This window comes from Amphiprion ocellaris, chromosome 1 (genome assembly GCF_022539595.1).
Source record: "Amphiprion ocellaris isolate individual 3 ecotype Okinawa chromosome 1, ASM2253959v1, whole genome shotgun sequence".
NCBI classification, from domain to species: domain Eukaryota; kingdom Metazoa; phylum Chordata; class Actinopteri; family Pomacentridae; genus Amphiprion; species Amphiprion ocellaris.
Window position 1 is genome coordinate 23,479,840 of NC_072766.1, and position 71,382 is coordinate 23,551,221.

Sequence of the window (71,382 nt, forward strand, 5' to 3'; positions counted from 1 at the left end):
AAAAAATTTCTATATAAGGGTATCTGTTTTTAAACACATTTTTAACATAACATTTTTAGCAATTAGCTGTCTTAGTCTCAATGACTTTTTAATCTTTTCTTATGACATATTTAACCTTTTAACTGTATTCCCATTCATCTCTAAGATAAACATTTTTAACCCTTTACATTAGCTTATATGTAGCACTATTCTATAATGGTAAAAAAAAATAAAAGTGATATTTACCATGGGGGTGAGGAACACACATCCCTCGCTGACACTCGGGCTGTGTTTTTGAGAGCGCGTGGCTTTGCCCTCAGTCAGCTCCATTTAGCTAATGTTTGCTAAACATGAACAGGTGAATCCGATGTAGGACGCTGAAAAAAGCTCTATTTTACTGTATTAACCAAAGTCATGATTCTTTATACTAAAGACGTGCACGAACTTCCTGCAGAATTGCTAAGGCTTAGATTATTGCTCCAAACTCGAAACTCATCTTTTCGTTGGCAGCTACAAACTTCATCGGGGACCAGAAGTGTTGCCATGGCAACGACATCGTTGCTTGGTTACACTCACTTCCCGTGCTACTAAAAAGGCTTCCGGAGGGAAACGAGTACTACAAGTATTTCTTAACGTGAAGTTGGGCTTTGTTTATTTTTATTTATTTCATAGACAAAAACATTGTTGTTTCATGCCCGGATAATTTAGAGATTTTGGAATATTTGCTTCCATCACCCGTCGTCTCTCACACTCATGGAAAAATACATCCAAAATGCACATTGTCAATTGGACATATGTACAAATTAGCACATTTAATAAGATAATGCCTCATTTGCACGTTTCAGTACATTTTTGAAAACTTGAAATACAAAAAGTGATTGCCTAATGTCAGCAATCAACTCAAAGTTTAGTAGTGATGTCTGATAGTTAAAAAAAATCCTTGTAAATAGTGAATTCTAATTTATTTTTATTTTCATTCCCTTTTATTTTTAAAGGATATTATTTTACAATACACACATTTACAGGCATTTCTCCCAAAATGAGTATTTTGTCATACTATGAGCCAGAAATCTTTAACTCTGTAGCACACCCAATTGTCCAATTTTAATCCATCTGAAGGTTTTTAAAGAGGGATTTGTTTGTTAGTATACCCGTCATCTCCTGATTTACCTATCATTTTATTCCCCAAATTGTGCTTTTATATATTTTATGAATCCGCTCTAAAAAGGAAAAAAAACTGCAAAAATTAATAAATAAATAACAACAAACTCCTTTGATTCTAATTAATCAACAAAATTTAACTACAATTTGAAAGTGGCTTAGTCCAATATTTAGATTTCTGTTCTTGCAAATTTGGACATGTTTATCTATATGACACCTCATTTTTGTGTTCAAACATCGAATTTCATGAAACTTATTACGTACACACACACAAAAAAAAATGCTTTATTAAAAGTAATCAACTGGGGAAGTGTCAAGTTGTTATGTAATAGTCAGAATTTTTTCCCTTCTCAAATGTAGTGGCTCCCCTTGATTAGTTATCAGCTCTTAGTAGCTAATATTTTGCCACTGAGTTGTAGATGTAGACTGTGTTTCCATCAAGTTTATCCGCAAATAAACTTGTCTTCAGATACATTACCACTGAATAATTTATACACTCTAGAGATAGTATCTTAGAATAGTTGCACTGGCTCTCTGCCATATTTAGTCTCGCTGTATGGGCTGCACCTGGCAAAGTATCTACATAATGTACAGAGAGTGAGCAGAACTAGGGTGAGTATGGGCCCAGAGGTCACTGTCAGGTTAGGCTGTCCATGTTTACAAAGTGCCAAGTCTAGTTAGCATTTAACATCACAGAAGGTCATTCTCAGATAACTGGGTCGAGGGTAAATTTCAGCCAGTCATTCATGCCCTACAAGAATACACCTACTTCAGAGGAAATCTTACAGAAATAACACTGCTCTGACATATCAGTAGTCTAAATAAGCATAAATGTACATAATGGTCAGCCACATAGACCTTTCAGATGTAGGTACTGTCAATTTTTTTCAGGAAACCAACATTTAAAAGGGAATTGTGTAGGCCTGTAATATAAATGTGATGTTTATGCAACATTAGTCAAATATTTTTCTCACAAAGTCCTTATCCTGGTCTTCATTTTATCAATGCCCTGTGATCAACCAGCAGGTAACAGCACAAACACAGGCAAAACGCTGTATTTGTAGGGATGCAAATTACACGTAATAGTAGAGTATTGTATACATTTTCCCAGTATAACTCTGAACAAGATTAAAGCCAAACACTTCACAACCATTAATTACTAGCACCCGTGAACACTGTGAAAACCTATTTTGAGGCAATCTGGTGGGAAAGCTTTTCTATACTGACCACAAGAACATTGTCATAGTGGAGAATTTGCCATTATAAGAAAAGACAAAGGGACAATAAATAACACAAACTTTTTTGTATTATAAAAATTTTATTTGTGTACATTTTTGAATACTATTGTTTGTATAAGCTTCATGTATGAGCATAGTTGGGTATGAGCTACATATGAATTGTGGTAGTAACAGTGCATTTACTTCTTTGAAGAAGTTGATCTTAAAAATGCAAAATGAACATCAGCTAAGAATAAAGTTGTGTAACACTGATGGCTCTGATCCATTTGTGAGAATGCCACAAAAGTGAGTCATTTGCATTTCTGGAAATATTCAGAATGCTGATTCATTGCTGCTTTTAGCTTTCGGTACCCTGTCTCTGAAAATAAATATGGAGCATCTTGGTTCATGCAAATGTGGGTTAATTCAACCTGTGAATACTCAAAACATATCTATACAGTATTGCAGGTACTACTGCTACTACTACTGCTACTACTGCTACTAATATTTCCACCCATTAGCTTTGTCCTTTTCATCCTGTAAAGGGTTGTGCGGAGCCTATCCCAGCTGCCATTGGGTGACAGGCAGGTCACCAGTCCATCACAGGACAACACTTCCACTACAGTGGTCTGTATCCAGTAAGACCATCATAGTCTGCACACTACTGTTGTGGCTCTACTGCCAACCTTTGGGCCAGAGTTGATCAGGCAGCTTTGTCCAACATGCACTCAAAAATCAATTTTGAATCAACTATTGATGTCTTCACAAAAACAAAAGATTTCACACAGCGTTCAAAGTTTGATGTGAATAATGTTTATTCAGTGCAGAATCTGTAAGAGCAAACATAAGTAAAGTCTCGAGATTTTGACAGACTAAACAACTCCTTACAGCTTCTTATATACTTTGCAAAACTCCTCCTTGAATCTCCTCCTTCTCCTGGGAAGCCACAACCTATTCTCTCTAAAACAAACAAACAAACAAAATAAATAAATCAAAAATCTGATCATGGCTTCTACCATTGTGTTTTTTTTTTATGTCTGGGGGTGTCTGATCTAATTGTGGCAAGTTTTCAGTTACCTAATTTTAAAAGAAAGAAAGAAATAGCATTAACAGTGTAACTCATTGTGCACCTGGCTTTCCAGCCTGAGCATGACTTTCCAACCAAAACCTGTAGCCCAGACTAGCAAGGCCTTGAACTTCACACAAACTCACATGCACATGTCTTTCTGCCTCAGACAAGCAGAGTTGTTCAATTTTTACATGAATCTAATTTAAACATAATATTTTCCAGTTTTGTCATTTGCTCAGTTTTAAAATCCCACAACAATACACATATGTGTGCAATAACTGTATGTTTGTAAAGTCAAAATGCCTGTTGAGAGAAAGCATTATTGCAGCATGACAGGGATGTTTATATAGTGCTTGTTATGCAGCTGTTAATTCTTTCTTCATGTCATAAATAGATAGATTTCTGACACAGATTTAATGCTCTCTCTTTGCTCTCAGGACAGTGTAACCCAGGTAACAGTTAGTAGAAAGGCAGAACACTAAATGTGATCAAACGGTTCCTGTGGCATATTTTCAGCCTTTTTACTCTGGCACTAATAAGCAGTTGCTGAGAGAAGACAAGTCCAGATTCAGCGAAGGGACATCCCACACACTGCCTGTCATAGTCTATTCATGAAGCACAGGCTGACACATATGATGGGAAGTGGTCATCAACAGTTTGAGTGACAGCCCATATTGACAAAGTACAATCTAAATTTCAGCTGTATAGACAGATCGTTGTGGCTCTGCTTCATATAGTTCAGATGGTTCTCAGAAGGAACGCAGACAGAGTCAGTGTTTTATTTAATTCACATGGTATTTCTGAATTTACCGTTTTAATTTTTTCATTAGTTCATCTATTATGATGTTGTCAGTCTCTGTCTTATCAATCATTGTAAGTTTGTCACTTCAGTATAGAGTTTGAATTACATTGAACACATTTAGACCATGCAGCATCAAGGATCTCGAGATCAGAGAGATGGATACGTCCCTGAGCTGAAATGAGATGAATATCATTTTTAGAAACTGGAAATGTGAACCAGAAAAAATCCCATCAAGTCTGAATCTGATATAAAGTACAACAATTGTGATATATTGTGATATATATATATATATATATATATATATATATATATATATATATATATGGTTGTTGGAAAAATATGCTCCCTGGTTTTTTTCACTATAAAAAGGTACATATGATTATTCTAACAGCAGTGCTGATTTGTTGGCAGCAGCACAGCATGGTCCCTGACTTGAGTGACAGATAAAATGTAAATGTAGAAACAGGGACATTATTTGTAAACACATTCATAAGTTAAAATAGGAAGAAGCAAAGTAACTGGAACATAATTCTGCTGCTGTTTGCTGGCAGCGTGTGTGCTTGTATTACTCATGCTGTAGGAACATAAATCTGTTCATACAGCTGCATTGTGGGGATCTGTGTCCTTTGTGGAGACAAAACGCAAGTCCTCATAAGTGAAATGGGAAATAGGAAATGTTAGGGTGAGGGCTTCATGGTTCATGTTAATTTGAGTCTCCAACAAATGGATGCAAGTGAATATAATGTGCTCTGAAGTGATGAAAACACAGAGAGAAAGAGAGTGCATTTTCCTGTCAGTGACTCCATTTTTTTTTTTTTTTTTTTTTTTTTTACTCATCGGAGTTGAACAGATTTATGTCAGAGCCAAAGTAAATTACTCACCCTCTTGGGGTTAATGAGTTCAAGCTTTAATTATTTATGTAAGACCTTGTGGACAAGTAAGAGAAATCTGGATGGTTGCAACGCTTGCTTCCATTATTTTTTAAAATATAAACTAACTGTATGGTTCACAGTAACGTCCATCCATCCATTATCTACACATCGCTTAATCCTCATTAGGGTGGTATGGAGTCTATCCCAGGTTATTTAGGGTGAAGGCAGGGGACAACCTGGACAGGTCACCAACTATCACAGGGCTACATATAGAGACCAACAATCACACTCATATTTACACCTATGAGAAAACCCACAAATGCACAGAGAGGACATGCAAATTCTGTGCAGAAAGATCCCAGGCCTTGGCCAGGAGATGCTGGGCTGCAAGGCAACAGTGCAAACCACAGAGCAACTGTGCAGCCTGTTCACAGTAACATGAATTATTTAATAACAAGGTCAATGTCTAAAAGATTATGACAACATTTTGCAAAGAAGATACAATCAGCAGCAGAAAATAAAATATAGTCTACTACCTAATATGTCCCTTTATTTGAAATGTGTGCTAATTACAAAATCCACACACTTATACAACACTGTTTGCTGTGCTGACTGCAAGCAAATAATTTCTCACAAGGTTACAACCATCCCCCACCTTTGCAGTGGAATGCAACAGCTCAGTTGTCCAAGCCCCTTCCATCTGACATGCCCCACTGTATTAACAGCATCAGACTTTGAAAAGCTGCAATTTATTGTTTTCAGGAACTGACAGAATGCAATGTTTTAAAAAAAATATACACTACTGTTCAAAAGTTTGGGATCATTTAGAAATGTCCATATTTTTGACAGAAAAGCTTTTTTTTTTTACAATAAAGATAACATTAAATTAATCAGAAATACAAACTAAACATTTTTAATGTGGTAAAAGGCTATTCTAGCTGGAAATGGTTGATTTTTTTTAATGGAATATCTACATAGGGGTACAGAGGCCCATTTCCAGCAACCATCACTCCTGTGTTCTAATGCTACATTGTGTTAGTTAATCGTGTTGAAAGGCTAATTGATGATTAGAAAACCCTTGTGCAATTATGTTAGCACATGAATAAAAGTGTGAGTTTTCATGGAAAACATGAAATTGTCTGGGTGACCCCAAACTTTTGGTAGTGTATATTTTTAAATTGTTGTAGAAATTTCATTCACTGGGCCTCATGTCACTTTCCCCTTTGTCAGCCCGCCATTAGTATCCATCCAGCCTGTAACAACAATCATGGCAACAATGCAAGTGGTGAAGCAGGTTTTGATAGTGGAACTCTTTCTATTGTAAATTCCGAATAAGTATGTCAGACTGAGCTGGATGAAGGCGTCACTGCTTCTACTGAGTCATCGTAGGTGGGTCCCTTTCATTACAACCTCTGCTAGCAGCGGTGACACTGTACTTAGACACTGACGTGATCTGAAGAAAACACGAACATCAACATGGTAGCATACTCGCAATGACAATAACAACATGCTCATGTTTTGCATCTCGATTTAGCATACTGTCACCTAAAACAAAGAACAGCTGAGATAGAGATGTCGACTAGTTGTCTTCTGCAAATAAATTCTGGATGTCTACTGCACAGTTACACGTTATCGGAGTTAATGTCAGATACAAGTCATACGAGGATCTTTAGACCTCAAAATCATAGGACAGGTTCAGCAAAAGCCTCAGTCACAAAGGCTCAAAAACTGAGAGGTTTCAGACCCAGTGACTAATTGTGAGGGGTATATATTATTTTTATATAAATCAATATTTCCTACCATGTCTGAATGGGATTTAAATGCCTGAATGAAAAATAAATCTGAGAAGCTCATAAAGTACAGAGGAAAATGAAAAAGGAAAATGAAAAAAACAAAACAAAACAAAGGAGTACTCTTAAGAGAGCCGATTCAAAGAGACATTTTCCTTGGATGGTTGGTGTAATACGTGGGAAAACAGTAATTAAAGAAAATGAACAAGCTGTGTTAAGGTGTGAATTTGAAAATACCTGGAAAAAGAATTCAAGAATGGAGCTGTATAAGATCACAGACACCTAGTTCCCAGCCTATTATAGATCAATGAAAAGCAATCCAACAGCCTTGAAATACATTGTGCCTCAATGAAAATCTCTTGGGTTTACTTTGATGTGTTGCAGTTCAACGGTTAAGTTTCTGGACTACTGATCAGAAGGTCAGAGGTTCAAGCCCCAATGTGGCCACTGTTGGGCCCTTGAGCAAGGCCCTTATGTTGTGCCCTCTGCTCCACGAGTTTGGGAGAGGTTTGTGGAACTTTTATGATAAAAACCCGGAGAGAGACGAGACACACGTCTTTCCTCCATTTGGCTTTATTCAAAAGAACACGGAGCTCGACAGTGCAAGCGGGAACACAGTGCCAGACAAAAGCAATCGATCATGCATCATCAAACTCGCAATAATCTGTAAATATTGTAAGCTTTGTAAACTCTTAATATTTTTAATGTAACAATCATGTCCACAAGTTAATTATGAATTACAAATCCCTTTTAACTCGTTTTTAAACTACTCATGAATTCTTCTATCAGCTTTTAAACCTTTGTATAGTTCTGCTTTTTAACCTGTGTGTAATACACTTTTGATTATTTATTTATTTTAAATCGATTTTTTTAACCTGTCACATACTCCCCCTCAAAATAGATGTTGTCCCCAACATCAGGACACATGAAATATTGGGTAATACCACTATCATAGTGCAAATTTCAAGTTAAGCGCATATTCAAACCTCAACTCATTCACCAAAGTTTACAGACTGGAACTCTTTTCATACATTCTGTTTCTTTGAGGAAAACTCATTCACAGTCTCAAATGTTGATTTCAACACTAAATGCAGCATGTGTATACTGGTAGAAACCAAAACAGTCTATTTTCTCTTTTAAGTCACCGTAGTCTCATTGTAAACACAATTTTAATGACCTATGACCTCTAATATAATCTTTCAGCATGAGCCTAATGAAAACACATTTACTCAACTTCAGCTAAATATGATTACCCATTTCAACATTGTGCATAGAACTCTTGGAAATAATAAGGGTGAACACTGTAGACCCATGGCATAGTATGTTCTGGATAACATGGAAACGCTTGAATGTTGTAACAAGCAGGTGTACCCAGTTTGTCATAAGTGAAAACTTTTGGTTTTCTGGATTCACGTCTCGGTCTCAAAGTCACTTCTTCATTCTGATCACTGTGGGTAGGAGAAGCAGGTGGGCGAGGAGAAGGAAGGCTTACCTCCACTGGTTGGTCTTCTACCTGATCAATGTTATCCTCTGGGGGTTCATTAACTTCTGCATCTTCAGGCTCGGACTCTTGCAGCACCTCTTCAGGTTGGTTGTCCTCCTGGTGAGTCGACTGTGTGGTCCCCTCAGGCTGCGGTGAGTCGGGGCGAGTGTTATGGAGGCGTGGCACTGGATAATACTCATCGTCGTCATCCTCTTCTGAGTGGATTTCTGGTATCTCAGCTGATCTCGGAGAAGTCCTTCTCTTTAGTCGGGGCTGCAAAGAAGTCTCTAAGGGCAAATGGTCACATGGCAGAAGAAGATTGCGATGTAAAGTTCTGGATCTGCCCTTGCCCCTCTCAGGTTTCAGTTCATAGACAGGAATGTCTTTGCTAACTTGACGAACCACTGTATGCACAACATCTTCCCAGTGGCTTCTCAGTTTGCCTGGACCCCCACGTGGAGTCAAATTCCTCACTAAAACACGATCTCCGGGTAACAGGGTAGAATACCTTAGCTTACTGTCATAAAGTCTCTTACTCCGAGCACCGGCTTTGTTTGCATTCTCTCGGGTGATCTCATAAGCGTCTTTCATACCCTCTTTCCACTTTCGCACGTAGTTCTGATGGTTACCATCACACTGATCATCGTTTGGTGATAAAGAGAACAACATGTCCACTGGTAACCGGGGTGACCGTCCATAAAGTAAGTAAAAAGGTGAAAATCCTGTCACTTCACTTTTAGTAGCATTGTAAGCATAGACCAGTTTGTTTAAAGAATCTTTCCAGTTACTCTTTTGTTTCTCAGTGAGTGTTTTCAACATCTGAATCAAAGTCCGGTTAAAGCGCTCAACTTGCCCATTTCCCATTGGGTGATATGGCGTTGTTCTTGAGCCTGAAACTCCACAATACTCCTTCAGCTGGGCAAAAAGCTGGTTCTCGAATTCACCACCTTGATCATGGTGAAGCCTCTGGGGAAATCCAAATTTTAAAGCATAGTCATTAAAGATCTTGTCTGCCGCTGTCTTACCAGACTTGTTTGTGGTGGCGTAAGCCTGGGCAAAACGTGTAAAATGATCAACAAGAACAAGTACATACTCATAGCCACCATTACATTTGTCTAAATGTAAAAAATCAACAGAAACAAGTTCAAAAGGCTGAGTAGTAACTATGTTTGTGAGTGGTGCTCTCGTCTCACGGATTGGTCTCTTGTTCTTAAGGCACACACACTTTCTCAGTACATAGTCCTCGATTTCTTTTTGCATGAAGGGCCAGTAAAAACGGTCCCGTACCAAAGAAGTAGTTCTCTCTACGCCATGGTGACCCATTTCATCATGGAGTTCTTGTAACACTGTCGACCTATGTATTTCAGGTAGCACAAGTTGTTTTCTGTTTGTTGTTTGTCTGTATAAAACACCTCTGTCATTAAACTGTAACTTGTCCCACTCTCTTAAAAGACACACAACCTGTGGACTAAGCTGTTTGAGTTCTGAACCTGAGGGTTTTGTCTCTGTCAGTTTATATTTCACAATCTGTCCAACCATAGGATCGGTTTCTTGGTCTCGTTTGATCTGTCCTACAGTAAGTGGAGCTATGGGCATGCTCACTGACACTGTGGCACTCTTAGCTGAAATACCCATAGACCATGCTGCACTAGATCCATTCTGATGGTCAACTGCTTGTATAGCTGCACTCACCACATCATATGACATTTCTTTTGAACATTTCTCCATATAAGTCTCCATGTCTAAAGGCATTCTAGACAGACTGTCTGCATCTATGTTCTCTTTTCCAGGGCGATACTTCACTGTAAAACGGAAATCGGCAAGTTCCGCAACCCATCTACACCCTGTAGCATTCAACTTAGCTGTCGACAAAACATAAGTAAGCGGATTATTGTCGCTAAACACAGTGAAGAACGGTGCATAGTACAAGTAATCACGAAACTTATCCGTAATAGCCCATTTAAGAGCTAGGAATTCTAACTTGCCTGAGTGTAAGTTGTAATTTTTCTCAGCTGCAGTTAGAGTCCTAGACCCATATGCTATAACACGGAGTTTGCCACTTTGCCTTTGATACAATACAGCTCCTAAACCTTGGTTAGAGGCATCTGTATGTAAAATAAAGGGTTGCGTAAAGTCTGGAAAACCTAAAACAGGAGGCTGAACTAAACAGTCTATCAACTGCTCTAAGACTGACTGGTGTGTATCACCCCATTGAATAGGCGTACTTGAGGGCACATTGTTGTTTTGTTTCATTGTCTTTCTCCTTATGTTTAACTGAGTCTTTGCTTTCAAAGGAGCTTTGAGTAAGTCATACAAGGGACTAGCAATACGAGAGAAATCTTTGATGTACTGCCTGTAGTAGCTTAACAGTCCAAGTATTGCTCTGAGCTCACCAACAGTACCTGGTTGCTTGTCTTTCAGGGCTCTTACTGCAGCGGTGTCTGCCGGGTCCATTTTGCTTCCCTCGGCAGATACAATCCTGCCTAGATACCTTACTTCTGGTTTGAACAGGTCACATTTTCGGGGTTTTAGTTTTATCCCATTGTCTCTGAGACGTCGTAAAACTCTCCTGACGTCCTCGACGTGGTCCTCAAAAGTTCTGCTAAACACGAGAACGTCATCAAGATAAGGAACACATATCTCGTCCCGCAGTCCTTCTAAGCATTGTTCCATACACCGCTGGAACGCAGCTGGCGCGTTCATGAGGCCGAAAGGAATCCTTATCCATTCGTAAAGGCCCCAGGGGGTCACAAAGGCGGTTAGATGTCTGCTCTCCTTGGACATAAACCCCTGGTGATACGCCTTTCCCTGGTCCAGTAGTGAAAAGATGGTGTTTCCCCCCAGGCTGTCCATCACGTCCTGTACCCGGGGTATGGGGTGTCGATCCGGGTGTGTTTTACGATTCAGCTCCCTGTAATCAATACATAAGCGCAGCGAACCGTCTTTTTTTCTTACACATACAACAGGAGACGAATAAGAGGAAGTAGACTTTTCTACCCATCCCTGTGCTATTAAGTCTTGTAAGTAGTCCTTCATCTCTCTGTACAGTGGCTTTGGTACAGAAAGATATGTTTTCGAAACTGGCTCAGTGTCCTTTAACAAAATGTCCATCTGTAGATCCTTCACACACCCAATGTCATCGTCAGTTTTTGAAAATGATGCTGATTCCTGTCTTAGCATCTGCTGAACTGTCTCTCTTTTGCTTTCACCCAGATGGGACAAGTCGACAGGAGGGTCCCATTGCTCACTGGTGGGAGTGCATCCTGAGACGTCCTGGACATTAATCTTGCTGATGGCCACAGGCGGGAGATCTTTATTGAAGATGTTGGCAGAATAAACAGACCTCACTGACTGCACAGTACCAATAGTTGTTCTCCCTGATAGTGTAATGTCATGGTTTGTAGGGTTCTGCACACTTACAGTTATCTTTGGTGTGGACCCTGCTTTCACCGAAACTAGCGTGTCGCAGAATTCTAAACCATCTGACCATTGCGGGTTTTCAAAGGGTTCAAAAATCAGTGTAATGTCCTCTTTAAATGGCTTAACCTGCACCCTACATTCAATAAACACTGAACTCTGGCTGGGTACAGTCACTCTCTCGTTTGTTGTTTTCACATTGTACTCATGTGCTTGTCCCACACTAACTGCTTTTATGAACGTTCTTGCTTTGCTTCTCTTGAGATGTGGGAAAGCTAGTTCCACTGCTCTCAGAAATCTCTCTTTTTCACCTGAGTCTGTATCATCTCTCATATTTTCAGAAACCAAGTACTCGATAACGTTAAATCCAATAATTGGACACTGTTGTTGGTTACCTTTAAGTACTAGAACCGGTATGAGTAACTCAGGGTCACTGGCGGTCAGTTTAAATGGCATTTCAACCCATCCCACAAATGGCATATCTGTACCATTAGCTGCTTCGAGTTGGAGGGGTTCGTTTGGGTCAATAATCTCACTCACATTTTTCAGGGGTACTTCAGGTAAGTTAGCGTCTTTCCATGACTCATCAATAGCACAAACCTGTGAACCAGAGTCCCAAAGTGCTGCAACCTGTTTGTTGTTCAAAAAGCATCTGATTTGACATTTACTCCCCACTAACTGTCTGACTGAGGGTATTTTGTCTTTTTCACACATCTTATTTTTGACTCGTTTTTCAGAAAACCTCCTACCTCCCTCATGAAGAGCACCACAAGCGTAGGGTTTACATTTGGTTTTGTGTACCGGCCAATGCTCCCCTTGGCACTTTTTGGAGCAGTAAAGGGCACCTTTACACACAGAACAACATTTTAAATTCTGACTTTCACCTTGTGTAGTACAACCATAACAACACTGGGACCTTTTAATGTCACTGGTCACACCATGTCCCGCTGGGGTGACCTCTCCTAGTTTAAAGTGTTACCCTTGGCTGGTTTCACTGGCCTCGGTGCTTTACATCCAGCACGAAAGTGCTCACTGCTCCCACACCGAAAACAGTGCTGACAAAACTCTTCACCTGCTTGAATACAAAAATAACACCTTTGCTGTGGGCGGGGCATGTAGTACCGCTGCGGAGCGAAGCGCTGCTGGAACTGTGAAGTGCCTCTCATCGGTGCCAGGCCTGGTCCTGGGTGGTACGGCTGAAGAGCTGATCGGGAGTGCTGCTGAAAGGCTGCAGGGACCCGCTGTGGGTAGTAGTGCTGAGCAGTTGGATCCAGTTGGTATGGTGTATAAGGTGTGAAGCTCTGCGCTGGGTAGTGGTCCTCAGGTCCTTCACTGGTCGGTTGTGCTGGAGCTGTAGACTTTTGCATGGTCTCTCTGATTTGGGACACCTCAGCTCGCAGGTCCTCTAACAGCACCATCCCTGACCGCATCTCTTTAATTTCTGACAGCAGATCGGATGTCGGGATGGCTGGGCTTTGTTTTTGGACAGTCTTTTTCTCAACAGGTGCTGGGGTGTCACTGGGCTGAACAGCATGCACAGTGGTCGCTCGCTGGGGGACAACATGTTTCTTCTTGTCTTGTCGTTCTTTTTCATTTGCACAGGCGACACTTACTTTCTCCAGCAAAACTTCATCTGATGTGGTGGGCTGTAGAAGGTAGGGCTGCATGTCACTCTTTACATTGTCACTCTGCAATCCTGTTAGGATGGTGTGCATGAATAAACTTTGAACGAGGGCAGGGTCATATTTTAGACCTGACTCAGCCTCCTGGGACGCAAAGAGAATCTTCTGGCGAAGGTCCATGGTTCTCAGGAGGAAGTTTTGTGGCGTCTCCTTACTAGTCTGTACCTCAGATGAAAGCTGCTTATACAGTTCAGTGGCCCCTCTCTCCTGATAGTGAGACCTTAGGATCCTCCGTAGGGCGGGAAGAGTCAGATCACTTCTACCTTCCAGGTAACTTCTAAGCTGCAGACCTGGCGTGACGGCACGAATTACTGCATCAATTATTTCATCCTCTTGGTAGCCTTTACTGTGCCCACTTTCAATTTGCCTGGCCAAACTTGAAAATGTGAGCTTGTCTTTTTGTCCTGGCTCACCTATTTGGCCTGAAATCTTAAAGTCTTTGCGCCACATGTAGTTATCTTGGGACACTGGCACTCTTCTCTTTATTGGTGAATTCTGCAGGCTCATTTTCTTACCCATTAGCTGACTCATGGCTTCCTCTTTAGCTTGAAGTGTCGTCCGTAGGGCGTTTACCTCTTTCTGCAGGTCTTCTCTCTCTTTATCCTCATCTACTAACTCCAACTCAGGCATTTTTATACTTTCAATCAAGTCTTTGATACTGAGCAAATGAGACATTCTCTCGTCCTCAAGCTCAGCTCTCTCAACATAGCTTGTGATAATTGTTATTAGCTGGCCTCGAGTTTTGTCTGCAATCCTCTCTTTTTCCAGTCCAGGAATTTCTAGCTCATTACATATTTTTAGCAGTTGTTCAATATTTAGTCCATATAAAGCACCTGTGACTTCTAGCTGCACTTTTTCCAGCTCCGACTCCATTTTCATCTGAGATTCGGGCATAAAGCAGTTCAACTGGGCTTCTGTTAGCTTTGTGATACAGTAGTGTCCTCTAGTGGTGGCTGTGCGCACCAGATACAACCTGCTGCACTCGCTGACAGAGCTGCGGTGAATGCCTTCGGTGCCTCGCGTCTCCGATGCTAGCTTAGCAAGCTAGGGTTCGATGAGGGATATTTAGCTTGAGCTCCCACTTACTTCTGGCGGATTTTTCTCTCACTAAACATCCCAGCGGTGCCTCCAAATGTTGTGCCCTCTGCTCCACGAGTTTGGGAGAGGTTTGTGGAACTTTTATGATAAAAACCCGGAGAGAGACGAGACACACGTCTTTCCTCCATTTGGCTTTATTCAAAAGAACACGGAGCTCGACAGTGCAAGCGGGAACACAGTGCCAGACAAAAGCAATCGATCATGCATCATCAAACTCGCAATAATCTGTAAATATTGTAAGCTTTGTAAACTCTTAATATTTTTAATGTAACAATCATGTCCACAAGTTAATTATGAATTACAAATCCCTTTTAACTCGTTTTTAAACTACTCATGAATTCTTCTATCAGCTTTTAAACCTTTGTATAGTTCTGCTTTTTAACCTGTGTGTAATACACTTTTGATTATTTATTTATTTTAAATCGATTTTTTTAACCTGTCACACTTAACCCTTCCTGCTCCAGCGGCGCTGTACCGTGGCTGACCTGCTGCTCTGACTCCCTCCAGTTGGGAGATATGCGAAAATCAGAATTTCCCCTTGTGGGATAAATAAGGGATAATAAAATAAAAAATAAATAAATATATTATACCATATTAATACTCTGTTTTGTGTGAACTACCAGTCGCAGAAATAAGCGTAGGCGAAACAAAGACACACCTTTCGATATACATTTTTTTTGTTGACGCTGTGGAGAAATATCGAAGAGGTTGAAAGAGAACTGAAAGAGGCCATCGACCACAAACTAGGACACAGTCACTGATAAGAGGAAGTGGCCTGTAGTATCATTTACAGGCTTTTACCGTGCTACAGTGACAGTGCTGTCTTTCAGTCTTTCAGAGTTTCACAACAATCTCTCCTCTGATTTTGTTGGTTTGTATAAATTGGTGGTAATTTAACTGAACAAGGCAGAACAAGGCATGAGATGTGATGTTGGAAAATGCTTCCTAGTGCCCCCAGCATCATTCTGGACCCCTGATCACCCATCTCTACTCACTGCATCAGTCATTTCAATCAGACATGTTATCAGGGAGAGATTGGCTGTTTCTAAATGGACATCTGAATGGACATCTGTGGGAGAATTCGGTAAGGCCAAAGTTGATGGTTGTTTGACACGCCATCCTCCCCTCAATACGGCAATGGTCTGTTGCTGCTTTGTAACAGCCGAACCAGGAAGCATCCAACCATCCATCTCAAGCGTGGTGTCGAGAAACAGTTTCCATTTGTAGTAGAAGTATGACCTGCAGGAAAAACAGTTTTAAAATCTTATTTTAGGACAAAATCACCAGACTTTTCAAGCAGTTCTTCAAATATCAGATTTAACAGGTGCTTTTATACATGCAATTCTCATGTCCTGGTGACCACTGAAATTGTAGTTATAGCTCTCTTCCCATTCATTTAGTGGCAACCTGGTCTCGTCAGCCTGAAATAAATAACTGCCCAGGTGCATTACAAAGATGGATGGCAAGAAGTAAGACTTACCTACATGGCCTGTCCAAAAGAAAAGAAGTCACCACCTGGATTTAACTAAACAAATAGGTAAGAGCCTTCCATTGGATAATCACTGCAGTAATGAATATGTTTCAGCTGCAACAACTTATTTAACCCTAGCTGATGCAGCAAGGAGCTTCTCATTTCTTAAACAACCATGTTGGAAGACATATCCTGCAGTCATGAAAAGGATGTTAATCTGTCTCAGAAGGGTCAAATTATTGGTCTGCATCTAGCAAAGAAAACAGCAAAGGAGATTTCTGAAACTACTAAAATCAAGTCAAGAACCGTCCAATGCATTATTAAAACCTGGAAGGATAGTGGTGAAGCATCATCTTCCAGGACCAAATATGGTCAGAACAAGCTCTTGGATGATCGTGATTGGAGATCACTTAAATGTTTGTTGAAATCATAAGAAATCAACAGTACAGCTCACGGCTATGTTTAATAGTGAAAGTAAGAGCATTTTAACACACACAATGTGAAGGCAGTGGTTCAGGGAGCATGAGACATCATTTTCACATATGGATTGGCCACTACAGAGTCCAAACCTCAGCCCCATTGAGAATCTTCGGGATGTGCTGAAGAAGATTTTGCACAGCGGTCCGACTCTCCCATCATCAATGCAAGATCTTGGCAGAAAATGAATCCAAGTCTGAACAGAAATAAATGCTGTGACATTGCAGAAGCTTATCGAAATGATGTCATAGTGAATGAGTGTCATACTCATTGTTAGCATGTGCAACTTTTTTTGTGTGTAGTGCAGTGTATTATGACTTTGCTTTTATCAAGAAGTGTATTTGTTTTTACACTGCTCTTAGCACTTTGTACAGACAAAAGGACAATATTGTAAATGACAGGACATGCTACTATTCCCTTCCAAATATACTATTAATACACTCTGTAATAAGGCTATTCTACTCCAATGGCCACTAAGAAAAATTTACAGTACATCATAAGTATAAGTGTGTATGTGGATACTGTTGAGAGATAGATATTATTTTTGAATTCCCTTTTAGTATATGTGAATTTGTTTACGTATGCTGTTAGGAGGAACAATGTGTCATTCTTAAATGCATGACAAAATGATAACAAAGGAATCTTAAATCTTGGTTGTTTGTCATTTGATCTTAGAAGATAAGCATACAATAACAAATTAAATACCTTCTGATTATTTGCTGGCAATCTATTCCTTACTCAGTTTTCACTCATCCATTGTCTCTCTCTCTCACTCTCTCCCCATGTTGCATTGTACACAAACTGGAGCACTGTATGGCATGTGGTGCAGAGAATGAGTCAGCCTGCCCACCAGCTGTGAGCCTGGCTTGCCAGTGGGGAGGAGTAAAGATATTTCATGCAGGGCTGGCAACAGCCAACAACATCGGTGTTGGTGATTTACAGGGTTATTAGGATAGAAGCCAAAGACAAGCTGCAAAAATGGACTTGAGGTACAGCCTACAGGGAAGTATTTGAATGACTGTAATTATAATGACCAAGCTAAACACCTTCATACATTTGTGCAACAAATAAACGTGAATGAAACCAGTGATTTTGGATATATAAGCCATACATCCGAGACAAAAAACATGCGGGAACACCATGGTCCTATGGTCCGCCAAAACATGGGTTATAGCCAACACAGAGCAAATTTTAGAGTTTTACTGACTTGATGTTGAGTTTACATATCTAGATTACACACAAATTACATTCGGCGACTTTTAAATGGATAATTTAATTTAGGTTTTTTCTAAATTCTTCAGATTAGCTGCTTTGATGTAAAATCAATGCAAAAAAAATCCTGGAGATGGCTTTTAAACAGCATTTAAACCACCCTGTAAGGAAATTAACTTGACAGAAAATACAAAAGAGCAGTCTAATCAAGGTATAAAATTCAAGTTAATAAAAATCTTTTATGTCCCAATTACTCTCTAAAAGCCTCCATTGATCCAATATGCTGCAGTGAGAGTGCTGACAGGAGCCAGCGAGAGAAATCCTAATTCTCTCGTATCAACTTCTCATTTCAATGGCAAGAATAGAATCTAAAATGCTTCTCCAAACATACAAAACCCCTAATGACCATCCTCCATCATATCTGAAAAGACCTCACAGTAAAATATTATCTCAATAGAACACTTTGCTCTCAAGAGTGCAGGTTCATTTGTGGTTCCTATGGGAGGCTAAACCTTCAGCTACCAGTCTCCTTTGTGCTGTGGAACCAGTTTGGGTTGAGGTGGATAGATTTTAGGTTTGAAACTTTCCTTTAGGATAAAGCTTGAATTGTAGTTAGTTCTGATTCAGGTGAACACCCCTTGGTTGTACTGCATTACTGTAGGCCCAGGCTGAGCTCCACTCTCTCCACTCTGTCACTCTCTATGCACTTGTATTCCACTATTGCATGTTGCTAACTTTGTGCCTTCTCTCCCGTAGTTGACATGTTGTGCTCTCTGCAGGTATCTCGGCATGTGACTGACCTCATCAACCTGCCCAGTGTTAACTGTTTGTCATTTCTCTGTGCTCATCCTGTCTCTCTCTGCTTTCCCTTCCCTTCAACTGCTTGAGGCAAATGACCTCATCCTTAACCTGGTTCTGAGGTTTCTTCCAGTTAAAAGCGATGTTTTTCGATCACATTGCGCACCAGGTGTTCATCCAATGAGAAATTGCTGGACTTCTCTGTAGATTTCTTCAAGGTCTTGCCCTTACTGTGTAAAGTGCCCTGAGATGACTTATGTTGTCATTTGGTTGCATAAGATGAACTGAAACGAACTTTTTAGACAGTTTCTGGTGGTGGAGTGAGGGGGTTCACTGAGCCTAGGTATTGTTGTAATCCAGGCTATGGCCCTGGTCACGGGTTTTGTATCAAGAAACCAAACTGAACATTGAATGTGCAAAACGCAGACATAACCTCTGTCTAATCTGAGGTTTGAAGGTGAACAAAAGGTCAGCAATCTCTCACTTGACCTCCATGAATGTATATTAACTCATGTTTCATCTTGCTTCAGACATATGCACCACTTGCCACTTGCGTGCAGCCAGGCGCTGAAAGCCTATTATCCAATTAGCGGCGTTAGTGGAGGGGTCGTCCTTGGCACGTTAATTTCCCAATTAGACAGGAACACGTGAATTTGCTCCCCTACTTAGCGGCTTGTGAACGGGCCGGTCGTGTCTTCACAGAAAAAGTCAACACTGTGTGTAAAAATCTGTGTGTGACGAATGAAAAAACTGAAATATGCACGCTCTGGTGAACGCCTTCATGCGCTGCCTCTCCTTTCTCCTGCCTCCTTCTTGGCTTTGTGTCAGCTTCTGCTTGTGGGTTGGGAATGACTGCGAAGAGACACTGCCGCGGCCCAATCCCAGAGCTCGTTTCAAAAGCAGAAAGCCTCTTACATATGAGGAAGTAGCAGCAGTAGCAGCAGCAGTAGAAGCACACGGAGGCTCCAGCCCGTCCGTCTCACCCCGTCCAGGCTGCGTCTCGCTGGCTGCCTCAAGCCCCGCTGCTCCTCAGGGCCCTCCACCGGGTCGGATCTGGATCGGGGGTCTCTGGCGAGCCGTGGAGCGCGTCTTCGGAGCCCCCTGGGTCCTTCTCCGCCATCGCTGGTGCCCGAAGAAGCGTCGAGCAGCTTTGCGCACCCCGTATCCTGTCTGTGCCTTCGAGTCTAGCACGATTAGAAGCTTCCAGGGAGGCGCTGCTGCTGCTGCTGCTATAACCGAGGACGGCAGAGGACCGGGCGGAACCACCTTGTCTAATTCGAGGAACATGAGCGGGTCCGTGGGGATCCCCGATCTGAACCCGGCGGAGTGCGCCTCAGATGCGTCAGCGGAGCACGGCATCGATGAGGTAATTACCGTGGATCAGCACTCCCAGGAGATGGGGACGGTGACGATCACAGTGGCCATTCAGGCTGCGGAGGACGAGGAACCCGAGGAGGTGTCGTCTAATAATATTGACTTCCTCGGAGGCAGCTGTAGTGAGGACGAAATCGGAAGACACGACAAGTCAAGGTTTGTAGTCTCCAACCTTGAAGCAACTGCCTCATTGGGTAGCTATGTGGTAAATTCATGTAAGTTATGTCATCGTGAGGAAAGCAAAAACTTTTTTCCTGACATGGAAAGAGTCATGATCGTGTCAGGTTAGTTTGTGTAGTGAAGTAAGACTCTGATTGTTGTCACTGGAACCAAACTAGTCTCTTTCTGCGTATAGGTTTGGCGCTTAACTTCAGCTCAGCTTTGGCACATTTCCTTGGTTTTGTTTTAGTTAAAGAATGCTGAACGACACCGTACAGAAATCCCGACAGGTGCACAACAGTAGCAACAAAAGACCGCAAACAACATCACAATGTGCGAGGATGACAACAAAGATGCTCTCAGCTGGCAGCGTAAATCCTCACAGACGTACTGGAAGATATATTATTATCTTTTTGGGTGGGAAGTGTTTAACCACCTGTAGGCAGCATCAGAGCTGTAAAACCAGACACCTGAGACGGGAGATAAAAGATGGCACCTTCACTTTAATCTAATTCCCCTGCGTCATGGCATCCTATTTTTATCCTCTGGCCTATAAGGTCCCTACTCGGACTACGTGCGCAAAGAGTGAGTCAGTGATAGAAAGGCCAAAGGGGAAAATAGATCACTCTCTCCATTCCAGGCGTTTGTTTAGTTGTAGGTCACACCTTATTGGATGTGTGACATAAAGAGCTTCTGTCACACCTGTGCATGCTGCTGCTTCCAAGCACGTTTCTCTCTCTCTCTCTCTCTCTCTCTCTCTCTCTCTCTCTCTCTCTCTCTCTCTCTCTCTCTCTCTCTCTCTCTCTCTCTCTCTCTCTCTCTCTCTCTCTCTCTCTCTCTCTCTCTCTCACACTCACACTCACACACACACACACACACACACACACACACACAGTGTATTTCAAGATCACTAGAAAGCATTAACGGAGATGCCAGCATGTGTGGGTCGTTCACTTAATATTCCTGCAGCCTGCATTCAGAGACTGAGAGCACACTACTTAACTTGAACACCCCCCCCCCCCCCCACACACACACACACACACACACACACACACACACACACACACACGTCTATTTTTTTTTATATCCAATATGTCTGATAATCCTCTTTTCTTTGATTCACATTTTTCAACGTTTCTGGAGCAGCGTGACAGCATTCTCTGCTAAATGCTCCTTGTTGTCTCAAGCTGACGTCCTGGGGAAGATGTGAGCTTGTGCCAGCTGTGCGGTCAGCCAGCTGGAAAGCTGTTGACTGAGGGAGTATGAGGGAGGAGGCTGGAGGAGGTGATGAGTCATCCACAAAATTTCATTCAGAACCTCAAGGAATCTGCAAAGCTACCTGACTGTTTGCCGCTTCACAGCTTCAGCCAGGTGCCCAACAAATTGTGCCCCAAATCCTCGGCTTTGCAGTGTTGACACCAGGTTTTGTCAGTCATGTGAAGTTGGTGGGGTGAGGCACCATATTCTGTGTGGGAAGGAGAGCCTGTGACTCGGTGCCCTTCAGATGGAGAGGTCTTGGCAGCTTCAGGACTGATGGGACACTGTGGTGTCGAGGTCTGGCGCTGTGGCATGGTGACGGTGGCTGGAGACGCAGCTTGTCAACGGCTGAAAGGAGAAAAGCAACCGGTCAATCTCTTTTTCACTCCAGCATGTCGCATAGGGAAATGGCAGGATGAGGCTGTATTCCTGCCAACAACTTGTAAGCCTCTGGCTTATTGTATTAATGGAACAAAAATGTGTAACTAAAATGTGTAACAGTTGTAATGTTGGCGGTCTAGGATATGAAACATTCTGCTGTTTCAGTAATACACCAGAGAAATGTCTCTGCTGACCGTGATGCATGCTGTCTTCCCACACAGTGGAGCCGGCACCAGTGGAGGGGAGCTGGAGGAGGAGAGCTGGCAGCCCCCAGATCCAGAGCTCATCCAGAAGTTGGTCGTTCAGATTGAGTACTACCTGTCGGATGAGAACCTGGAACACGATGCATTCCTGCTTAAACATGTCAGACGCAACAAGCTCGGGTTTGTCAGCGTCAAGCTGCTCACCTCATTCAAAAAGGTAACCGTGGCTGAAGAACATTTAGCTATTGTCTGGAAACCCAGCAAGAAATCATTTGAATATCTGTGCTGCCAAGACTGGACAATGTACGCAAAGGTTTTGGTCTTATGGTCTAAAATATCATGTGTAGGTCACATGCTAACTTCTCCACTAGTGGCTCTTTGTGTTTTTAATGTTACATATTGACCTTCATAAGCTGACCGTCAGCTGTCCAGCACGAATATGCGTGTATGACATTTAAACACTGACCAATATGTCCAAAGAATTTAAAGCAATGCTGAGGAAAAAGCAGTTTTAAAATGCGAACCTTGATGAAGCTTTTAACCATTTTTGCCATTTTAATCCCCATGACACAGAGGCTCATGAGACTTGAATAGCAATGACTGGCAGTTTCTAGTGTCAGCATGACTAGCTGTTGCTGTTTAATGATATTCTCACATCCATTCACAACAGCTGGTGCTGCTTTGGGATCCTGCATGCACATTTGTTGGCTTGCGATTTTCTTTCTTTTAAAAATCTGTTTACACTACAAGTCATCTAAACCCCTCCACACGCGCTGATTCTTAATATAAACATGACTTCAAATGTGAGCTCAACAACACTGAGGTGACGCTGTATAAACATGAGGAGATTATACAGTGATGAAGCCGAAGTGTTTGGCACTATTGAATCTGATATGACTTCAGAGATGAATCATGAAGTCTGGCTAAAATGAAAGCATTTCGCTCTTAATTGATCCTGCTGACAGACTTCAGTCAATGTGTTAATGTTTAACTTGGGCTTAATAACTCAGAAACCCAAGATATCAAATTTGTAACCTACTGATTATGTGATGGCCCTCTTAAGCCACTTGATTTATCACCCTTGTAACACAAGCCTTGTTTCTTTGCAGGTGAAACACTTGACTCGTGACTGGAGAACAACAGCTTATGCTCTGAGACACTCAAAGATACTTGAGCTGAATGATGAGGGCCGTAAGGTGCGGCGTAAATCCACAGTGCCAGTCTTTGCCAGCGAGTCTTTGCCTAGCCGCATGCTGCTGTTAAGCGATTTGCAGAGGTGGCCAGAGCTGGCTGCTCTCACCAAGGAGAATGGAAGTGGTGAGGGAGGAGCCACTCAGCAGGAGCAGCTGATGAAGCTGTTGCTGAAAGCGTTTGGAACATATGGCGCTATTGCCTCTGTCAGAGTCCTGAAGATGGGGAAGGACCTGCCGGCAGACCTGAAGAGGCTGAGTGGTCGCTACTCACAGCTCGGCTCTGAGGAGTGTGCCATTGTGGAGTTCGAGGAGGTGGAGGCTGCTGTTAAAGCCAACGAAGCTGTGGGGGGCGAGGACGGAGGGGCCAGTTCACTGGGGCTGAGAGTGGTCCTCATTGGCACCAAGCCGCCTAAAAAGAAGGTCCCAAAAGAACGACCCCGCGAGGAGGGAGGGATGCGCAAAAGCCGCTCCCTCAACAGCAGAGTACGAGAGCTTCAATACCACGGGGACGACTCGGCCTGCAGCTCCTCAGAGACTGAAAGCACCCCCACGTCACCCAGGCTGGCCAGGAAGTCCCAATCATGCAACAAGCTCAGCCCCACCACTGCAGGCATCGCCTTCCAGAACAATCACCTGAGTCCTGGTATGTCCCCACGTAACAGCCCCTGGTCAAGCCCCCGCGCCAGCCCCTGTCCTCAGCGCAAATCCCCCCATTCCCACAAGTCTCCTTTAGCCAGCGAGGGCAGGCTGAGCCCTGAGCCTGGGCGCCGGTGGGCAGACTACTCCTCAGACAGCAGCCTCACCCCCTCAGGGAGCCCATGGGTTCAGCGGCGTAAGCAGGTGGCGTCTCAGGAGAGCAGTCCAGTCGGCAGCCCGATGCTGGGTAGAAAGATCCAGAATGCAGACGGCCTGCCGCCAGGAGTAATGAGGCTGCCAAGGGGTCCTGATGGAACTCGGGGCTTTCACTGTGTCGTCGTTGGTGAGAGAGGAAAGACTGCAGCCACTCAGACTTGATATGTGGAGCATCTTTATGCATCCCCTGTCCCGCAGAAATAAAGTGATGTATTGGAAATATGAGCTGTTGTTGGCCGTGTTGCTCAGCCCCCCGCCCCACATTTGAGACTGTGTAGATATATTTTTGTTGAGTGCATCAGTTTTCAGTCTTTGTTATATTTTTATACGGCATTTTGAGTTACCATGGTAACATTAGTGATTTACTAATGGAAATTTGAGTGAATGTAAGTTGATATTGCTTTGAGAGGGAACTTTACACCTGCCACTGAAATGGACCATGTCACCTCCATTGCATTTAAACTTGTATTTGGGGCGAGCAGGAAAAAGGAATTCCACATTTTTTTTATTTTTTCTTTCCCTTTTTTTAACAAAAAAATCAGTGTCCTCTGTCTTGTATGTAAAAGCTCGCAACATTATCTGTGGATGGTGTTTAAGTGTGTAAGTGGTGTAAGTGGTGTAAGTGGCATAGGCACAGGGACTTGATAGAGATATCACCATATGCCTTTTATGTATTTGTCTACCGTGAGTTCCATTTTTACATACGATTTAAACTGAGGCCATATTTGCTCCACTGCCATGAGGGTTGGACAGCTCATCTTGGACATTACATTTTTGTTTTAGTTTTTATTTTGCCTTTTTTAATTTCAGGATTTTCAGTGCGCTGTGGCATTTAGTTGTAACGGGTCTCCTGTAGCCCTGTAAATGTTCAGCAGGTAGCTGCTTTATTTATTTTTTAGCTTTTTATTTCTTCTTGGTTTCCATCAGTCTAAGCTCACAATGAGGTTTGAGGGATGTTCAGGTCAGGCAGAACAGATGCTCTTAAGTTCTTGCCTTCACGTCTGAGCTGGGGTATTTGTACACTGCAATTCCTATTGTACAAATAAATCACTAAAATTGCAATTGACCTGACTTCTTCTCTTTGTTTGTGACACATTCTGAATTGGTCATAATGTTCTGAAACAACCATGATCCAGTCTTCTTTTTAATTTCAATATGTAGCAGGATTAAGTGAGATGTTACTGTGCCAAGAGTGTAAAAGCAATCTCCGACTTGGAAAGCAGAGTTGGCACACTGGTGTGCTTTAAATTGAATTGCACAGATGGGAGGATGATAACAGTATTGATGCACTACAAGTAATATCATCTCTATTTGAAATTCAGAAATTTGACAAATATGGAGTAGTTATTGCATAAGCAGCTAATAAACTGTTATTGTTGAATGAACAGTGTCAATGTGTACATGGTGCAGGTTGGATTCACATGTATTTAACACATAACTGGTTGCATAAGTGTCCACCTATTCAATATGTAGCAGAGGCACATCTCAAATGGCAATTAAAGCTCTGAGTCTATATTTGTGAAGTGGTCTGTCAGGTTTGCACATCCCAATTTATCCGTGGGCCAAGTTATTTCAGGTTGCATGGTGACTGAGTGGAGGACAATTTAAGTCTTTCCACAGTCTCTCGATTGGATTGAGGTTTGGATTCTGAATTGACTATTGGGCAGTGTTATTGTGGTTTTGAGGCCATTCTTGTCTGAATGTGGCTTTGTGATTGGGGTTGCTGAAAAATAAATCATCTCGCACAGTTCTCTTGCAGACTGCAGCAGGTTTTTCTCCAGGATTTGTCCGTATTTTGCTGCAAATATGAAAGCCTCTCCTTTCACAAACCTTCCAGGCTCTGCTGCAGAGAAACATGCCCACAGTATAAACCGTCTAAGCTTCAGGAAGGTTCCTCCTATTAGAAAGGATGTTATCCACTGAATGTGCCCTTTTCTGTGAAAATGACTAACAAGCAGTACATTTCACATACAGGTGCATGTAAATAAAAATCATTCGTCATGATTACAATAACCGTTAAAGGGGTTCATTCTTATGCAATCAGTTATTTTGTGTTTTATATTTGTCCGTATAATAATATTTCAATGCTTTGTTTTTGCTTTGACACTGAATGGCTCTCTAACAATCAATGAAAAAAATCATTACTCCTTTTTTTTTCGTTGTTGCCTTACAAAATGAAAAAGCACAAGGGTGGTGAACGCTTTATATAGGCAAATGTATTTTGTGCCATGTCCTCCAGTGGTATAAAATGTGAGAGAAGAGAACATACAGTTGGATGCTCATTGAGCCATTGGACTTCTAAAATCATGTTATTGCAGCATTCTGTTTATCCACTTTTTGTTAGATATGTTATCTCCCGTAGGAGGGATTTTAATAGGAGAACACAATCTGTTAGGCTGTGTTAGACACAGAGGGTCAGCGATGTAAAGAGACTAAGTGGAATTGCGTAAGAGGGAAATGAATAAACTTTTGTTCTCCTCTTTGCATGATTAGCAACTCAAAATCAGGAAGTCGTGATGCCTTCTGTTTTTGACCACAGTGTTATGGCTCAACTCCCTTTGACTGCTCACTCCAACAGTGCCAAAAATGACTGTTTGGGAAAAGTGCCACTGAATTAAGCTATTACTCTCAAAATATGAAGTTCTTTATAATTACAGTTAGAGACAGTTCCATACTCACTGCAAATGGGAATATCATAATGAGAGATAATAGCAAAAACCAAATAGCATTCTGGCTATTATTTGTAATTGGGCAGCAGGCATTGATCTACGAATACAAAGTTATTAAGTATAGTAATTTAGTTATTTATTCCAGACTGGATTTTTCAGAGATAATTAGTAATACGAGGTGATCTGTTGAAGAATAAGACTTCACAGGTTCACAGTATTGTAGAAGTTACTTTGTGTCATGTCATTGTGAATTAAGCAGTGCTCTACTAATTTATGTGTTACACATGGCTTTAAAAATCATGAACCATATAATCAAGTATCCATATTCACATGCATTTAGGCAATTGACTGTGCTTTAAATGCTCTACCTACTGACTGATAACAAACCCATTTACATCTGCACATGAACAACACAGTATGAACCAAACTGAGGTCATGCTGGAGTCTCTTGTGGATGCAGGATTACAAAGCGGTTAAAAAAAAAAAGAATGAAGAAGAAGTCTCCTCAGCTCAGAGAGCATGACAAACACTTGCATCAGTCTGTGGGAGGGAGCTGGAGTGACTGTGAGGGGGTGGAGTCAGATTTGAGGAACAAGAATTAGGGTGGAGTAAATGTACAACTGTCTCAGCAAGGCAGCCAATTGGAGAAGTCGGCACAAAGACCAACAACTTACTGGAAAGGAAATGATTTTTTCCTTCTGATATTTATCTTTTAACCCTGTTATGGAACATCAGTACATATCTATGTAAATTGTGGAATAGTGCTTATGTAAAAACTTGGCAGAGTTGACTTACTGATGTAAGCGTCACAACTTGATAAATATGCTGACTGCTGTCTTATGCAAATCAGTGCCTTGCTCATGGGCCCTCGAGTGCTGCTCGGCTACGATGTTACCCTCCTGACCTCCTCCTTCTGTCACACGTCTGTGGGTAACATCAGCATCTGGCACCACTCGCTGTGTTTAATGTGAGAAAAACTACAGACATCTGTGAAGATGACCTCAGCTAATAATAGAGCTCTGAATTCCAATCACAGACTGCAGGGAGAATGGCATTTGAGTAGAAAGCCCATCTCATTTCCTTTTGAAATTAAGTATCTGTTCTGCTCAAGTCCTGGATACAGACATGCAGAGGAAGAAGAACACTGTCTCTATAAGGAGTCAATGGAGCAGCTAAAAGAAATAACAAATATATCTGGTCCAGAATGAGTGTTAAACATAAGAAAGCCACATTGGTCATTTCATTTCTGCCGACATGGATTTTAGAAAATTTTATGTCTCAGCTGTATTAGTGTTAGATTATTTGTCTTTTGTTTTTCTTTTAAAAAATCACTGCAGTTACTGTAAAACCCGACCATATTATGTATTAGGTCAGTGTGCCTGCATTAAATGCTGCAAATAAAAACATTAAGACATGATTTTGTGTATTCACTGACAATTTATTAGCAGTGTTGAGTACAAGTCAATAAACACATATATTTCACTATTTTAAAAAATCATTTACAGTGTCCCAACTGAAAAAAACAGGAAACATATTTACAGAAATTGTGCTGTCTCAAGCATCAAACATCTTACAGTGTTAGTACAGAGTTTTCTTTTCTTTACAATGTGAAGAGTGATACTGAGGAAAATTACCAGCTGAATGGAGAGGATATCTCCAGCATCGCCAGCAAGGGAAACCACAGGTAGCTGCAGTTTTCTAGTGCAACACGTCTGAAGAGTTTCAATATTTATCATGAACAAACATACACTGTTAGAGATTGTTATCTGCACATTTCCCAAAAATTAGACAGCATGCTGCAGTAAGCGATGACAATTATACCAGCTGCTGTTTGAGACTACAGTAATTCTTATTTATTTATGCAACATATGAACTTTAAAAATGAACTTTCACTTTCCAACATTTGATATGCGCTTCAAAAGGCCATGGTATCATTTATCTTGCCCAGAGGGCAATGTTTTTACAGTTGTGGGCTGCACTTCTGACTCAATGTAGGAAAAATAAAGTACATGCAAAATAACCGTTGGAATTATCCACATAAACAACAATCTGTTGGAAATAAAAATAGCTCAACAAATTCCATTCTGCATATTCATGCTTTCAGGACATAAATGTTACCTTTCAATTTGCCTTTTGCATATGGTGGCACTATAAAAAGCTCTGTAGCCATGGTTACTATTTGACCCTCATTGATGCAGTTACCTTGTAATAAGGGAGGAGCAATATGCAGCTCCAAGGTGACATGATGTTTGTGAAAGCACTGCTTCACAGGAAACCAAAGGTATCTATCAGCACAACAGAGTCTAACCACCAGTTTAGTCAAACCAACTAGACAGACATAATTATTGGCTCCTCATCCACCTGCACAGATCCATCTGCAGAATCTCAGCAGGAGACAGACGCACAATGATTAGGATTGATCTGATGGTTGTGTGGGTAGAGTCATCGCTGGTGTGATGAGGAAAACACTTCCTGCCTGTTAGCAGATGGGATGCAGACGTGTTGCACAGCGAGTTTGGGCAGGCAAACGTGCTAAAAACACAGTATCTCAGATCTTCAATCTGAGTGAAGTGGTGTGAAGCAGAAGAGGGCACAAACCAGCCATGTCTCCAGAGCTTTGCGTCAGATGTAGAGAGAACCATCAGCAGGTCCCACATAACCAATCCCTATCAGAAGAACATCTATTAAAGTCCAAATGCCTAGGCCTCCAAAGCTGAAGAGTTTGCCTAGGCCCTCTCTCCACTGGCCCAGATAAAATCGATCTGCTCCGAAACCTCCAAGTGTAATGCTACCACAAGAAAGAGTAGAAAGAGTAAGACGTTATATTAGAGCACACATCCCGATTAACAAAGAGTTCTTTACAGCGTTTCCATCATCTACTCCTTTCATAACAGTACAATTAGCAAGTTTACCTGAGGGCTAATGCTGTTGACCATTTGTATCCACCAGTCCAGTTACAGAATAAACGTTTCTGAAAACGTCTTTTACCTACAAGAGAAAAAGACACAGTGTACAGTGACCCTGATGATTAAAGTGTTTCCTAAACAAATTAATAAAATAAAACATTTTAACTAAGTAGCTCGACTGAAAAAGCATTTCCATTGACAAATTTACAATGTATGAAGAAGTTAAAAAGAAAAAAATAATTCATTAAATTTTTTGTGAAATATCACGGTTTTCATTTGAGCTTCCACAGTCTGTAATAACGTCCCTGAAGTAATCAGGGCGCACATAAATCCTTTTTATCTAAATCCTGCTAACTAAAAGTTTCCTTTGACACTATTTGGCTGCTAAGATAAATATGATATGGCTGAATAGATTAAATATAATTATTGATTTTACTGGTCTTAATCACCCTTTACACTAAGAGTGAGGTATTATAGTGCTTGTAGGAGAGAAAGGTAAACATACTCTGACTACTGAAAATGGTACAAGCTGCAATCACTCTACACTGTGGTATTACTGGTTCAGCATACATTTTGTTTGCATTTAGATGTGTATCAGCACAAAAAAATGCTGTTGTGCTATAATGCTTCCCACACATGTTTACATGCATTGGAGACTAACTGGGAAGTTTTTTTTCCCAACCTTATTCCTTATGCAGTTGGCTAAAAGGCATTCTCGGTCACTTAATTTCTGTGTTTACTTTCAGTGTGACTCAAACAAACATGCAATATGATTCATGTAAGAACTTAACACTACGAGGAGCTTTTTTTCTCAGTGAAAAGTTAGCATGACCCACAGAACCATAACAGTCACATTAATCGGAAATACGCCAAGAATACACTGGAGTAGGCTATCAGATCACATTAGTACCCAAGGCAGAACAGCTTCTAAATTCAGAGTTTCATTCTTTTTCCCTTTTCGTGTCTTTGGCCAAGACATAATTACTCCACATAAGTTTAGATATCAAACAGACTTTAGAGCAGAGCCTTTATCATACCTAAACAATGTACATGGTCTAACACGTCACAGGTGGCGTTGTAGCGCTTGCGTGGGCAGGAGACTGTCATACAGTTGGTAGAGTTTGAACAGCGGTACTGGGACGGATCCAGCTGCCAGCAGAACTGACAGGTGATGGAAAGGGAGAAGTTGGTTTGCTGTTGTCCCGACTCTCCCTGCAATTACAGAACAATAAATAAATCACTACACAGCAATTCCGAAATCAAAACTCTAATCGTCCTTTTAACAACTGATTAAACAAGGTACAAACTTTTTATAACTCAAAGCACAAATCTTACTCCACCTTTATGCAACACAGATCTATCACAAGAAGAAATGCTACTGACTATGCAGTGAACTCCATTTTTGGGTTTACAGTAGAAGGAAGCTGGTTTGCCGTAGGTGCAGTTGTGCTGATAATTGCATTGAATGCAATCAGCTGGCAGGCGACTGCACAGACCTCCACTGGGACACTTGGAAGTGTAGCTCTCTTCATCTGCAGGAGACACTGCAAAACATCCAACAGAGTTACAGAGTTCATGTAGCATAGCAAAACTTTGACGTAAGTTAATTTTACACCTTTATATCTGGGGTCATTATTGGGTGTGCCAACAGGCTTATGATTGCATCCCTTTGAATCTTGTGTCAAACTGGGACAACACAACTGTGGGAGGTAAATTACTAACAGTCTGTCCTCAAAGAAGGCAGACCAACCAAGAGTCATTGGGCCAAGCCACTACTTCCTGATTGCTCCATTATGTGTGCCCACTGGACAGCAAAAGCAAACTGTTGCTGCTCTGTTGAAAAGTAATTAACTCTACAAAGTCTGGACAACACTAGAGCAAGATTTTCTTTTATGTGATACACATTAAAATAAAAAATAGTTTTTGAAATACACACAGAAGATGTAGTTGAACATTCATCAGTCCACTATGAAACAGATATTATTTCTCTGATCCTGCTGGTGGGATATAATATAGACAAATAAAGTTTAAGCTTTCCCTGCATTTTTTACAGTTATTGGATAGCAAAAGCTGTATTATATGATTTTCACATTTAGATATACAAATTTGCAGAAAATATCTGTGGCTGTATATAAGAAAACTATTTCCAAAGCACATGCTTGTGTAGGAAAATGCTCTGAAGGTCATAAAATCATATGAACAATTTAGAAGAATTCAATCTGTTGAATGTCACAAGCCAACATGTTGTTAAACAGAAACTTCGGTCACCCACTACTTTCAACATTGTCTTGGTAGAAAATCTGAAGTATGTCTCTTTGACATATGCTAGCTGTGTCCTAACATTTATTGGTCACCTAATTCTGTTACTGATTATTTTAAGTTCAAACATCTGAGAATTTTAGCTTCTCGAGAGTGAAGAATTGCTGCTTTTGTTCTGTTCCCCGATTTGTCGTTATTGCAAGTTGAATGCTTTTTAATGGATGCAACATGGGTGGAAGCCCGTCTAAATTTCCTACAACGTGGGACAATAAAGTGAATCTTAAATCTGTGGCTTGAAACTTTTTTTTTGGACTGCTGGTCCATGTCATTCAAGTACGTAACTCTGGATTTAGGGCACTCTAATTCCAAACAATTATGTCTTTTTCAATTTTGTTCCAAACAACTAACTGAATTATGATACTCAGGTTTCCTGATGATGAAAATAATCAATAATAACATGTTATCTTTGTGAAACACAGTATGATCAGTGCTGACTTTACCTGAGGCAGCAGCAGGGACCACCGGGCTGGTGATCACAGGACCATGCTGGGCATCTCTGGTGTATGGAGGGTCCTGGTTAACATGAGGCGAACTCAGGTACCCTGAGAAGCAAAAAGACAACCAAAATAATTCACAACCTCAGTCCGACTCAGTCTTCTGTCGTACATTACATATTGTGCTGTGTGGAAATAGGTTTTGACCAAAAATACCTACATTTACTCAATTCACGTGTTACGAGAAAGTCTATATTTAACGACTGGATATAAATTAGAAGTTTAGTACATGAGTCAATAATTAAAAATCAAACATCAGATCTAAGGTACTGCTTTACAATAACTTTAGCGAGCTGCTCCACTGAGGCATCAGCTAGCTGATGACACTTCTTCCAGATTAGCACCAACACTTAGCCGTTAGTTGTCGTTGACTGTAAATGACTTACCTTAATATACGTAATTAACGGAAGATGTTTGGTGTATTTTATAAGCAATTGTTCAATCAGCACTCCTAACTGCATGTCATGTTGTTATTGCTAACTAGCTATGTCAATAGGTCGACCAGCGTTAAGTTAGCTTGCTAGCTAACCATTTAATGCTAACTCAGTAGGAGGAAGCTAACGTTAGCCGACAACGACAAATAACCCCAGTGTAAGTTAACCGACACACAGGCTAAACTATAACTCTCCCCCTACACGTACCATTAACACACTGCAACACCAGGTCCATGAACAATACAGTAATAATCCCGTAGCTTTTAAAGCAGCGTCCTCGGTCCGGTCTCCACATCTGACAGTTAGTAGCCATTGTTGCTGCAAAACGAAGCTGCATTCATGGCATGTGGGAAAACCCAGTGTTACGTGGAAGTGAAGCGGCCGTGACAACACATCTCCCAAAAGCTTTTTATAAGCTAATGTGACGTTTATTTGTTTTAATATAAGGTTATTAGTTGCCAATTCTCCTTCAAATACAGTAAAAAAGGCAACAGAACTATGTGGCTTGCCATAACTTACCATAACCAATAACCATAACCATAATTTGCCATACCAACCATATATTATGCTCACAAAACATACTATTGTATAAATATGATTTAACATACATATCTATGCTGTCTTATGTCAACACAGTATTTTTTTCTTTTTGCACATATCATCTACACCAACCTTTTGCAAGCACCAGAGAACTCATGTGGAGAACGGAACCACGAGTGGAATAAATTTCACCACCTGACACTATGGTATGTTCCTGATTTGATCTGTTGTTACACGTTTAGTGAGTCTGTGCTGTATATTGCCCAACAGTTATAAAAATACAGCTCAACAAATTGAGTTATCAACTTCTAACCTTGACACGTCAACATCATGTCATTGCTTCGAAATGAATAAACTGATCAGGCAGGAAAACTCCTGGAATGCTGCACGTCACTACTACAGTTTATCATGACGTCTACTAGTTGTTAAAAATTCAAGCTCCTCTGTTGCGAAAGTAGTGAAAAAAAACATGCACACTTACATTTGGCAAATGTTTTTTATTTCTGAGATTTCCCATGGTGGCAAACCTTTGTCTGTGCCACATTTACATTCAGATTTCATTATGACAATGATCCCTTTTTTCCTTTAATCATCAAGCCACTTTCCTTCAGATAGATCACCTTGACAGACTAACCATTTGACCCATACCACGTACAAAATCTTTTCCACCCTTCACGATGATCACTTGGGCATTTCCCAATTCTTTGCTAGCTTCATTCATGACATTTACTTACACAACATCAGTTCTTCTACTCTGGTCAGCCCAGTTACTCTTATTGATTTCTATGTAGTGCACTTTCTCATTACTATCATTATATGTGCCGCCATTTGTCCCTTTACTGCTCATCTGACTGTACTCCTAAGACTGAGGTATTGAAATGCAAGACTCTGCTTGGTTCTTTGTGTTGCTCAGAACTCCTCCTCTGCACTTCGACAGCGTGACTGTTTGAGCAGGGTCAGGCGTGCCATCACCTCGGACACAGACAGTTCTCCATGGATTTTGTTGTCCCTCGTGCGCACATTGACGCTGTTAGTCATCTTCTCCTTCTCTCCGACCACTGCCAGGACACAAGAAGACAACAGCTCGAAATGGGCCAAGTAACACCACACACAAACACACACAGCTACCCTAACACAGTCTCTGCTCTGTGCCTCTGAATTCAACAATAGTGGCCAGTGAGCCAGCTTGAAGGTCCATTTCTCTTACAATAAACAGTTTCGGTTTATTTTGACTCACTAACATTCTCATGGTGAGTCTGCTGACAGCAGTGCAGTGAAATAGACCAAAGCAGTTCATGTTTTAGCCTGTTTACTACAAGTCTTTTACACTTTACCTTCCTTGTGATCCTTTTGAAACCACAACTGCAAATCTGCAAGGCTTCCATGTCAATCGCTAGAGATCATTTATATTGTATTTGATGACCTGATGGCAACTGTATCAAACTTGCTTTAGTTCATGTGCCTCACTGATACCATTTTACTAAACCTTAAGTCATAGTTTGGTGTGTTCCTTCAAATTTAAATCCACTAAAACCAGTGCCTACTTTCTTGGTTTACATTGTAGTGACAAAAAAAGATAGACCACTTAAATTTGGTGGATTATCCAATCATCAGCAAGGGAGGAATCATTTTAACAATCACAAAAACAAAATAAAGCTGTCTTTTAAAAGGTCTAAATATTGTGGGACTAACCGATTAGATATACAGCAGTGTACAAAACTTTCGGGCACATTTGATATTTAGATTCTAATCCAATATGCAAATTGTCCAAATTTGTGCCTCAGCATGACAAAACCCCCAAACAAACAGTGAGACTTACAAAGACCTATCTTCCCTGACAAGCAGAACAAGAAGTCCTGCAGCAGATGGTGTTGCCTCCACAGAGCCCTGATTGCAACGTCATGGAGTCAGTTGAAGATTACATGAAGAGACAGAAGCTACTGAGGCTGCCTAAATCCAGAGAAGAGCTGTGGCAAGTTCCCCAAGATGCTTGGAACAAACTTTCTGCCAAACAGCTTGAAAAACTGTAAGTGTAGCAAGGAGAACTGATATTGTGCTAAATATAATTAATTATACAATACAATTAATTATAAAATATAATTAAAATTTTGTTTCTGTTGACTGCAATTTGTAAAAAAAAAAAAATTATTTCTAGATTAAAAAGTAAAACATGGCATAATTTTTGAAACTTGTCACGTTAATTTCTAAAACTCTGGCACGTCAATTTGATTTTGCATGGGGAAGTACATTTTCTCACCAAGAATGAAGTTATATTGGGCCAGCTGAGCGTTTCGGATTTTCTTGTTCAGAAGACAGCTGGAGTCCATGTCAGCTTCTGCCATGAAACCAGCTTCTGTAAACTGCTTGCACACCTGAAAGAGAAATACAGTTCACTAAAATATAGTATGTTTCACAAGCATTCTACACTTGGAAAAGTTCCATGTGATTGTATTAAAATGTAGTCAAGACGTGGAAGATATACCTTCTTGGCGTAATCCTCACAGGAGGGGTTGACAGGCACTAACATCACCTGACGTGGTGAGAGCCACAGAGGCCTGGTGGAGAGCCAGACAGCCTACTATAATCTCTATGCACTTGTGCAAAGATTACAACATTATTGTCTATTTTCCCCACCCAAAAAACTGACTTTCTGTGTGACCTCTTTATGATGAGGGGAAGTTAAAATTATTAGAGATGTTACTACAGCGGATTGTGGCATTGAAAGAAAATGGCATGTCATTCACAACCATCCTAAAACCGAATATTATCACAAAAACAACTAGAATAATGACAAAGACCACCTGATTTATCACACAAAAGACAGGTCAAAACAGCAGGTCATATGCAGCATCAGACACCATGAGTAATGTGTAATTTTGAACTGAAGCAACCAAATGACAGAGCAGCCAGAAAGCATCTCACCATTTCCCTGCATAGTTCTCTGTGAGAATGGCAATCATCCTTTCCACTGAGCCCAAGATGGCACGATGGATGATGACTGGTCGGGCTTTGTCATCTCCATCCTTTCTGTCATCACAGCGGAAAAAAAGAAAAAGAAAATGACACCTCTCTGCTATTTGTATAGCGCAGTTTCATACGAAAGCAAAGTGCTTTAATTAATTACACAACAACAAAAATGTTTTGTTATTGACACTTCACTCACTCACATCTGTATCTACCTAGTGGCTCAAAATATATTTGTCACTTAATCACTGTCTACTTTTATCAATCTTCCCTTTTCTACAGGCAACATGGGGTCAATTGAACTAATGCACAATCAGTAAATACAATTACTCATGTATCGTCTGCTGTCTGTTGGCTTATAGATGACTTTCCCATGCTGTGTTTATTAAGTGAAATTTCTGATGAGACAATAACCACCACCTGCTCACTGAGTTCATATTTGCATACAACTCTTCACCACTTAAACAATACGACTCCATAGAACACAGTGTGCAAGCTGAGACATCTTATCCAGAGGGGGCTTAACATATAATCCTTGGTGCAGTAAAGTGTACAGACTCAGCAGTGTGTCAATGTTTTGATTAGGTGACTCACCCCACAAAGGTCAGGTTGAAGCGAATAGGCAACTGGAAGTCCAGCTGAATGGTTGCACACTGGTGGTAGCGTCCAATAGCATCTTTGATCTTAATGTCAATCTGCAATGGCCGACAAATAATTATAGTCATTTTCCAGACCTCAAGGAATCAAATTGATTATACGTTTGTTAGAAGAGAGAGAAAAAAAAAAGAAAAATTCTAACCTTGGGGCCATAAAAAGCACCGTCTCCAGGGTTGAGTTTCCATGGTTCCCCGAACTCATTCAGGCTGTTTTCCAGTTGCTGTCAAACATGAGGCACAGGTTAACATGTAATTTAAATCTAAAATATGAAAGGCTATTACTGTGACGCAGACCAAGTCCTAGTGAAGTGCACAATCAAGTTTAGAAAACGTCTTTCCAGCTGCACTCTGCACTGCCTAATGCGCTTTTATATTTGCATTTCAAGTGGTGCCCTTACGCAACTTACAAGTGGACAAAAGTAACAGAAAAATCAAGTCAGACAAATGAGTTGTTTGTTTTATTGACCACACACCACCCACATAAATTCAAAGGACTTCACAATGACTCACAGATCTGATACTACAGTGTGATCACATGTCAGGGAACCAGTTCTTTCATTCACATCCATCAGTGTCAACATGGGCATTTATCTGCTGAAATCTAAGGTGTGCCAAAGTCCCTGCAGCTTCTTGAACAAAATCAGATCTTAGCTGAATATGCAGAGAGTAGCTAGAGTTGATTTTCACATCTTAAACTGTAACTGTGACAAAGTTCACCTTCTCAGCCTGGTTCCACACAGCAATATCCCCCAGATACTTGTCCGGACGAGTGGAGAGGTGAAGTTGGAAGGAGAATCCAAACACATCGTAAACACAGCGGAGGAAGTCCAGACAACCTTTCATCTCCGATTCGATCTGCAAAGGAAAACAAATGACTCACAATTTAGGAAATGACATAATAAGCAGGTAATTGTTTTTACAGAAATATTTTTCACATGAAAAGATCTGACGGCAAAAGTCATCATCCCACAAAAATGTTAGAAACCACTGATGTTTTTCACCTGATCCATCGTGCAGAAAATGTGAGCGTCATCCTGCTGGAAGCGCCGCACTCTGGTCAGCCCAGTTAGTGTTCCTGACAGCTCATTTCTGTGGAGGACCCCGAAATCTGCCAGCCTCAGGGGAAGCTCTCGCCATGAACGAGGCCTGTGGCCGAACATCAGACTACAGCACACACAGGGAGTAGAAAATCAAATGACTGACATGCATAAAAAAACTCTGTGTGCAGTTTGACATACAACCACTGGGATACACAATATTTTCTATCCGAGAGCTCTAAATTTACCAGTGCCCGGGGCAGTTCATTGGCTTCAGAGCAAAGATGTCATCTTCAACAGGGAAGGAGAACATGTTTTCACTGTAGTGCTGCCAGTGGCCAGATGTCTCCCACAGTTTGCTGTTGTAGATGTTGGGGGAGGCTACTTCCTGAAAGCCTCTTCTCCAGTACTCATCCTACAAAAACAACCAAACCACATAAGCCACAACAGTTGGACTGCACAGGTACCTCACTGAGCTGAACTCAATCATGACTTCTGGCATGAAACTTCAAGCTACTGCAATGAAAATCATATCTTTTGGGTTTTATTTATCCATTTGTTGCCATTCAACAACATGTTTAGCAGCCAGCAGGAGAAGACTGGTGTAACTGGAAGGATGTCTGTGAAACTGAATATCAAACAAGACGGTGGTAAAAAACGATAATGCATGCTCAGTGAGGTTTTACTAAATGATTATTATTATTTAGCTAAATGACAAATGCAAGTATTGACTGCAAAAACCATGTCTCTTCAGTCACTATTCACCAGTTATAAATATGAGCATGGTTCTTTGCACAGCAAGTTCTCAGTCTTGAATGTTCCTGCAATATGTTGTAGTATGTTAATCTATTTTTTTTTCCTTTCACAGTAATAACAGACTTAAGTGATGTGATAATGATCTTGCACTCTTTCTGTGCAATGTGGTCTTTTTGGCTTGGTCTGGTTTGTGGGTGAGTGCCGTGAAAATCTTCAAGATGTCATCATGTATTTTCAAAAGCACCATAGAGACAAGTTTCTGTAGAGTCACTGGACTTGGCTAAGGAGTTATACTTACTCTGAAATCAAAAGTTTGAACTGCTAGAACAACCAGATGATTTCATTTTAAGTGAAATCATCTGGTTGTTCTAGCAGTCAACCTAATTGCTAAATGTTAAATGAAAATTTGAGTTAATTTTATGACTTGAAGGGGATGCATACTTATTTAATCCTTGATTCTACATTTTCTATTTTTAATGAACTGACATTACGTCATATAAATCTTTTTTTGTAATTTGACGATGATTCAAGGTCTCAGTCAGCCTTGCATATATGGACAATGCAATTCTACCCCATTCTTCTTTGGAAAGCTGCTCAAGCTTTATCAAATTACACGCTGATCATGAGTAAACAGCCCTTTTCAAGTCCAGCAGCAAATTCTCTTTTGGATGGAGATCTGAGTTCTGACCCGACCACTCTAGCACATTCACCTTGTTGTTTTCAAACCATTTCTGTGTAACTTTGGCTGTATGCTTCAGATCATGGTCTTGCTAGAAAAGAAACCTTCTCCCAAATCACAGTTCTCTTGTGGACTGTATCAGGCCATCCTCCAGGATTTTACTATATTTTGCTGCATTCATTTTACGGTCTACCTTTACAAGCCTTCCAGGGCCTGCTGCCAAAAAGCATCCTGTCATCATGATGCTGCCACCACCATGCTTCACGGGGGAGAGGGTGTGTTTGTGATGATGTGCAGTGTTTAGTGTCCGCCAAACATAGTGTGTAGTCTGATGGCGAAAAAGCTCAATTTTGGTTTTATCAGACCAAAGACCCTTCTTCCAGTTGACTTCAGAGTGTTTCACATGCCCTCTGGGGAACTCTAATCGAGATTTTTTCAACAATGGCTCTCTCTTTGGCACTCTCCAATAAAGCTTTAACTGATGAAGAATCCTGGTAACAGATGTTATATGCACAGTCCCTCCCATTGCAACCACTGAAGCTTGTAACTCTTTCAGAGGATTCATGTGTGTCTTGGTGGCCTAGTTACAGCCAGGACTATCGATCAACCAGTGACTGGACTTTCCAGAAGCAGGTGTCCTTATACTACAATCACTTGAGACACATTCATTGCACTAAGATGGCCATATTTTCACTAATTGTGGTCCTTGTGCACCAGATGGTTGCAGCTGTGTTGGATTTGGTGAATCACTTCAAAAGGAGTGAATACCTGCAATCATTTATTTAACATTTTTAAATTAATCAGCATTACTAAGTAGAGATCTGTTTTCACTGTTGAAATGAAAGAGTCTTCTTTTGTGAGTTCTTGTCCAAAAAAAAAAAAAGCCAGATTTCAGGACTGAATCAAGCTTTTCCTGGATCTCTGGAGAGTATTTAAACTGATGGAGCTGAACAAAACTATTCAGTTCACTGTTCACTCAGCTTATCTTTGAGCTTCTTGGTGATTGCAAAAGTCAGTGGTTAGTGATCTGCATATCAATGAGCTGGCAATCACTGCCAATATACTAGAAATGTTAAGCACAGACTGAAAATGATTATAAGCGTTCTTGTGTTGGAAAATCCCTGGAGTGTCTCTTTTTCAAAACTACAAATGTTACACAGATGCTGGTGAAATGCTTTATGGATTTTGTTCTAAAATAAAGTGCAGCTGACACTGACAAAGCTTAATGGAGATCCCAAAATAATTATTTGGAAATGGTAGCAAAACAGTCAATATAATTGGTATTATAACAAATAATTTCATAATTACCAACCAAAGCTTATTAAGTTCTGAAAAATTTTGAAAAACGTGGTTATAATATAATGAACAAATGGGATATAATTAAGCAGAGGAGGCATTTAATTAAACACAATAGCCAAAAATACGCAATCATGATTCGAGTATTGACCTTAAAACCCATTCTTCACATCCCTGGAGCTGTATTATTAGCTACTGTAATGATATGATGTAGATGTAACATTAATAGTACCGTACTTTGATTTGCAGTTAGGATAAATGTAAAGACATAATTTTAAGAAAAAAAACACGAGGATCATTATCTGAAGGCCTCTGTAGCTCAAGACACACTAGACACACTTTATTTTCCATCTTAAAGGGACTGAAAATTCATCACTCCTACCCTGATGAACTCTGTGAGGGTGTTGTAGATGTAGGCTCCACGTGGCATAAAGAAACAACTGCCTGGACTGAGATCATGGAAGAAGAACAGCTCCTGATCCTGTGAAGCACACAAATACCACTTTTTAATGACTTCACATATCCTTGTTATCTGCAGGTACAGCCAAGAAGAAACTTCTTCACACACAACAGGAGTCATCTATCAGTGACTGACTACATGAAAAAAAAAAAAAGGTGTGATGACTGACGGGACTGAAAGAGACAGATAGGTCTGGTGTATCCTCACAGCTGGAGAGGAGAACTAACTTTCCTTAAAAGACTGAGGACGGATCTTATTCATTAAGGTAACCAGTATTAAATCCAGCAGAATTATTATTCTAACAAAGCCTTCAGGTTTGCAATGTGAAATGCAATTTACCATCTCAGAAACATTTTTTCAGTCTTTTGTATGTGTAGCTTTTATTTTATGTAGTTTCATAGAATTGACTGGTAATAGACCTTATTATTCCGTTAGTGGATTTTTTGTAATTAATTTTTTTGTCTTACATTTTATCACTTACTTTTGTATTCCAAGTTTTTTTCTCTTACTTTTATGATATAAAGCACTTTGAATTGCACTTGGTGTATGAACTGTGCTACACACAAAGTTATTGTTATGATTAGAAATCGAGAAAATTCAAGTTAAATGAAGTGGTGGATTAGAGGTTTGACACATGCAGTTCTTTCTTCTACACACATATTTTACCATTTCACTTCAGTGCTGCCAAGTTTCAAAAGCCGGTGGGCAACAAGTGGTTTTCAAATTGCAGTGGTTCCATTAATGAAAAAGGTCGTCTTGGTAAAATGCCACAGAGCACCATCTTTAACACAACATGCCACTGATGTCACCTCACTTTGACAACACTATCTTGACTGTCAAGTTTAATATGGAACGGTGTTGTAATGAGTGCTGCCGTCTGTGTCTCCCAGCCTGGGAAACCAGCTGGGGTGCTCAGATGACTCAGATGTCCTGAATGTGCTTGTAAGAAGAAACACAGCGCCCTCAGCTTCTAGATAGTGGCAACAGGCGATTTGGTGCCAAACAGCAATGGCTAGAATGTCAAAAGCCACAATGTAAATACTGGGTGCTGTTGTAAAATGATCAGAAAACGTCACATTTGTTTAGTAATTAAGTTCTGCTTACTGGATTACATTACTAAACATCTCCTACTCAGCTGGTGGAATAAAAAGTATTTTGTTTCTATGGCGTTGTCTGTTTTATCTATCTTTACAGCTAATGCTCGCCTAAAGACTGTGGTCTTCGTCCATGCTCATTTCAACCACATCTATAAAACCGCTGACAGACTCAAGAGCAAAAGCTTCTACAAAACCTCAAAGGAGATGTGTCAACCATCACATTATCCAATTTCAAAATTAACTTGTCTTTGAACTGGGTTTCAGTCTCCAGTTTTAGGCCTAAACCAGCTGAAACATGATTGCCGACAGTGACTCACTTTGCCAATCTTGCGATGGTCTCTGCTCTTGGCCTCTTCCTGAAAACGTTCCCACTCCTTCAGCATCTTTGAGTCTGGGAACGAAATCCCATAGATCCTTTGTAGAGTCTCCATGTCGGAGCGGCCCTCCCAGTAAGTAGAGGAGTTCTGTTGACAGAGCAGAAAATAACACTCACACAAGCTGGCACAAGATTCCCTTTATAGAATATATTAGTATTATGAGAGCTTGTGGATTGGGGCAGTGACAATAATAAAAATAAATAAATCATATTGGACAGTGTGTATTTTCGGTATACCTTGTAAATCTTCATGGCTTTGATCTTGCCTGTGTGTCTGACATGAGGACCTCTGCACAAGTCAATCAAAGGACCACATCTATCAAAGAGTCATGAGTTACAACAGTTAGCAAGACAAAGTCAAAGATGACATAAAGGAGCAAGCAAATTTGCAAAATTAATTAATGTAGTGAATGTTTCTTTTCCATAAGTACAGCAATAACATAATTACATAACTATAAACAACTTACCTGTAGACTGTAGTTGTGGGGGTGGTGACTTTCTCATTCAGAATGCGGCATTTGAATTTGTTGTACTGGAAGGTACAGACACCTTAGGTTAGTGGTTTTCTCCTTGCTTGCACAGGAAACAGTGCAAACAAGACTAGACCAGTTTAAATATACTAGCCAGTATCAGTTGGTTGGAGAATATTTTTTCTCATCACCAAAAAAGTTCCAGAAACTGTAGCAGGATTATAGGACATAGTTCATGCTAGAATCTAAAAAAAAAAAATTTTAAAAATGGGCAGCTCCAACGCCAAAGACTGTTCATTATTTGCACAAAGGTTCCAAGGCAGGGAATGAATATCTGTTGTAGTCTTTATCTCACCTTGAACATCTTCAGCAGTGTCTCCTTGCTGATCTCAAGCCTCTCAAAGGGCTGTTTTTCCTTCACCACAGTCTTACACAAAGCCTCTAGATCCCCAAACTCAGTGCTGGATACTCCCCTGGAAAGAATACACATGTTCAGATCACTACAGTGACCCAAGGCCAGTGCTGTCATGACATTTGCAGCCAAATCATTGTTAAAATGATAGTCCTGTGGTTTCAAAAAGTCTGCTTTTCAGTATTCAGTCGACCAAAGCAGAACTAGCAATATCAAATTCAAAAAGAAGTGGAATACATGCCAAAGATTCAAATGTATAAACTGCTATTAAATCTGCAGATTTCTTGGAGAAGATATGTAAACATTATAAAGTCTTCTAAAAAAAGTAACACAGACATGAAAATCTGAGATGGTAGTGAAAATCACTTCTCACTTCTGTCCATCCAGGAACATGTCATAGTAGAAGCCATTCTCTATTGGGGGTCCATAACACAAGCAACCTCCATAAAAGCGCTCCATTGCTTCCCCCAGGATGTGAGCACTGGAGTGCCAATAGACCTAGTAACAAGAAGAACATGTGTCTAATTATTTCTTTATAAAAAGTAGTCCAGTCTAGGTGAAGGTAGTACATTTTTTGAATGCTGTGGCTAAGAACAACTTTACACCTATGGCCGGACTGTACCACACTGAAGAAATCAGAAAATGCAATTTAGATGATTGCAATCTCTGCACAGTTTAAAGAGCAATGTTTGAAAATGTTAATAACAGAAGTTCTATGTACTCACAGCCTGAGCATCCTCATTATCAAAACGTAAGATCTCAAGAGAGCAGTCCTTCTCCAGAGGTCTGTCCAGGTCCCAAAGCTCCCCGTTCACACGAGAAATCACAGCATTGTCGGCCAGACCCTGGCTGAAGGAACAAGCACAGCACAGAAAGCTCAAAAATGCCGTATCCAACTATGCGTGAGCGATTGCTAAAATTTATGTAAAAACAGGATTAAGAACAGTATTGAAGAAAGTCACAAAGAAACAGACAATTTGGTGCTTAAAAAGAAAATAATTAATTATACTGGTCAGATGGGCTGACATTAAGTGACAGTGCAGTTACAGACTGACCATATGTATGTATCAAATCAGCTGTGTAAGTATTGACCTGATATCACAAGCCAGCTGATACGGTGTGGTGACCCAAGCTTTGCCCGCCACCTTCTGCCCATCTGGCAGCTCCACAGTAATTGGTTTGCTGTCTGCAGCTTTCTTTGCCAGCAGGGCATCACTCTCTCTCTTTAGCTGCTCATAAAGGCTGAGGCGGTCTGCAACGTATCCAGGCCAGGGATTCAGCTACAGAAAGAAAAAAAAACATCATAATCAATGTCAGGGATTTAAACACCAATAACATTCCGCTTTCTTGTGAAAGGAATTGGGTCATTCTATAGAAAATCAACCAAATCTGCGAAAAATTCCAATCTGATGCCCCCTTAGAACCAAGTGTTTTTTTCAAACAATTGTTTTTAGTATAATTAATGAAACCAAGCAGCATTTCACTTTCAAACTATCAACATTTTTAGTCAGAGATCTTCAAAGTACATAGGGGTAAGTCAAAATTCTGCATTCTTTGATTTACTTTTATAGAAGACAGCCACATAAAATTTTCACAGATAGAACAGTACATTTGAAAACTGCTACCAAATCAATTTGACATCCACTCCAGGTGTCAAGATCTAAAGACAAAATCTTGTTTTCGTTCGGCACCATTTTTTCCCCAGTAACTAACATTTAACATCATAAGATATATCATGATTTCATGAGCAAAATTGCTCCAGCGTAACGTTTATGACAAAATATAGAAATAAGCTTTGTATCCTGGATGTTTTCTTACAATTCGCTGAAGAAAGCCTTAAAAAAATTCCCTTTTATGTAAACTTTCAAAGCTCATATCACGATGTGGGAAACATGGTTTGTCAAAATGACCAAATGAAAGGTCTCACTTGTTCCTGTATTTTAAAACCGTGCTCATCTTCTAGACAGATTTCTTCTGTGTCAAAATAGTTGATAAAGTAACATGAATTTAAAAAGGACAATATTTCTACCCACTCCCATGTAATTAGATGCATTAACTCAGAAAATGTCTATAGTATGAAGGGAACATTTTGCATGGTTTCCTAAAAATAATCACAAGTTATTGAACAAACAAATCAGCTAATTTTGAGGGGTCAGGCCAGAGGCATAGATTGATTTTTTTTTTCCTATGGAATGAGCCAACCTAAATGTGACATCTTTATCCCTGTTGGTACAGAGGGTGAACAGGACAGCCTTAAGGTCCTCTATAAATCACCTCTTTCACTCCTGCAGCTGCTTGTCCTTTGTCCTGCTTCTTCTCCTTCTTGTTCTTATCAGCTGCTTTTGTACCGGGGGTTTCCACCTGTTAAACAGACAGCAGTGTTTGTTTAGACTTGCAATGGGCTCTTATCACATTACTAACGTGGCCAGTGTCCTGACCGCTGACATAGTGACACTGAGTGAAGCAGCTATTTCTGGAGATGGGCTGCTGTAGCTGCTCATGTAGCTCCACTGGACAGAGGCCCGCTGCTCACAATACTGAATCTCTACTGCTACTCATATTACAAAGAAAAATCATTTAAACTGGGTAAATTCACTGGTCCAGTCTTTATGTTTACCCTGTTATCATTTCCGTTGTGTATCTGCTGCGGTTTGCTGTTGTTTCTTTCCGGAGCTTTGCCACACTTTGCCCGCTGCTGCCTCCCACCCTGCGCCTCCTCCAGCTGCAGCTCCGCCTGCAGACCCCGCCGGAGGTGCAGCAGTCGGTACCGGAGCTTTTCATTCTCCGTCCGAAGGGTCTCCAGCTCCGGGGACACGACCGTAACATCGGCAGCGTTCAGACCTCGGCTTAGCCCATCCCGCAAGCTGGATATTTCCCTGGTAAGGAGTCGAATTTGCTCCTCCTGAGCGGCCAAACGTGTAGCCAAGCACTCCGCCATCTTTAAAGAGCAGCTGACCAATGACAGCGACCCTCTGCTGGCTCTACAAAATAAAAGCCTCGGCACCAAATTAAACAGATGCAAGCTAATAGAAATTTTTGTATTATATGTAACGCATGTCCATAAATCCTTGTAGCTTGTTTTGCTCTAAGTTCATGTTGTTTATACTCTCATTTATCCCGATCACTCGATATGTATATATAGCGTGTTCATACCACTCTGTTCATGTTGTCCATTCTGTTAATACTGTAAAAGTAAGATTGAATAAAACTATTAATCCCAAAGGAAATCCTTGTGCCAGATACTGCAGAGAAAAAAACTAAAAGACATAACATATAAAATGCAGTGCCTGGTAAAACAAACAAACAAACAAACAATACAAAACAAAAAACATTAAGATGTAAGTAGGATACATTACTGAAATAAAGTAACTCGGCAAAAGTAACACGGGTAATGATACTGAGATAATATCACGTGAAAAATTTCTGATGGGACTGAACTATTGCACCTGAAACATTAAATATTGCACATTACATTAACGTTGTACATGACCGTGAAATATTGCACATGTATATGAAAAGTTACACGATACTGAAATACTGTAGACATCCCTTATTAACTTGGATATTCACTTACTTTGCATGATTATATGCACTGTCTATAGTGTCAATACTGCTATTACTGTATATATTTTAAAACATTTATCTTACACTTAAAGTTATTCCACTTAGACATTTTACTCCCTAATGCACTTCAGTTTAGATGCTAAACTACGTTTCGTTGACTTAGTACTTGTACTCCATGCAATGACAATAAAGTTAAATTCAATCTACTATATCTTACACCATGATATTCTAAATTAGAGCAAAATAAATGGTTGATCACATCTCTCTGGGAAAGTGAAGAAATGACCCATATTTGACAAAAAAAAATATTGCTGAAGAATGACTCTAAATGTCATATGGCTAACTATGCGGTAATAACATTTGAGATCCACATTAGGGGTCTTTCCGGATAATACAGAAGCCACACATTCAAAAATTTTAAATATGAAAGCTGACAAAATACAAAAACAAAGTAAGTACTGATTCAGAACAGCAAAGATGCCCATGCAAGTGAATAAAAGATCAGAAAATTGCAGCAACTTTTCCCTACACAGAATACTTAAAGGGATATGCACTGGATCTTGGGAGGTCATGTTGTTTTCAGGAATTCTGGTGTTCATTAATTGAGCATGTGAGCCATGTACAGCACTTTTGTTTAATTTTATTTCATATCTTTGCACATTTAGTCTTCATCTTGCTGCGACTATACAATTTCACCTTGTATTCTAGTCACTCCTCTGTCCAAACTGAAGCCATGGCGCCCTCATCTGGTGTGAGCAGCAAGGTACAGCGTGTACCTGCATAAAAGCAGTTACCAGAATAGCACTATTTCTTTTGGCAAAGATAATCTGGCATCAAGAACTCCACCACTGAGAATCATTTATGAGTTTAATGAATATGAGGTTCAACGAGACACCAAAGACAAAGATGTCTTCGTGTTTTAAATATTTTTTGACTAAACTGTTGTCTGATTATATGTACTGTGGTGAAATGAAGTTGGGGGCTACACTATAGACTATTTATTTTTTAATTAATGGTACAAATGGCAGCATATTGGAATTTGTATTATGCTACAATAGAGTTTGATGCAGCAAACTCAAGCAACCCCACTACTATCCACATGCAAGACAGAGGTCACAATCACCGTCAGTTTGTCAGAGACAAACTGACTCATATTTATGGGCAAAATGTAACAAATTTTTCTGCAAAATACAGTAAAATACTGGCGACTGCAGTTAAAAATATCTCAATATATTTTCGCAGTGTTACAATTGCAGCATTTTTAATAGTTAATTACTGTGAAAATAGTTACATCACTCTATAGTAGATTATGAGGTTTATTGTTTAATACTATAACCAGACTTTCCTTTATAATACTGTTTATACAGTGTTGCTGCTGTAATCAGCATTAACCTTAGCTGCCTGTAAATTACATTTTCTTTTTTTAAAAAGCATAAACTAAACTGAATAACAATGTGTCCGTAATCTTTATGATCCAGAAATGAGATCTACCAACTGTGTTTAACATCTTAAAAAGCATATACCACTGACACCTAAAACAATAAAGGATAAACAGTGAAACAAGCTACATGTTTATGGACTGGGAACATTTATTCAATAGTTAATTTGGAGAACAGTCTTTGACCAGACTTTGGGCTGGTCTTCAAAACTTTTCAGCATGTGGTCCTTCTGGAAGTTGGAGGAGGCCAGTCAAAGGATGAAGAAGAAATATGCAGAACTGGCTGAGGAGTGATATATGTGTATATATATATATATATATATATATATATATATATATATATATATATATATATATATATATATATATATATATATATATATATATATATATATATATATATATATATATATATATATATATATATATGTGTGTGTGTGTGTGTGTGTGTGTGTGTGTGTGTGTGTGTGTGTGTGTGTGTGTGTGTGTGTGTGTGTGTGTGTGTGTGTGTGTGTGTGAATGTATATAATTTAAAATAATAAAAACATAAAAATAATGTATATTTGCAACAGGGTGAAAGATTAAATATTGTTGTTTGGTATAGAATAAATAACCAGAACTGTATATGATGTAGATAATTAAATATTGTTATTTGGTATAGAATAAATAACCAGAACTGTATATGATGTAGATAATTAAATATTGTCTTTTTTTTTTGGATAAAAGGCCCAAACTTTGCAGGTCCGAGCAACACCAATGTGAACATGAAAAAAATCTTAGTTTTTCTCAGTCACTTTGGTCCATTTCTCGAATCATCCTTGACATTTGCAAAACAGTAAGTGAATTTCTCAAAACAATTAATACAAATAGCAAAACACCATGGATTACCTGCAAAATCCAGTCTCTTGCTCAAAATCCTTAGTTCATCTCTCAAAAGTAAATATTTGTGTCAATGAACATGTCAGTGGCATCAGAATGACAAGTCCTGGTGTCATTGTGTGGATCAGACAGTCAGATTGCTTAGTCATGTTGTCATTATAACTGTGTACTCTGGAGGGATGTTCTGATGGAAACTATGGATAAAGTTTTGATGACAGTTATTATAAATTGTAAGTCACACCTTAGTGTATGTGGGGGATTGATTGCAAGAGACTGGACAAGATTCACATTTACGCTTTTACTGTTTGTGTTGTAATTTGTTGACGGACCACGTCATAGCGCTGCATAGCACAAAGAAAAAAAAACAAAAGTAGAAATGTGAACATAGAACAATCTCCTAAGGGAAAACTGTACATGCAGTGCTGTAGGAACTACAGTGCAGTCTTCCTACACCTCCTGACGTTCCTGTCTGTTGGGCCACAGGTTCTCATCCACATCACAAACATCTTCTCTTGAGTCTTTGAGTGATTTCAGAAAACTCTAACCCTTCACACATTTTCCTTTGTTAGAGAAAAATCGAGATTCACTTGGGAACAATTGACCAATTCAGGACAGATTTAGAAAAAAAGTAATGGAAATGTATAGAAACATCCTTGACATGTTATGACAACTTGTTCAACCATTTTGCATGGAAAGACTTATGCGATGAACTAATGCCTGAATGTTGTGGGGGGTGACACTATTAAACAGAGACCCATTATAATACATTGATTAACATGACATAAGCAATTGATAAAGTAGGAAACAGCAGAGAATTGTACAGAATCATTTGCAACTTGTTCAAAAAAATGAGAAACTGCTTTTTTGATGTGCACAAGTGACACATAGATGTGAGGTTTGAGGTTTTGAGAATTTCAATTCTGATCTGAGAAACGTACAAAAACGACTGAGAAAAACTGTAATAAAAGGATGCTTCCAGCTTGCTTCGTTTCTCCATTAATTAATATAACTATTTAGTTTTTGTGGTACAACTTGTCCAACCTGCTTCATCAGTTACGAAAGTCAGTAAACATAAATAAATTATAAAATCTCTTTTGTGTTCAGTTATTTTGTGTTAAAACATATTCTGTTTTCTTTTGCTTATTGTGCCATGCAGCTACATATGGTTCACAAAATCAATCAGCATTTCTTCAATATTACAGATTCTGAATCAATGACATCATGATGAGCAATAACTGAAAATTTCAGGTTTTTATTTGCTCCTGAGATGCTGTCGTCCAACTGCAGCCACAAAACTGATCAGAATGAAACCATGATGCCAAAAATAAAACAACATTATTGCTCTACTTCTGTCTACTGTTCCTCCATAGAGAAATATTCCTACATTCAGTGGAGGCTCTTTTGAGCATGGAGTGGAGGGAAATACTATTTTTGCACTTTCTGGAACAACACACAAGGGGGCAGCCAAGAGACAGTTATCAGCACATAAAGCAAGAACATCACAGAGCCAAAGCTGCTCTAGTAGAGCATTTTGGAAATGAAAACTGCTTCTGCATATTGGGAAAGAATTATTGCTTGGAAACCTGTTAAAACAGAAGATGTTAAACCACGACAGATGTTCTCTGTTTTTCTTTGAAGATGTTTAGATTGTGTACTTGGAGGAACCTGGAGTTACCATCCAACGTAAGGTGCACTGTTTGACAACTTCTTTCCAAACTAAAGGGAAAAGAATGGAGAAGTTAACTGTCAAGTTAATAGAAGACTGTGCAGACATCCGCTTTTCCTGGAAGTGCAGGCGTATTTTCATACAAAAACTCTGGCAAAAACATTAAAAATGAATCTGAGGGATGAAAGGAGAAGTGTTCTGCTAAAAACAGTGGGTCAAAGAAAGGTTGTAAATGCTCAAATCCTATCTCGTAAGAGAGACTGTCCCGCTGCAACAACCAACCCAAGTATCCTGCAAACTAGGAAACACGCATCAGTGGCTCTTTGATTAAAGTGAGTTTAGTTTGGACAAACAGTCACCACATTTTTACTACTTACATTTCTCATTTATTTACATGTTTGTTGCCTCTGTTCTTTGGATTGAAAAACTCTTTCAAACTGAATTTTTGTCACTTGACAGTAGAATAGAATAGTATAGAATAGAATAGAATAGAATAGAATAGAATAGAATAGAATAGAATAGAATAGAATAGAATAGAATAGAACAGAATAGAATAGAATAGAATAGAATAGAACAAAATGTGAGTAAACTGTATTTTAAGTTGAATTTATTAATTTATTGAAATTGTTTTTTTGGTTTTAAAATTATTTTTAAAAATGTAAATTAAAAAAATTATTTAAGTACACGTTTTCAGTTTACTTGAATTAACTTTCAAATGAGCAGTGATTTTCCTAAATATTAACTAAATGAACCCACCCTGTGATGAACTCTAGAATACTATTTTAAAGTCTGTTTTCAGTCATCATCAGCTCCTCGACAGCAAGCGAAGACCTTTCGAATCATTCTTGAGCAGAATTTTCGAATCCTTCTGAAGTGTTTCTTTTTTGTTTTTACTTCCATGATATCTGAGGGGTCTTCTTGCGTGATTTCATTTGTTTCATCCGTGATATTTTTTGCAGGTTCTATATTTGTGACAGCCACTTCTTGAGGTGGTCTGTCTTTACGGATGTTAAGGCTTGCTGCTGTAATTCGTTTGTCCTTGGTGACCCCATCAGATACAGATGGGTTCTCCAAAGGAGCCGTAAATTTGGTTATTTTTTCTTCTTCTTGATGAGTGACAGCAGTAATTTGATCTTTTGTTCCACCTTTGCTTTTTGAGATGGATTTTCTATTGTTTCCTACAACTTCAACCAATGGAGCAGTCATGTGATCACCAGTTCCAGCTATGCTTTTCATGGTGGATGTTCTATTTGTCCCTGAAACTTGGTCCAGAGATGCCGTCAACTCGGTTATTTTTTCTTGTTTTTGAGTGACAGCAGTAATTTGATCTTTTGTTCCACCTTTGCTTTTCGAGATGGATTTTCTGTTGTTCGCTACATCTTCAACCAATGGAGCAGTAATTTCATCATCAGTTCCACCACTGTTTTCCAAGATGCAAGTTTTTCTCCTACTTACAGCTTGATCCACTGAAGCTTTTGTCGAGCCTTCAGTGTCATTCTCTGAGCTGGATGCTGTGTTCGAACTTAGATCACCTGAATCAGCTTTGTCGTCCATTACTGACAGATATCTCATCCAGTCAGAGTCTGATGATCTTGGCAGATATTTTCTCAGATTTACGTTCACCATCCGCCAACGTGACTGCGCCTTGTAACCTAAGTTAAATTTTTGACTGAACTTCAGGTGCTTCATTGTAATGAAGTCGTGGCCAAGAGCTTCCCTGGGGGTGATCCTTATTTTTGGATCCATATGCAGCATTCGCTTGAGGAGACTTATGAAGACCTTGGTGTCTTTTTTTTCTGCCTTGCAAGAGTATTTTTTCTTCAGCAGGTCCCTGAAGCTGTTGAAAGCCTCATAAACGACAGAACACCGGGTGACTGCCTCCCCTGTTTCCTGTTCATATTCATCACATGTTTTCATCCTCCATGCCTGACCAGAGGAGTCATGGGACTCTGTGAAATACCGTCTCGCTTTTCGTCCAGCCTTCAAGAGATGGTCTCTGGGCAGCCCCTGCATACGAACAATTATCCTTAATTGCTCATATTCAGACACAGTTGGATAGAAGTGTCTACCAACAAACAATGTTCCCAGGACTGCGCCGAGAGACCACATGTCTACAGCTTCAGTCATAGGGAGGCCCAGGATGACTTCAGGAGCCCTGTAACCAACGACCTGAATCTTGTCCTTGTCCACCATATCAGACACTTTGGCAGCACAGCCAAAATCAGTTAATTTGACTTCTAAGGTACTGTGCATATTACAAAAATCAAACATTATGTTGTCTAGCTTGATGTCAGTATGAACCATTTCAATTCTTTTTAGCGCTTCAAGAGCGATCAACATCTGAGCAGCGATTGGTCTGATTTTCATCACATGTAGTGGCTTCAAATCCCTCTCATTTAGAAAGTCCAAGAGGGTTTTATTAAGCAATTCTAAAACCAGATAATAGTGACCTTTGCACACGAAATAGTCCAAAAACTTAATCAAATAGCGGTGATTGGTAAGATGTTTTTGAAGTTGATACATGTTATAAACCTCCAAGTTGCCGGATATGTCTGACTCTTTAACCATTTTTAGAGCAACTTCTTCTTCGGTTTCGACCTTTATACACCTAGCCACTACCCCATAGCCTCCCTCTCCCAAGAGCTCTGCAACATAATATGAGCAGGACCTCGTAACAACGAGAGTGTCTGGTTTCAACAAAGATTCCTCGCTGGATGATTCCTCAGAGTCCTCACTGAATGATGATTCCTCAGAGTCCTCACTGAATGTTTCCCATTCCTCAGAGTCCTCACTGAATGTTTCCCATTCCTCAGAGTCCTCACTGAATGATTCCTCAGAGTCCTCATTCAATGATTTGTCATATTCCTCATCTGCAGACATCTTGACCCCAAAAAATCTGAAAAAGTTGATAAATATGAATTTCAGTATCCTGAAATCCTCACAAGCTGATATTTCCAACAACTGTTCAGTCAGCTACGGTTTGGCTACATTTAAAGCCTCTTTGACGTCATAAACACGTCACACGTTCTAATCAGAATGTGACGTCTGAGCGTTCTGAGCAGAATGTGACTTGATGTTGCCTAGCAACCAGAGAAATTCCCAAACACAACACAAACGCAAACACACTGCAGGACGTGGCAATAATGTCAACTTTCTTTCTTTTATTTCAGTTGTCTTGACAAGTTGTAGATACTGGAGTCAAATTACTAAAAAGTTCAACTTAAAGTCATCCAATCGCCTTCACTTTCTGTGAGTTTTGTCAGGATTGTTGACGTTTATTTGACTCCTGTTTGTAGGTTCTGACCATCGCCTGTATAAGAAAGATTAGTGATTATAAATATGATGATTATTCCTACTGCTAAAGTCTATGGTTGTGACTTAAAGACAGAAAGTAAACACAAATGGAAGAGTACGGAGCCCCGGAAGGGACATGGATAAAAAAATCAGAGCGAGGAAGCAAAAATAGAGGTATCTTTTTCGAGATCTCGCAAAACTTTCTCGCAAAAGTCACATTAATGTTATCGGACATTTGCTTTTCAGATTAGCTCTTCTGTGATTAGCTAACTGTCTCCATCATAGACAGTGGTCACAGACGACGGCGATCATATTTGAGAAGACAGGTACCTGTCAGAGATGTTTTGATTCATAACAGTGAACGTGTTAGCGTTATCTTGGCTTCTTAGCTTCGACTACGTTTGCATCCACTACATAGCGGTTAAACAAACGCACCGTAAGTTGATGATAATATCGATGTTTATTGTAACAGATGGTCGTAAGGCTAATAGCGAGCAGAGGGCAGCTGTTGTCTGGACACATCCGCGATCACTCTACACAAAGCTGCTGTTCTGTCCAAACTGTCATGAGACATTTTTATTGTGATATACCCACCACTGCTGTTAGCTTTTGTTTCAATAGTTTGAGATGAGGAAATCACTATTGCACGTTTTTACTTTAATGCCCTACTTTCATGATATAATATCACCATAGCATGAACCTTTTACATTTTCCATAAAATTCACCCAAAAGTTGAGTAACTTTTTGTGAGTGGTGTATGTAGACACGTAATGTAAGCACACTTCAATAATATATCTGCTGCAGTAGTGCAGTTTATCCATCTAGCCTGGTGTGACAGTTAAAAACAACATATACTGCTGATATGTATAAGAATAGGAACGTGGTTGAAAAGCACAACTGATTATCTGTCAAAATGTGTGTACATAGAAGTCTCTAGATTATAGACAAAACATGCATCGTTCATCACAAATTTCTTATAATTCACCCAAAGTGCAAGAGTAAAAATACAAGTGAACTCAAATAACTAAAAATTAGAAGAATTTACAAAAAATAACACTTTTTTCTAGAAAAGGCAGAAGTAGTGGACAATGCAGTTTATTTCTGGGATAGTCGCTCCAGCACCGACACCATGCGTCCCATCAGTCCAACCAAGGTGTTTGAATTTCCATCCGTCCTCTGGATGTTCTGGAGCATGGCAGTGGTCAGGTGTTGGTGTCTTCTGTTCTCTTCCAAGAACTGTTCCTCTGACCTCTCCAGATACTGCAGCAGATCCACAGTAGCATCCCGCTTCTTTTCCTGCATAAAAGCACCCAAAAAGATATTAGTTGTCAGTAATTATTTTCTATATTCATAAACACAGTTAACTTAAGGTAAATGTTCTATTTTGCGATTTTAGGATGGGCCGAAAGATAGCATATTGATCATGTTGATGTCTGCATAGTCTAAACAGATCTTGATTTGGTCTGTTGAGGAGGACAGCGTGGATGAGCTTCAGGACGGGACCAGCGAGCTGCAGCGTAGTGGTCCTGACCTCATCGTCCAAGGCCGACAACTAAATAAAATGAACAAGAAATGTTGGTGATAGTATCTGTAATACAAATCATTTTGTCCATTAACGGATCAATTATTGCTTTGTCCATACAGTGTTGGAAAGTGCTACAAAAAATACCTGATATAATTTCCAACAGTGTTAAATGCCTTGTTTTATTTGAGTAACGTCTAAAAAACATAAAAAAAAATAAAATAAATCTGTGCGTAAGAAACCAATGCATTGAGTTTCCACATCTGCAAAGCTGAAACCTCAAGAACAATCAACATTTTAGCTTGAAATTATGAAAATAGCTGCACATTACCAGTACTCTTTACTTCACTGTGTTAATTTGATCATTTGAATCAGTTTGGTAGACTTGTATTAATGATAGGAATTAACCTAGATATTTTACAACATACATTTCTTCATTTGCTTCCATGCTTGTCTCCTTTCTGATCTATGAAAACACAGCTTGCAGTTTGGCCCAGTTGGAAACTTTTTGGCAAATGATTTTTGCTCACAGTTGAGTCAGTTGCAGCTGATATTGACAAAATTTTCAATCAGACGTGTAGAATAATGGGAGTTTCATGAAATATTAATGGCTAACTAATGGTAAATTTTCCATCAGAACTGCATGTAACAAACAATACATTCATGGACGAATAGAAAGCTGAAAATCTGTTCTGGCTCTGATGAATGTAGATTTTTTTGTTGAAAGATACAATTTTCATTGGGTAGGTTTTAGGATTCAAAGGGTTTAAGGCCTTGTGTGGTGATGAATAGTGTTTTTATGTTGCTTTATTAATAGGACATTATCATGTATTCTTGTATATAATGTATTATTCATGTAATTATCTCGTAATGACCCTCAGTTGTGCGCTGATTGGGAACCCTTTCTTTAAACTAATGTTATAGAATGAAAACCTGCAGAGATCATACTCAAACCATTAACCCTCTGATGCATGAATTATTAAAGCCTAAGTTAAAAAAATTTTCTTTGGTGTTTTTTTTCTTATAAGGGCATGAAAAAACAAATATTTACTTTTTTTTTTCAAAAATGTCATTTTTTGAGAGTTGCACACACATCCACTCCAGTGGACTACATGCGCCTGAGAACTCAATATAAAACTCTCTGAACTTAATGTAAAAATAATTCAATTGTGTTTTATGGTAAATCCACAAACAACTATTTCTTTTTACGCTTTGAAAAACATTTGAACATATTTTCATGTTTTAAAATTGCATAGGCCTATTGTTTAGGCCTGAAGAGGAAAACAAATGACGCTTACAACTGTGAAGCTTATACCTAATGAAAGTCTATGTTTCAAAATATCTCCAACAAGAAGAACATTATTCTGAGTCTCCATACTTCTTAATGGATGCAGGACTAGTATTACCATGTCATTTATCTAGCATTGATATGATTCTATAAAAGCAAGCCAGTAGTATAAAAACAGTATAAGAACTCCATTTAGAAATATCATAGAAATCCCAATAGAATTCCCCCTATTGGTCTCATCTAAATGAGACTAACACTTAAACCCTCATGTTATCCAAAGCCATTGGCTCCCGTTCCTCATCTGACTCCAACCCGTCGTCGATTGTTCCATCCACACCGAGCAACGGCATCTGGTACGGAGGAGGCTGTTTACCCTCTACTGCTGTGGTGATGATCCTGAGGCAAATAGATCTGATACAAGGAGTACAACAACATCCACACAAAACTAAAGCATTAAGCATACCTAATATAGAAATAACAATAGATACAATCATAGTTTTCCACTTTCCAAACATTCTTTCCAACCAGTCATGTTGGTTTCTTTGGCAGTATTAGTTACCCATTCCAGCCATAGGTTTTTATCCCCATAACCTGTGGCCAACCTGACTACATCCGTGGCTGATAATTTGGTATAATCTAGTGATTCCACCCCCTTTTTATCTCTTGTAGTGGAATTAGTTTGCTGCGCTTCTGTAGCTGTGTTATTTGGCTTACGTTTTTTTTTAGGTTGATTTTTATCAGCCCCCTGGTGTCTGGTCAGTCGTTCCTTCTCCAACAGTTCCCACACTGTAAAACCTGTAACAATGATAACAGCAACAATGATGAAAATACACGTACATTTCCTCCCTCACCAGTTCTGGAAACTCTCCATCCTTCCTGCAAAAGCAAAACAGTCAAAAACTCTGCACTTACACACACTTTGTATCTAGAAGACAACCTTCTTCCAGAGAGCTTAAATCCTTCTTGAATTGATCACAGAGTCACATTCCGCAGTGAAGCAGTTCACTGGTCACCCTTCTGCTCGTCAATAATGTCACCTAATGTTCTTTCTGGTTTCTCTGCTGGTGCACACATGCTCCAGTGATACCACGTGTCACCTTTACCTTTCAGCCTCACTGCATGTGAGCTCCTCTCAACCACCTGGAATGGACCAGTCCAACGAGGTTCAGACCATTTCCTCTTGATGCACTTCAGCAGAACCCACTCAGCTGCATTGGGCTCCGCTGGTCCGGTTCTCTCTTCTCCTCCACCTGTCGTGAGAAAGCTGACACAAGAGCCGTTAGTTGGTCATGGAACGGCTTATAGCCTACCTTAGGCATTTCTCCCTCACTTAACTGTAGCGCAGCTCCCGGTCCCAGAAAGTGGCGGCCGGTCAGAAGCTCATAAGGTGTGAAACCAGTCACACTGTTTACTGACCGCCATAAGAGCAATAGGTAAAGCATCTAGCCAGTTCACCCCTGTTTGACGACATATTTGTCAAAACTAAGCTAATCCACTCTATTATTACCACTTACAACAATTATGTTATTTCTTGAGCATCTTTCAAAACTGGAGGTACAACATATCAAAAAGCAACAACAAGAACTGAATATAAGTCAATAAAACATTAAAAAAAGACAGAAAATTATTCAGAAAGACAGCGATGAAACATTAGAAAAGACAGAAAGTATTATACAAATGCCTGTCTGTAGAGGTGAGTTTTTAAAAGCTTTGTGAAATAAGACACTGCCTGAACATTTTTGACAGGAAAGGGGTGCTTGTTTCACAGCGTTAGGACTAAAACAGTAAAGACATATCCCCATTTGTTTTAAGACTGGACTTTTTAACGCCAGATAATTATTTGATCTGATAGTTCTTGGTGTGGGATAAAGGGTTCTGAAATAGTAAGGAGGAGCCAGACCATTTAGAGATTTGAAAGTAACCAAGAGAATTATAAACTGAACTCTGTATCATCAAATGAGTACAAAGGTTGTTAAGCAGAAAGGATACAATCAGCCTGTTGGTTCTCTGGATGGATCTGATTCTCAACCTCGACCAAAAGCTCAAAGTCGGGTATCATGAGGTGATGTGCAGTGTGATGTTCTGGTACTGGTCGACCTGGTCCAGAGGGTTTTTGGTGGCATCCGTGCCAAACAGAACTAAAGACAGTTCATCCTTAGTCTCTGCAAAAACCTGACAGAAGACAAAAGACATGTCCAGTGTGTGTTGAAGATGGCAGTGACCTCTCTCTCATGACGGCAGTTTGTGTCTGGTTTCAAAAATGTTATATTGTATCAGGGACAGATCCAGGTAGGGGGACAAAATCATCATCTTGATTGCAAGCGTGGGTGTCAGAGATTGTATACTCGTGATCGGTGTTGGCTGAGGTAGCAGCGGTCGATGCAGTAGTAGCTGAAGAGCTCGTCGGTGTCCTGTGAATATTTATGAGTACTCCAAAAATCATACCTTCTTTGTGGGCAGGAGGTTCTTTCTCTTTACGTTTCTTTCCTTGTTCATTTGGCTTCATGTTGACGGAGCTCGGAATTTTTCTTGAAGATTTCAACCCTGTTACACTCCAAGTAAACCTGAAAAATTTGAAAAAAATACATTTGTCATGAGAAAAAATTACCATGACAAACAGCAAAACTTAATTCTAGAGTCTACAGTTTGCATTTGACCCACATTTATGATGTGAAAGCAGGATAAATATCTATGGAGTGCATTGAGAGACTTAAATGTACACATACATTCCCGGTGCAAGCAAGAAAGAGTTCAGTTCTGGCAGAAGTTCCATGTTTTAGCCTATAATGTTTGATAAGCTGTGTTCTCTTCTCACAGATGACAGGGCAGTACTTGCATTTCCAAGGCATTATAATGAGGCTTTATACAAAAATAGGGCAATAAATTTGGCTAATGTTAAAAATGGGCATTTACTTTTCAAAACTACACTGAAGTAATTTGAATTCTACTCTGTTTCAAAACTGTATGTAGAGAACACACAGGTCGAGAGAAACTCTAAAAACAAAATGATTATCAAAGTCTTACTATTCACCTAACCCCTAGCCGGAGTACCCGGAGAAAACCCACGCATTCACAGGGAGAACATGCAAACTCCATGCAGAAAGATCCCGGGAATGCTGGGACGCGAACTTCTCGCTGCAAGGCGAAAGTGCTAACCACTACACCACTGCGCAGCCCTAATCTAATTATGTCTGACATAATAATGTATCAATCAGAGGGACCAAACCATGACTTTTGCTTTAATACCAAAAACACATTTGCTGCCAATATTCATTTTACTTCAGTAGGGCTTTTTTGCAAGGCTTCTATTTATAATGGAGTGTTTGTACATTGCGGTATTGGTACTTTTTCTTCAGTAAAGGATCCTAGAAGTAAAGTAAGTAAGTACTACAAGTAGAAGTATTACTGCATTGAGTCAATGCAGTACCACAGCCTCACCGCTGGGGGCAGTAACACGTTTAGTCGTCGCTGTTGACTGCAGCGCATCATGCGGACATCCAGTCTGTCAGCATGTAAACACTGACTGCTCACTCATGTACTGTACATTAGCCTACAGGTAAGTGCCAGCTCTTTACATATATACATTACCGTGTTTAAGTGAACGCGGAGAGAAGTAATTCGTGTCGTTTTATTCCTGAGTATCGGTTCACTTTACATACATCCAGTATTTGCATATTAGCAAACTGTACCTTCCCAGCTCAGGCAGTGCTACGTTAGCTAGCTACAACTTATGTAGCTAGCAGAGCAAACAGAGTTACACCAAACTTAACTCCACAACGTGGCAGTTTGCAGTCTCTGTGCTTCCTAGGACGGCAAATACATGCCAGAATGACTTCAACTACAAGCTTCTCTGCAATTTGACATGTACTCGGGATGGAAGATACCCTGAATAGTGGCTAAACTAATTCAGTGAACTTTGAGTTTCTTTCCATAAAAAATGGAATAAGTGCGGCTGCTCGTTAATGATTGAGAAATACAGTGCTGAAATAACTAACTTATCCTCTTTAAAAGTTTTAATGGTGTAGATAGTGTCCCTATACACTCTGGCCCTCTTGTGGAAAGGTGATGATCAGGGCATTTATTTGGTATCAGCATCGTATTGATCTTGCTTTACAGTCTGGACCTCCTTGAGAAATCCTAATGTTCCTGCAGACATCATGGCTTCAACTTCTAGCTTTGCTCCTCCAAAACTGGCAGACTTCATCCTCACCGAGCGGCTGGGCAGTGGTACCTATGCTACAGTGTATAAAGCCTACAGAAAGGTGAGCAGATGGAGGAGTCAGGGGACATAACTGCATGATTCATGTTTCTATTTTGACTCTGGTATGTAAAGCAATAAAGACTCATTCTGTGGTTGACAGTGACAGGTTACTTCTTGATTGTGATGTTGCAGGGGAACAGTCGAGAGGTGGTAGCAGTGAAAGTAGTCGGGAAGAAGACTCTGAACAGGTCCTCTACAGAAAACCTTCTCACAGAGATTGAAATCCTGAAGACTGTGCGCCACCCTCATATTGTCCAGCTGAAAGACTTTCAGGTGAGTTTTTCTGTATGTTTTAGAATTGTTGGTGCTTTCACAAGGAATGTGTTGTGATTACATTTGATATGCGCAACAACAAGAACACAGCACTATCTAGGTATAAATGGTCAACAATTTTGTATTCCAAAACAAACGTGGTCTTGAATTTAGTCTTTTCCTAAGTGTGTGAACTCTTCTCTTTAATTAGTGGGATGCTGAGAATATTTATCTGATCCTGGAATGGTGTTCTGGTGGAGATCTCTCCCGCTTCATTCGCAGTCGCAGGATTTTACCTGAGAGGGTGGCGCGGTGCTTCCTGCAGCAGATAGGTGAGTCACTGCCAGGTCAAAGTCTGTTTGCAAATGTTCTTGATTACACTGCCTTCAGTAGATGAGAGATTTGTTGTTTAAGAAATCCCGCAAATAAGCTTTGGATTCATGTCAACAGCTGCCTCGTACACAACTGTTGCTACTTTTTATTGATTTTCAATTATTGGCTCAAAACTAGTTTTGACAGTTTTTCTGGCATGAATATGTTTAGATTGTTTGTAAAACCGGTGGAACTCTTTCTCATTATAGAGATGCATGTTTTATTTAATGCAATGTCCTGCTTAGCGAAAACTTCATGATGTGGACTGGGCTCAGTGTGAATGTGTTTAGTCTCAGTGTGTATTTCTGTGTGTGTCTGCACAAACAGCCTGTGCCCTCCAGTTTCTTCATGAACGAAATATCTCACACTTGGACTTGAAACCCCAGAATATTCTGCTCAGCGGCTTTGTCCTCAAACTAGCAGGTGATGTCATGTCCACTCACGCAGTCATCTAAACAGATACTGATTTACATTTGATAATGTTATCAATGTGGAGGCGCTCATGTTTTTCTGCTGTTATGTTTGCAGAGCTTCAGTTAACTCTTCTATTCAAACATTTTGGTTCAAACTAAATTCATTAGGGCTTTCTGTACTGTAAACATGTTGGTTGATAGAGCGCAACAGGAATTTTCAAACAGTTTCAGGGAGATTTTTCTGACTTTCTGATTTGCTCTCAGATTTTGGTTTTGCACAACACATGTCACCCTGGGATGAGCAGAGTGTCCTGAGAGGATCTCCACTCTACATGGCTCCGGAGATGGTGTGTCGGCGCCAGTATGACTCCAGGGTGGATCTCTGGTCAGTAGGAGTCATTCTCTACGGTGAGTACTGTGTTTTTACCTTTTTATCTGTTTTAAATATGGATTGACATGAATTCCACACTACTTTAATCCATCTTTCTTATATATCCAAGTAACAAAATGTTTTTCACTGCACAGAATTTAGTGTACTGTGTGCTAGGTAGTGTGAGTCCCCTTTAATAAATATTTAGAACATCCTGATGTCACTCCTTTTTCAGCAGTAAAAGGTTGTTCAGTAGACTGGTCCTACAGGCTTGACAAAGCTGACGCCGTAGACCACAGAACTGTACCTGAAGCTTGAAATGGCAGGCTGGTGCACAGCCCTTTTATCGAGCAGTAATACAGAAACTACTTTTATTGTACTGTATGGAGTGACAATGTGCAGCATGAAGCTAAACTGCCCTTCTACTTAGCAAGCTAAATAGAGTTAATACAATTAGATTGTTTGCTAAAAATTACTATTAATGTTTCATGTAAATATCCATGAGATATTTATGGTTGCTCAATTAAGACAATTTTAATTTCATTATTTTTAATGCTGTGTTCTCACTGCAGATTGTTCTTTTGGAATAGTCTACTCAACACTGTTTGTGTGCTTATAGAGGCGCTGTTTGGTCGAGCACCGTTTGCATCAAAATCATATGCTGAATTGGAGGAGAAGATCCGGAGCAATCAACCTATCGAGGTAAGCTATGTGCAGTAAATGAGTAGAGTAGAATGACCAGGTGGTAAACGTAACCTGCTTAGTTGAATATAGATAATAATTAACCTAAACATACAAAATGAATCCTGTGAGTAGTCAAGTGAAAAATTGAAACGGAGACAACATTATACAGCGCAAATTAATTCAGCTCTGTGTGAAATATTGAATAATATCAAGACATGACTTAAACTGAATGATAGAAAATGATGTGTGATTTCTGAAATTATCTACAAAGAGCCTACTATGATTCTTATCACTTGAATGTGCTGCACAGAGACAGTCAACTATCGTGCAGAAAAGTCTCAATCACACTGACATACTAGATCACATGGATGTCACAGCGGGTGGCGGTTTATTGGACTGCATTATATTTAAAATTTTCCTAATATTTTATACACCCTATGAGCATATACAAGGGGTTCGCAGTATTGTTACAGGATTAGATTTCACAGGTTTACCTGATAAAGTGGCCAATAAGTTTAATTTCATAAATACATATACCAAATATTTTGTTGAATACAAATAGCAAACACATAAATAAGACCATAATGTGTTGTGTTTGGATATAACTGCTAGTTATCAGTATGGCGAAGCATAAATTCAAGGAACTATTTTGTTCTGTGACAGTAATCATACACTACCACAGCACTGTGGGGTTTAACAAGTTTTGTAATTAAAATGGTCTTTATCAGTCCCAATTTCACGTCAGTAGATCACTTAAACTGAAAAACAGCCAGAGTGCAGCAATTCATGTCCTTCCCACTCTCTATAACACTAAAATAGAGATGATGCACCTTGTAGAAAATAGTGTATTTATGCTGATATCTTAAATAATTTTCATAATTAAATGGTTCTCTCTTTGTTTGTGAGTGTCCAATGTTAAACCACTAGATGGCACACTGTCCCACCCGGGGAAGACTGGCAGTTGGAGGCATTCTACTAAAACAAGACAGGCGCTCTATTATAATCCATCTAACCTTTAAAGAGACAATCTGTGATTGCTAATTAAAAACATCTCTAACTATAGATATTGATATTATTGCTATTATGATAAAGACACTTCTAGCTTATTTTGGCTAAAAAATTCTAATTGAATGTTTGAATGCATCAGACAAGAGTTTATAATCTCTAATTTTATTGTGTATTTTTGAATCAACAGCTAATTGTTACCAATTTAGTAATAGTTGTGTCTCTGTCCTGATTTTCTTGCTACATACACATGCTACACGTTAATTACCATTGGAACAATGAAAGGAACATGTACTTTTACTGATGGAGCACTTTCAAAACACTTGAATTCTTGTGTCAGACGTTAGGACTTTACTCAATGGATCGCATTAACACATGGTCCATTATCCAGGGATTCACACAGAAAGTTTTAAGGTCATCTTTTGACAGAAAGTAGCGACATGAGACTAGAGGCTCTGTGGCAACAATGTGCTGTCCTTTTTCCTTGGATCGTCTTGTGGGTCGGGTGCAACATTATAAGGTTGTGTTTTGTGTACAAGCTCCCTCCCGGGGCCAGGGTATCCAAGGACTGCAGGGACCTTCTGTTGCGGCTTTTGGAGAGAAATCCAGATGCCCGGATCACCTTTGCAGAGTTCTTCACCCACCCTTTTGTGGATCTGGAGCATATGCCAAGTGCAGAGAGTATAGTGAAAGCAGTAAGAGAATGAAACTACTCGAGATGCCAATGAATTATTTGCGTGTGAGTGACTAAACAGATGTAAAAATATGTTAGTAGGTTTGTGCACATGCTTGCCCCACATGTGTCCTCACGCATGACTGTATGCATGAATAAGCAATGGAGAGTTGTAGTAGTTAGTATTCAGTGATGCCACTATGTATTTCCTCTTCTCAGAAAGAGCTGGTCCTGCAGGCTGTTCAGAAGGACCAGGAGGGGGAGAGGTCTGCTGCTCTCTTTCTTTACTGCAGTGCCCTTGAGCACTTTGTTCCTGCTATTCACTGTAAGAGCAACAACCACACTCATATCCTGTCTGTGGCCTAAGCCCTTCAACAATGCACCACCTTTGTTCCTGCACAATAAACTGGCAAAGAAAACTCACTAAATGTAAAACCAAAACATCTCTTCTCTCCGCCCTCCACTAGATGAGACAGACCGACAACGTAAAGATGCCCTGAGGCAAAAGGTAGGCCTAGAAACACTCCTCACACTCACATTTGGATTTATTTCTATTTTCAGTTGGTCTTTTCTATACTCGGGTGGCTCTAACATGGAATTAACTCTCCTCTATGAATACCATATGGTGTGTATGGAGCATGGGGAGCACATGTTGTGGTTGATGTAATTAAGTTGAGTTAATGTAAGAGGTCTTTCTGCAGGTCAGCCAGTATGTGTCCAGAGCAGAGGAGCTGAAAGCCCTAGTAGCCTCAGACAACAGATTGAGCTTTGAGGAGGCACGGACTTCCAGGGATGTCCTCCGAGGTAAAGAACGTTGCTCAGGGCAGAGGCAGGGCCACCACATGCAGCCATTAGTCTAATCTGGCCATATGAGACGACAGCTTTGAGTGTCAATGTGTCATTTTAATTAACTTTAATCTAATATTGGTAGGTTTCTTTTTTTCTCATATATTTACTTTTCCGGCATCTTCGAAATTGTGTTATTGTAGCAGTGGGAAGTAACATTAAATTGATGTTTATAAGCAAGCAAAGATGTTTGATCTACTTTAAATAGTAGTAAGAGGTAAAATTGGAAAAATAAATGTTCTTGTCGTTTCTCATGATGGTCAAAGGCTAGCGTTAGCTCCAACATGGTAGTGTTCCAGGGATGTGGTGTTTCAAGTTCAATTGTGTTTTATTACTCTGTTGAGCTATATATTGCTTAACTATGTCCACAATAGTGGTAGTAGATGATACTGCAGGAGAACATACCAATTATAAAATACTGCAAAACATTGTCAAAACGAATGCGTTGCTGCTGTGCTTAGACGGATAAACAGTAGGACTCAAAGTGGTTTTCTTTCTGCAGGAATGTCTCATGACCAACCACGACTGCTGGCTGCTCTGGAGATGTCCTCTACTGCCATTGCTAAGGTTAGATTGGTTTGCTGTTGGATGATGTCACTGCTGTAGAGATATACACAAAAGCAGGGTGACGCAGAAGTAACATAACATTACAAACCAGATTGCTTTCCCAACCACGAATTTTAAGATCACTAGTGAACCAAAACAAATATTTTGCAGATTTCCATGTCTGACATTATGTTAGCTGCACAAACCATTTTACTGTATATTTATATGTTTCTGTTGTTTACAGACTGGAAATTTCAAGAATAAACAGCAATGAATAAACAAGTTTTGCAGTACTAACAGACTGGTTAGTTGAATGACGATGTGCAAGAGTGAGCCGAGTATCTTTATGATCTGGTTCAAAGCGTTGTTTCCTCACTTTCAACCTTCCTTTGTAGGAGGAGAGCGGATCAGATGATCATGAGGCTCTGGATGTGTACCAGCAGTGTTTAGGAGAGCTCCTATTGGTCCTAGCAGGTAGACTTTTTTTCTTTATTTCCATACAACATAGATTTGTGCAATTACTTAATCTTTACTGGTGTTAGCGACTGAGTTGCTTCACTGGTGCCCTTAGTTTACCAAGGTGCCTTTGAGCAAGGGACTGTTCAAGGATGCCTTAGTAGTAGTTTGGTGCCTTTGGAAGCAATTTAAACCCTCTTGTAAGTCTCACGTCTGATAATTCTTCTGCATTCAGAAATTTTTGCAGCTGTGTGTGTGTTTGCGCACTTCTGTTATGAAAGAGAATGAATAAATAAGAAAAAAAAGTGACTTTGAAAGGCAGCTAGGCATTTAAAGTATATAGTAGAGTTGGCATGATGAGCAGGCTGGGACAGAAATTCATTTAGAGTTGAGGATATAGCCAGGTGAAGAAATAGCTGAACAAAGGAAATCATACTCTGGGGAGAGGTTGGAAAAGAGAGACAAAAACAACTTGAAGAGAGAGTAAAGATATAGAGATATTTTAAAAGATGCTTAACTGGAAACAGTAAGACTCTGAACATGACAGGCGGACTTTGAAAATGAAGAATGTAAACAAAGAGTGACTTAGAAGTCGCGAAAGGCAAGCTGAAGGAGAAGAAGACAAGAGACTGGAGCAATAGACTTGGAGAGAGATGGGGACACTTAATAAGTGACAGACCAACAAACAGACAGAGAAGCAACAGAAGAGACTCCAGTGACTCTCTGTGGCCTGGCGTCCATTAGGCCGGGTTCATGAGCTCATCTGGAAGATCAGCCTAATGGAAGAGGTGGGATAGAGTGATCCAGATGTGGCTTTGAGCTGGGATGAGACCCGGTGCCAGCGCCCTGTGTGTGGTATGAGAGCCCTGCCATCTGCTTCCCATTCAGATAGCACGCTTCATTTATTTGTGTTATTAGACTCTTGAAACAAATAAAAACTATCAACTCTCTAATAGACCAGAGCTCCAATTATTCAGACAGTGCTATTGAAAGTTCCTTTAGTAGAGGTTAAAAGACTGCTACTATTTGACTTGAGTTGACTGACTGTAGACGTTGCTGCTATAAGTAGTTCAAAAATTAGTTTACAAAAACACAAGTGTAAAATGAAATTGATACGTTTGGTTAAATGTGTTAAGGAAAGCCTCTGTCTTGTTAGCAAATCAGTCATTTATGCTGAACTAGTTTAGTAAGATGGTTAATGCCATCCTAACCAGCTTCTCTCTCCAATGTTGGGAGTCTTGTGTGGCACAGCAGATACCAGCAGGGGGATTGTTGGGAGAAAACATTGGTTCTTTGTTTGGCCAAGAGCTCTTTGTTGCACAGCTTCCCAACATGCCTCACCACCACAGAGCCCTTCTCCTCCTCCTCCTCCTCCCCTCCACTCTGTCACTCTGCCCTCCAGGATGACTGACTGTGAAAACACTGGCCTACATTAGAACCATTTACACTCTTGAGCCCCCAGTCTACACGCTAGCAAAATTCAATGTAGTAGTTGACCTCGTTTTGAGCAAACAAGGTGATTAGGTAGTGGACTCCTCTCCTCCCCTCCTTTCCTCATTATTCTTGTGTCTTTTTCTTTTCTCTCTTGGCGAGCCAGCCGAGCCCCAGGGCCGCAGGAGAGAGCTGCTCCACGGGGAGGTGAGTGCGTGAGGGAAGGATTCTGGTTGAGTGCTCACGGTAGGAACGACTATTTTTCACCTCCATCGAGCCCTCGGCTGATCACCTTCCACAGTGGACGCACTGTCTCTTAACCCATGAGCCCATGATTTTTCCAGCAGTCACATGTATGATTTTTTTTGTGGCCAAATTCCTGTTACATACACATAAGTCACTGTCAACTTTGTAATTTGATATTTTTATATCAACAATGGATCACATGACCACTTGTGCATGAAAAGAGTCACATGTAGGGACAAAATGAGAAAAATTCAACTCTACAGTTCCTATCAACTCTATGAGGCATTATAAAATATGCAGCCAAAAGTTCTATTAAATGTAAAAACTGAACCTGATTGAAATTTGCCTGCTATCCCTTTTGAAGTAGTCATCTGTGCAGTGATACACTGCTCCCAGTGCTCCTGCCACGCCTGTAAATGGATCCCTCATTTTCCTAGGAGGTTTTATACACAGTGGCAGACATTAACACATGGTGGAAGTGAGGCTTACAAGGAACTGATCTAACTGCTGTTGGTGTCATTATTATTATATAGCCGTTACGTTTCTCTGCAAAAACTTGTCTATTTCAGCTTTATAGATTACCATTGACAGTTATCTCACTTGAGTTAAAATTGAAATGGAGATTAGCAGACATAAGTAACTTGCGCAAAAAAATCATTTTTGTGTGATAAGTCAAGAAAATAAGCTTTAATAAAAACTAAGAGTACCCCCGTGTATATCTACTCGTATCTACTCTTACACTAATACTAATAAGAACACTTTCCTGTAGACAGCATTAATGCTTTTGGACAACAACCTAGACATGCCATATCCTAAATTTTGCTGGTCCTGCATAATTGCTGGCTGTAGCTGTGTGGAGTCATGATCCTGGATACTAATTTAATATTCTACTTTAACAAACACATGTAAAGAACTTGTGCTTATCTGTCATTAATGCTCCAAGGCTTTTTGTTTTTCTTCATTGTTTAGCCAGCAACTTGAGCCAACAACAGACAACAGCATTTCACCAACAAACCCCAAAGGGGGCTGGAGGATTGAGTGGGCCTCATAGACCTCCCTATTTGAAGTTTTATGGGTGCTTGTCTTAAGTAAATTCAGATGCGTCTGTAATAATCGAATGCATTAGGGAGGCAGGGTTGGGGGATTAGATTGGAAGCATGTGTGTATGTGAGAACCCAAAACAGCCAACACATGCTGCCATGGCTGGCCTCCATGTGCGTTCATATCTACTGTAGACTGCACTTTCGCCTTTCAAAGCTGTAATTCAATATCCTGACTATATGTGAGTCATAGGTTTGATTTAGCTGGTGTATGTTGATATAACGTCATTATGGCTGAATATACGTGCATAAGATCTGTTGTCTTTTTGGCTCTATTTCAGTACCATGAAAACTCTGCATGTTATCAATAGGCCCCATATTCTTGGCTCACCCATGTAGATTTCTTCCCTAATTATTGTACTTGGTGATTAAAGGGATTGTGATTAAAGTTCTGTGGCAACATAAGGTTGGGGCCAGAGTCGAATGCTAAAAACCTGTGGTCAGAATGATTCTTTACCACCACAGACTAGCTTTTTAAAGGGACATTTTGGAAGTAATCAATTAAAGGTCCCACCATCATTATGACCCTCAGATGTTACTGCTGTAATACCCTAGAGGGCCTGCTTTAGTATTGTGACGTAGTGGTGACATAACTAGGTATTAGGTGCAGCCAAGAAGCTTCATGCTCACCAGAGGACTGATTACCACAGTAAAGAACACTCTCAAGCTTGTGATGACAGCAGTTACTACTTGCACATGTGTACCATATGAAATGTTTTCAAAAAATAGAAGAGAAATAAGCAGATCAGCAGAAATGATCAGTTTGATCTGATTTTGAAGGCGAGCTTATGTCCCCACGTATTTTTAAGTATTTGGGTTTAATGCTGCATGAAAACACCTCAGTTGCAATAAACAAGTGCAGCTCAAAGAGTATATATCTAACTGACAACCAAAAAAAATGTAATAATCCTCTTTATATGTAAGTAAAAATGCATGAAAATCGTACTATTCTCATATCAGTTCAAGCACTTTCATTGATACTTGCATTGTAAAACAAGAGTATTCAGCTTTACTATCAGTTCTTGAGACAGTACTAGGCACAGCAGTGCTTTGAGCTAAATGCTAACGTCGACATGCTAGTATGATGGGCCCAGTTGTTCATACAGTTGAATCTGGATTACAACAGCTTAGATTTGGAAATACTGTGTTTTGCCATGCAGGCTACTCCAGGTATTTTTGTGGCATCATTTCAAAGCAGTATCGCATTGTATCACCCTGATCCAGATACTGACTTTTCAAGATGATCAAATCTGGATTACCAGTGCTCTAAATGGGACTACATATTGCAACGTGGGCCACTAGCCATGTAAAGACCAACAGGCACAACAGCCAGGATGGGTTCACTTTAAGTCTTTTAGTTAGAGACAGAAAACAGCAAAATTAAACAATACAAACGTCCTCTTCCATTTTCAATTTCTTTTGAACAGTCAGACTCAGGAGTTAAACTAGTAAAGTTCTTCACAGTTCTTCATTTTAGAAGCAGGTCTTAGAAGGCACAATGCACTATCATCATATAGAGCGATCAGTTCAAATTGAAATAATAGTTTGCTTCTCATGACACCTA

At 40.0% G+C, this 71,382-nt stretch overlaps 4 protein-coding genes and 1 long non-coding RNA gene across 5 annotated transcripts in view; 2 read left to right on the top strand and 3 right to left on the bottom strand.

Annotated features, from left to right (window-relative positions):
- The first annotated feature begins 19,224 nt into the window (after positions 1-19,224).
- On the top strand, positions 19,225-25,009 carry larp6a (La ribonucleoprotein 6, translational regulator a). Its single transcript, XM_023284058.3, has 3 exons — positions 19,225-20,058; positions 21,921-22,119; positions 23,012-25,009. Exons 1-3 carry the CDS (start codon positions 19,286-19,288, stop codon positions 24,107-24,109), a joined length of 2,070 nt encoding a protein of 689 aa, XP_023139826.1. The 5' UTR covers positions 19,225-19,285; the 3' UTR covers positions 24,110-25,009.
- Positions 25,010-28,033: 3,024 nt separating this feature from the next.
- On the bottom strand, positions 28,034-33,139 carry tm2d3 (TM2 domain containing 3). The gene is made up of 6 exons (XM_023284051.3): positions 32,977-33,139; positions 32,282-32,383; positions 30,906-31,066; positions 30,560-30,734; positions 29,529-29,604; positions 28,034-29,404 (listed from the first exon to the last, which is right to left on the bottom strand). Exons 1-6 carry the CDS (start codon positions 33,104-33,106, stop codon positions 29,239-29,241), a joined length of 810 nt encoding a protein of 269 aa, XP_023139819.2. The 5' UTR covers positions 33,107-33,139; the 3' UTR covers positions 28,034-29,238.
- Positions 33,140-33,786: 647 nt separating this feature from the next.
- On the bottom strand, positions 33,787-46,475 carry tars3 (threonyl-tRNA synthetase 3). Its single transcript, XM_023284040.3, has 19 exons — positions 46,130-46,475; positions 45,787-45,873; positions 44,605-44,792; positions 44,238-44,361; positions 43,886-44,010; positions 43,456-43,573; positions 43,098-43,162; positions 42,868-42,946; positions 42,572-42,718; positions 41,080-41,178; positions 38,215-38,381; positions 37,931-38,093; positions 37,647-37,784; positions 37,073-37,150; positions 36,868-36,968; positions 36,232-36,336; positions 35,792-35,864; positions 35,567-35,681; positions 33,787-34,367 (listed from the first exon to the last, which is right to left on the bottom strand). The coding sequence occupies exons 1-19, from the start codon at positions 46,448-46,450 to the stop codon at positions 34,219-34,221; spliced, it is 2,442 nt and encodes an 813-aa protein (XP_023139808.1). The 5' UTR covers positions 46,451-46,475; the 3' UTR covers positions 33,787-34,218.
- Positions 46,476-54,794: 8,319 nt separating this feature from the next.
- On the bottom strand, positions 54,795-59,682 carry LOC118471239 (uncharacterized). The gene is made up of 2 exons (XR_004848491.2): positions 59,609-59,682; positions 54,795-59,335 (listed from the first exon to the last, which is right to left on the bottom strand). It is a non-coding gene; the product is annotated as an uncharacterized LOC118471239 (long non-coding RNA).
- A 923-nt stretch (positions 59,683-60,605) lies between these two features.
- ulk3 (unc-51 like kinase 3) overlaps positions 60,606-71,382 on the top strand; it is a 15,166-nt gene continuing 4,389 nt past the window's right edge. Inside the window, exons 1-14 of the mRNA XM_023284049.3 lie at positions 60,606-60,719; positions 61,280-61,425; positions 61,557-61,697; positions 61,888-62,008; positions 62,376-62,471; positions 62,726-62,869; positions 63,451-63,533; positions 65,060-65,215; positions 65,413-65,518; positions 65,661-65,701; positions 65,895-65,997; positions 66,542-66,606; positions 66,981-67,059; positions 68,639-68,679. Coding sequence (XP_023139817.2) covers positions 61,321-61,425; positions 61,557-61,697; positions 61,888-62,008; positions 62,376-62,471; positions 62,726-62,869; positions 63,451-63,533; positions 65,060-65,215; positions 65,413-65,518; positions 65,661-65,701; positions 65,895-65,997; positions 66,542-66,606; positions 66,981-67,059; positions 68,639-68,679 — 1,281 coding nt within the window. The 5' untranslated portion in view covers positions 60,606-60,719; positions 61,280-61,320. The remainder of the gene's footprint in view (positions 60,720-61,279; positions 61,426-61,556; positions 61,698-61,887; positions 62,009-62,375; positions 62,472-62,725; positions 62,870-63,450; positions 63,534-65,059; positions 65,216-65,412; positions 65,519-65,660; positions 65,702-65,894; positions 65,998-66,541; positions 66,607-66,980; positions 67,060-68,638; positions 68,680-71,382) is intronic.

Bases quoted from the DNA above. Each gene is read 5' to 3' on its own strand.
- larp6a (XM_023284058.3), top strand. From the start codon at position 19,286: ATGCACGCTCTGGTGAACGCCTTCATGCGCTGCCTCTCCTTTCTCCTG. The intron at 20,059-21,920 runs GTTTGTAGTCTC...CTTCCCACACAG, and splicing joins GGAAGACACGACAAGTCAAG to TGGAGCCGGCACCAGTGGAG. The intron at 22,120-23,011 runs GTAACCGTGGCT...GTTTCTTTGCAG, and splicing joins TGCTCACCTCATTCAAAAAG to GTGAAACACTTGACTCGTGA.
- tm2d3 (XM_023284051.3), bottom strand. From the start codon at position 33,106: ATGCAGCTTCGTTTTGCAGCAACAATGGCTACTAACTGTCAGATGTGG. The intron at 29,605-30,559 runs GTATGATAAAGG...TTTCTCTTGTAG, and splicing joins AGACCATGTACATTGTTTAG to GTAAAAGACGTTTTCAGAAA. The intron at 29,405-29,528 runs GTAAACTTGCTA...TTCTTGTGGTAG, and splicing joins TCAACAGCATTAGCCCTCAG to CATTACACTTGGAGGTTTCG.
- tars3 (XM_023284040.3), bottom strand. From the start codon at position 46,450: ATGGCGGAGTGCTTGGCTACACGTTTGGCCGCTCAGGAGGAGCAAATT. The intron at 38,094-38,214 runs GTAAATTTAGAG...TGTGTGCTGTAG, and splicing joins ATGAACTGCCCCGGGCACTG to TCTGATGTTCGGCCACAGGC. The intron at 36,337-36,867 runs GTGAGTCACCTA...CTGTGATGACAG, and splicing joins TTCAACCTGACCTTTGTGGG to AAAGGATGGAGATGACAAAG.